The sequence below is a fragment of the Sorghum bicolor genome, chromosome 2 (genome assembly GCF_000003195.3).
Source record: "Sorghum bicolor cultivar BTx623 chromosome 2, Sorghum_bicolor_NCBIv3, whole genome shotgun sequence".
Classification (NCBI taxonomy): Eukaryota; Viridiplantae; Streptophyta; class Magnoliopsida; order Poales; family Poaceae; genus Sorghum; species Sorghum bicolor.
This window is the reverse complement of record NC_012871.2, coordinates 1867484-1933171: the sequence shown is the minus strand read 5'-3', so window position 1 is coordinate 1933171 and position 65688 is coordinate 1867484. Positions and strand designations below refer to the sequence as shown.

At 43.1% G+C, this 65688-nt stretch overlaps 7 protein-coding genes, 1 long non-coding RNA gene and 1 other non-coding gene across 11 annotated transcripts; 7 read left to right on the top strand and 2 right to left on the bottom strand.

Moving 5' to 3' along the window:
* LOC8059894 lies at positions 6689-7741 on the top strand. Its single transcript, XM_002461344.2, has one exon. The coding sequence runs from the start codon at positions 6879-6881 to the stop codon at positions 7416-7418; it is 540 nt and encodes a 179-aa protein (XP_002461389.1). The 5' UTR covers positions 6689-6878; the 3' UTR covers positions 7419-7741.
* On the top strand, positions 8823-18175 carry LOC8059893 (phospholipase A-2-activating protein). Its single transcript, XM_021454159.1, has 22 exons — positions 8823-8978; positions 9733-10067; positions 10381-10484; positions 10925-10993; positions 11331-11391; positions 11607-11746; positions 12059-12248; positions 12545-12606; positions 13231-13319; positions 13703-13775; positions 13850-13909; positions 14129-14275; positions 14368-14406; positions 14551-14588; positions 15259-15345; positions 16101-16266; positions 16407-16484; positions 16678-16814; positions 16935-17011; positions 17124-17193; positions 17272-17337; positions 17461-18175. Exons 1-22 carry the CDS (start codon positions 8931-8933, stop codon positions 17587-17589), a joined length of 2265 nt encoding a protein of 754 aa, XP_021309834.1. The 5' UTR covers positions 8823-8930; the 3' UTR covers positions 17590-18175.
* Positions 19383-19456, bottom strand: TRNAE-UUC. The gene has a single exon. It is a non-coding gene; the product is annotated as a tRNA-Glu (tRNA).
* LOC8059892 (BTB/POZ domain-containing protein At3g50780) lies at positions 21293-25877 on the top strand. 2 transcript variants are annotated; one of them, XM_021454819.1, is made up of 3 exons: positions 21293-22108; positions 22695-23445; positions 24466-25877. In XM_021454819.1, the coding sequence occupies exons 2-3, from the start codon at positions 22804-22806 to the stop codon at positions 25453-25455; spliced, it is 1632 nt and encodes a 543-aa protein (XP_021310494.1). In that variant the 5' UTR covers positions 21293-22108; positions 22695-22803; the 3' UTR covers positions 25456-25877. The 2 variants fall into 2 exon arrangements, with proteins under 2 accessions (XP_021310494.1, XP_002461387.1); XM_002461342.2 differs by having other exon boundaries at positions 21294-22024.
* LOC8059891 lies at positions 37104-41703 on the top strand. 2 transcript variants are annotated; one of them, XM_021452575.1, is made up of 12 exons: positions 37104-37338; positions 37463-37603; positions 37702-37774; positions 37891-37986; positions 38255-38389; positions 38484-38984; positions 39133-39584; positions 39673-39772; positions 39899-39958; positions 40065-40154; positions 40310-40462; positions 41124-41703. In XM_021452575.1, exons 2-12 carry the CDS (start codon positions 37509-37511, stop codon positions 41460-41462), a joined length of 2094 nt encoding a protein of 697 aa, XP_021308250.1. In that variant the 5' UTR covers positions 37104-37338; positions 37463-37508; the 3' UTR covers positions 41463-41703. The 2 variants fall into 2 exon arrangements, with proteins under 2 accessions (XP_021308250.1, XP_021308251.1); XM_021452576.1 differs by having other exon boundaries at positions 37113-37336; positions 37894-37986.
* LOC8059890 (plastid division protein PDV2) lies at positions 43325-45993 on the top strand. The gene is made up of 2 exons (XM_002461340.2): positions 43325-43723; positions 45068-45993. Exons 1-2 carry the CDS (start codon positions 43481-43483, stop codon positions 45731-45733), a joined length of 909 nt encoding a protein of 302 aa, XP_002461385.1. The 5' UTR covers positions 43325-43480; the 3' UTR covers positions 45734-45993.
* On the top strand, positions 46283-49575 carry LOC8084299 (probable E3 ubiquitin-protein ligase ATL44). Its single transcript, XM_002461339.2, has 2 exons — positions 46283-46393; positions 49120-49575. The coding sequence occupies exons 1-2, from the start codon at positions 46283-46285 to the stop codon at positions 49573-49575; spliced, it is 567 nt and encodes a 188-aa protein (XP_002461384.2).
* On the top strand, positions 51912-52477 carry LOC110432257. The gene is made up of 3 exons (XR_002449678.1): positions 51912-52016; positions 52144-52176; positions 52298-52477. It is a non-coding gene; the product is annotated as an uncharacterized LOC110432257 (long non-coding RNA).
* On the bottom strand, positions 55970-57283 carry LOC8059889. Its single transcript, XM_002459251.2, has one exon. The coding sequence runs from the start codon at positions 57055-57057 to the stop codon at positions 56473-56475; it is 585 nt and encodes a 194-aa protein (XP_002459296.1). The 5' UTR covers positions 57058-57283; the 3' UTR covers positions 55970-56472.

The following is a 65688-nucleotide window of genomic DNA, read 5'->3' as shown; positions in this document are numbered from 1 at the left end:
CTGTAACCTTATACGATTGGTGAGCATATTTGTGTGCGTGAGCGCCTGCTTGGTCGTTTCGTCGCATATAGCAATTTCACCAAACTCGTCAAAGGAACGTGCCAAAGCCGTGCTTTAGAAAATAACTCAAACTCGTCCAAGGAACATGCCAAAGCTGTGCTTTAGAAAATATATAACTCCTGGGTAAACATCTCCGGTCCCAATAGGCAATAGAGACGACGAAAAGTTTCTGTTCATGAAACGGAGTAGTAGTAGTAGTAGAATATTTTACTTTTAGCGCACTCTCTGGTCATAATCTGCATGCACGCTAGAACAGTCCTACTCATTTATGTTTATCAGCCAAATATACTAGCTATTTAATAGTGTTTTCCTTTAATAATAAATCAATAAATAGTATTTTCTATCAAGAATTTTCAACCAAGCTAACAGGGTGGGAGCCAAATTCAACCCTCATGTCATGTTTGTGTAAACAAACATTGGTAAAGATTGCATTGCCAAAGCTGCACGCATCAAATTTTGACCCAAATTAAGGGAAGGGTCAAATTGAACAGTACTAGTCTCGCTCTCTCTCTCTCTATATATCTATCTATCTTATCTATACATGTAGTTTTTATAATAAATTCTAAATGAATGAAATAATCCACTTACATATACGTGACGTGATGTGTCTATCTAAAATAATAAACGAATCCACTTATACGTGTAGTGTAGGCTGATGTTGCTGGTTGCTTCATCCTTAATTTAGCATATATATTTGGTTCCCCTTTGTAATTTTCTAATTTAATTTTTGTAGGAATAATCTGACTAATTTTATTAGTATTATTTTATTTTTTATATATTTTATTTGCATCATTAGATCTAGATCGAGTGGTTAGAGCATCCCCAACCGTTTTGCAAATAAGCTTTGCATTCATGTATTTGCAAAAAAGTCTTAAAAACACTTATCCAACGGTTTGGCATTTAGACTTTGCAATTTTGTTAACTTGGCAAAAAAAGAGGAAGGATTGGCATATATGCCAAATCTGTTCACACTTGGCATTGGGAAATTGGCGCGAAGTGATTAATGCCAAACCATTGGAGATTGCCTCTTTTCACCTTTGACATATTTTTTTGAGACTTGGCAAACTCCCTCATTTGCCAAACCAATTATGCAAAACGGTTGGGGATGCTCTTATAGGGATTCAGTGTTTGGCTGGGATTGACACTATATTTATTTGTTGGAATCGAGTGATTTTAGGAAATGTGACACTCGGGTGTGATATCTCCAGAAACGCTAGCTCGAGCGTTCAATAGACACTTTTAGCGCTTTCTCTGGTCATAATCTGCATGCAAGCTGCAAGAGGTAAAGTGGGGAGCCAAATTCACCCTTAAGGTAAAGATTCCATTGCCAAAGCTGCACGCATCGATTTTTGACCCAAGTTAAAGGGAGGATCAAATTTAAATGTACACCAGCCTCATGTTTTATACTAAATACTAAATTCAACCCTCATGTTTTATAATAAATACTAGATGAATAAAGAATCCACGGAGTACTACATGATGTGTGTATCTAAGATAATAAATTGAAGAGTACTAGCTAGTCTCTCTCACTCTATATATACCTTATCCATATTTATATAGTTTTATAATACATAGTAAATGAATCGATCACTTGCATATACGTGACGTGATGTGTCTATCTAATCTAATAAAAATAATAAACGAATCGACTTACGTGTAGTCTAGGCTGATGTTGCTTGCTTCACTACCGTGTTAGTTGGTCGCTGGCTAGAAATTTAGAAGGGGAATTGCCACCCAAAAAAGAAGAAGAAAAACAACATCAACATATTGTTGGTTAATATAATAAGGCCCTTCAACCAACCACGCGGCGTCAGGCATACGCAACCTCCTCATTTTAATTTGGTCTGAGATTCTGGGTGTTATTAATTTAATTTAATTTAAATTATCCCGTGTTGGTATTGTTGTCTATCGCGTCGCGCGTGTGCTCCTCCGTGTGCGCGCGAATATCATTTCATTCCCTAAAAATTAAAGTCAATTGTGAAAAATTGGACATTATGTGTGTACGTATATCCATTTGTTGCTCGATCACCGCCTTGTTCGTCATGGTTTATTATTAGGACACTCATAATGCAAGACTCTATAACAGAGTCCAAGACACTTAATTATATATTATTTATGGCATTTTACTGATGTGACAGTATATTTATTGAAGAAAGAGGTAGAAAAAATAAGACTCAAGTCTTATTTAGACTCCAAGTCCATATTATTCGAGATAATAAATAACTTTAGACTCTATGATAGAGTCTGTATTGTGAGTGCCCTTATCCAAACAGTGTACATCTAGCAGAAAGTGACTCGTCTGAGAGTCGTCTGACCGATCGACTCTCACCGGCGGCGCCCGGCGAGTAGTCGCAGTTAATTACGTTGCTGGCAGGTCGATAGCAGCTCCTCATGGTTACCGAAAAATCAACAGCGGTTAGTTTAATCAACCTGCACGTTGTGCATGCATGCTTTTTCTCTCCTACTACTTGTCGTCAACCGGCGTACGTCATCATTCATCAGGGCATGCCATGTGTTTTTGACTCTTTGTGCATGGTAATGGGTATTATCATCAGTCAGTAGTCTCTAACCCGTCGAAATCCAAATCCACGGGCATGCACGTCCTGGTCAAGATGGCATCAGTAATGGATGACCCTCTGGTAGGCTGCTACCTAGACGATGATGGCTATGCATGCATGAGATCGGCCGGAATGGTCGACGACGGCGACTAAGGCCTTGTTTACATCTGCAAAAAGTTTGAATTTTGACACTAAATCAATTTTGTTTTTATTTGACAAAAAATATTTAATTATAGAGTAACTAGGCTTAAAGATTTGTCTCGCGATCTACAGACAAACTGTGTAATTAGTTTTTGTTTTCATCTATATTTAATACTCCATGTATGTGCCGTAAGACTCGATGTGACAGGAAATCTTGAAAAAGTTTTTTTGGTTTTTGGGTGAACTAAACAAAGCCTAATTAATCTCTCGCCACGCATGCACATGCACATGATCATGGTCTCGCCCATCGACCACTCTGCTGTCTGCATCAGTCCACACATCCACGCGGCATCGTCATCGATCGTCCAGTACGTGTGTTCATACATTACATTGATGTCTGCAGTACCAATCACTACACGGGACTTTCTAGGAGTATGTATATATGATTCTCCAGATCCAGAGGATGTTCCCGGGGGTTTTTTTTTTCTATCTTCCATAAAAGAAGCCTGCTTTCCACGCAATTGGCCGTCCTAGCAGCAAGGGCGCTTGGGATCCTATCTCAGCTTCACGAAACTGTTTTTTAAGCTTCTATATCAAACATGCTATCTAAAAATAACCGCTTCTTAGAAAGCTCATTTCACAGTACATGAATCGAGACGAAGCTGTAAATGCTAAATTCTCCCGAACCTTTCTCTATTGTATCTTTATTAGAACTGTTTTATCAAACATTTTTTTGAAACAACTTTAGCTTGATGAAGCTGCTTTATAGAACCAAAGCGGAAGAAAAAAACTTATTGTGTACTTCACTAATAAAGCGAGTTATACTGTGAACAAAATTCCACGCACTTTGGATCCAACATTGTCACACGGGGCGTAGTTACGTGGCACCGACTTGTACAGTCGGCACTGCTGTCATCAGGCTGAAGTCGCAGTCGCAAGTCTCGCATCCCCCAGCTGCGTGTCGCGGGCCGGAGAGCAGCCATGCATCGTCAGGTGCGGGTGCCGTGCCGATACAAGTTTAAATAAGGTCAATAATGGAAGCAAAAATTTTGTGTGCCCAGGATCTTCTGAAATTTTCATGACTAAGAGCATCTCCAACAGGCTCGGTATCCCACTCGCCATCTGTAAAATTGAGAAAAACTGGCTCCAAGAGCCTCGTCATCTGGCTCTCCAAAATAAAGAGAAGCCTATACCGCTTTTGTCGCTCTCCAGAACAAGCGAGCAAGTTGCGCTCGCCATCCGCCCGCCCCAGTGTTTCCCGAGCGCCGCGCGCTGCTCTTCTGCGGAGCTGGCACACTGCAATGGTCCACCGTACCCGTGATCTTGTTGCCAGCCCCACGCCGCCGCGCTCCATTGCGCAGACTGCTGCGCTTGACGATGCTCGTCGTCGCTTGAAGCAGGATCGTAGCATTACGCTCGCCATCTTCGGATATATATATATAGTGACGCATCTCTTCACACTCACTGATGGTGGACTCAGCACCGTTGCCCACTGGGCTCGTCATCATCGGACAACGCGCGTACACCATGACACAGCACCGCAGTCCATCGCCTGGCATGCTCCATGCTACTTCCGTTTGGTATGTGAATCCAGCGGTATGCAACAAAAGCAATATAGACGGTACATTCAAAAAAATAAAGAGCCGATTTAGACAAGCTGCTGTGGAACACTTCTATTTTGATAGTCTAAATTATTTTGGAGAGTCAGAATGTATATCTAAATTTACCTATTCTCTTGGAGATGCTCTAAGAGACTAGCCAAATCATTTTCTAAAGGTATATCTGGCTATTATAGAAGAAAAACGTCTCCAACAGACTCTGTAAATAACTCTTTAAATTTAGTAGTTCTTCATTCCACCATATTTGCTCTCTACTTTTGGATAGCCTACCTCAATAGCCATCATTTTGCAGAGTCTGTTGGAGTACTCTAATATTTTTTGCCAAATCTATTTTAGAGAGTAGTTAAATCGGTAAATTTGGCTAGTATTTTTGGCTAATCTCTTGGAGATGCTCTAACTATAGGGAAAGATAAGCAAAAAAAAAAGTATATATATGGTAGTTTGATTGTTGTTGTCAGGCACTGCTTCTACTTCATTCTGTTGTGAGAATAATATATAGGGGGTCTAGTTTCATCCTAGTCAATCTATCTAAAATGATCTAACCACACATCTATACAGCAAAAAATGAGTGTGTGTTTTAGAAATACATTTCTATATTTAATGAAAAATCTTATTTTGTATTATAAATCTAGATCTAGATATGTTTTAATCCAAATATATCTTATCTTATTTATATAGGATAACTGATTTGTCACTATATTTTTTACAGATGGAACAGCTAGCCATATCCACATTCCCTAACACCTAGAATAATCTCCCCGATCGTGGGCCTTACAACCGGGCACAACAACCCACAACAATCTGATTGTCTGATTAAAAAAGACCTACTGATTGATTCGGTGCAATATTATAACTGTATTCATTTTTTTTAAAGTAGCCAGAGAAAGCATTTCTACTCCGTACTATATATCAAGGGTCCATAGTCATCACAAAGGCCGGCCGGCCGCCTGAATAGCTTGTGTGCTGGAAGACGCGCGCGTTCGGTGGCTACCTACTGGTACTGGCCAGCTACACGCCTGAATTAGACGATCGATCATGAAAGAGGGGCGATGTGAAGTCGTGATGACCGTCAGCTTGTTCGTTTGCTAGCTATTTAGGCCTTGTTTAGTTCATCCCTAATAATACTAAAAAAAATTTCAAGATTTTTCGTCACATCGAATCTTACGATATATACATGAAGCATTAAATACAGATAAAAATTATTATACAGTTTGTCTTTAAATCGCGAGACATATCTTTTGACCCTAATTAGTCTATGATTAGATAATATTTAACACAAACAAATGAAAATATTATAATAACAAAATCTAAAAAATTTTTCACATCTAACAAGGCCTAGTAGTATTTTTCTCTTTAAAAAAAATAAAAAAACATACGTGAGCGGCCCATGCATGTCGACGGACATGCAAAGATGGTTCGAGTTGTACTAGCCAGAGCTAGCTGCCGAAAGCGTGCGCCAAAAATACACTGGCTAGATACCTCAAAAAAAAAAAAATCCGACATGCCCAGACTTTTACGACAGATGGTGGTGAATCAGAATCAGGCACTCCGGCCGCGGCCGGCCCCGCTCTTTTTTTTCTCTCTCTCTCTCTCTCCAGACCTGGTCATCAGACCAGCCACCAGCTATATGGATCCTTTTGTTATAATATAGAAATATAAATCATTGTTATTAGAATCGATGTATATCAGCAACAATGGTATCAAATGCTGATACCGATAGATGATCCGTATAAATAATCTAAAAAAATCAAAAAAGAAATAGGACGTGCGTAACTACGTCAGCCACAGCCTACGTACAGGTGGAAGGAACGAAGCGGATAAGACCAAACGGACATGACCAGCAGGAAAAAGGTTTGCATGCCGCACTTGGACGTCCGCCAAGCCATGCATCGATCCCATCGTCATTTGGCTCGCGAACACGGGCGACGGACGGCGCGCGGTTAAATGCAGTCAAGAAATGGTCAGCAATAGTGCGCTAGCTACAGCTTTATTATGACCTGTTTACATCCCGATGGATAGTTAGTTGTCTGCAGCTTTAATTTTAGGGCCTCTCTCCTCCGGCTATAGTCTGTTTTGGGACATACGTAGAAAGCTAAATGGATTAGCATGCTATTTAAAACCTTGGTAACGATTTTATCGCACTCCTTCTCCGCGCATTTTTTCCTTTTACCATGGAATTTTTTTTTTGACAAGTATGGAAATTTTCTTTGACCCAAGACAAAAAGAAAAAAAAAGTTGAAATAAAACAGAGACCGCGCCCGTGGTAATTACTACTAATCCTCGTGGACGGCTACTACTACCTTTCTCCTCCCCCCACCTGCGCTCTCACGTGTATATAAAAGAGTACCTCCTCCCCGCAGATCGCCCGTCTATACTCTCTGCTAACCAATCGCCTTGCCGTGGTTTCCTCTCCGTCAGCAACCTGCTGCCTGTACGTCGCGCCGCCGGCCGGTGGAAAATTAAACTAACTGAAGCCCCGCACCTACCAGCAGCCAGCAGGATGAGACGAGGGGCGGCGGCGGCGACCACCAGCGGCGGGACGACGAAGCTGGCGCACCACGTGAGCTGGCTATGGCGTGGCCCCAGGCGCGCGCTGTGCGCGGCGCGGGACCTGTACGTGCGCAGCCTGACGGGCTGCGCGGGCCACCTCCCGGCGGACGCCGCCTTCGGCTACCCGACGTTCGCCGGCGCCGCTGCGGCGCCGTCCTTCGGCGTCCACAGCGGCTTCGGCTCGGCCTCCTCGTCGCGCCGCTCCTCCAGCGCCGACGCCGCCGACGAGGACCTGCGGGAGCTCATCCGCGCCGCGTCGCAGCGCCGCGCGGCCGAGCTGGAGCGGCAGCGCCACCCGGCCGCCGTGCCGCGCAGCCACAGCGTCGCCGGCGGTGCCGCCATGGCGCGGATCGACGAGGACGGGCCGTGTGACTTCGCCTCCGCCGCCGCTGCCGTCGTGTTGTTCCCCAGGAGCCGGAGCTGTGCACCGGCGGGGTCTGGACGTGTCGCTGGACGTAGGGGCGGCAGGGTCGCCGCTCTCGCCGCCTGATAGATGCGTCCTGTAAATTTTCATGCAATTGTGTTCTGGCGGTCATATCATGTTCTATCTGTTTCCTCCTCCCCAGTCATTGCTGTTCTTGATTTTTGTTCTCATATAAGTATATGAGAACATGCATGGTACAGAAAGAAGTTTTTTTTTTTCTTTCAATCTGGTTGGCTTTAAGATAAACATAGCAGCATTCTTTTGCAAAGTGCAGGATTCTCTAGAGCATGGCACACCACTTGTATGCATGTACTTTTCAGGTGGCCGTATTTTCTGGTTTTTTTCGGCCGTCCAACATGGTTAGCGACATGACTTTTGTCGTTGGTTTTTTTCGGTCGTCCAACATGGTTAACGACATGGAAGGCCGCCGGCGCGCACGGCGGCGGTAGTGGCCGCTCGCCGCCGTCGCAGCAAGGCGCTTGGCGTCCTCGGAAAGCCAATGGCCTTGGGCCTGGGGAATGTCGCTCTCGGTTGCAAATTACAAAGTAGTTTAGATATTTCTAAGTATGATATAAGTTTTATTATGTATTTAGATAGATATATGTGCATTTAAAAATAGATATATTTATTTAGGAAAAAAAATCATTTGCAATTTCAAGGAATACACAGCGACTGTAAACTTGGATATAGTGAAACTCTGAAAACAATTCATCAAAGCCTTTCATGTGCAATAGTCCACTCAGTGGCGAAGCTGAAGTAAACTAGAGATGGATGCGCTTACCTTGTAGATATGTAAACTTAATCGACAACTATGGTAAAATTTGATTATATTCACTAGTACATTCAAAAATTTTGTGGGTGGCACTGGCACCCATAACGACGTGACTAGCTTCACCACTGGTCCAGTATGAACAACGGTTACGATGCAGTAGTATACAATGTTTTCCTAAACGCTAAACGGTAAGTAGTCGGTCATCTACCGTTCAGTCATTATTCGGACTAAACAGTTCATTAAATAGGTTAAACGGTTAATTAAATAGGCTATAGATGACTAAATGGAAATGGTGTACCACTGTGTAGAGTAGTCTAAACGGTGATTTAGGCAAACAGTGGTCGCAGGCTGGCAGTTGCAGTTGCAGCACGGCATCGGCATTGCACCAAAACGGAAGAAAAGTAGTGTGGCACGTGCCGGACCGGCTCATTTTCGCGTTTCGCCGTTCATAGCTGACTTTTTTTTTTGGTTGGGGATCATAGCTGACTTTGGTGCACCAAAGCTTTTTATCAAGCTCTCCCTTATTAATAGCCCAACTCGCTTCGGGATCCCCATGATCTGGGCCTCGGTATTTAGCCCACTCACCCACCACACCATCTTCTGATGGGCCAAACCGCCCGTGCTCGCTTTCCACGGCCCAGATTGTATAAAAAGAGGAGAAAGACCCGGCCCACAAAAGTGAAGGAAACAGAGCTGCTCCGCACGTGCCCAACTCCCAACTCCTCGTCGTCTACTCGTCTCCCTGCACCAACACCAATCCCCTCGCTCTCGCCCGCTCCGCCGCGCCCCGTACCGACGGCGGCGACATGGCCGAGTACCGCCTCGGACTGCAGCTGCACGGCCACGCCGACGACGTAAGCCGCCGCTCCCCTCTCCCCCTTCCCTTCCCTTCCCTTCCCTTCCCCGGTACACTCTCGCCACCGACTGCCCCCCGTCTCCGTTTGCTTCCGCTCCAAGCTTGCGGCGATACCCTCGGACTCGATCCGCCCGGCGCCCCGATCGTCGGCCCAGACCTTGGCTCTGTTCGGGGTTCGGTTTCCGCACGCGGCGGGACCGCTGGGGCTTTTGATCTGTTATTATTTCGTGGCGGATTCGTCCAGTGATTCGATCTAGCTTCGCTGCCGCTTCCTGCCTTCCTTTGTTTTTGCCTCGGTCCGCTTGGTGCGTTCCCGGTAGCTGTGGGGTGCATTTGAGGGATGTAATTTACCTCCCGATGCTTAGTGCGAGTTCAATTTGTGGCAGTGGGTTTAGTGCAGGGGTTTGTCGGTGGGCGATCACTGTAGTTTGGTCTGTTTTTTGTTAGGTCATTACAAGTAGATTGGTGATTCAATGAATGCCGGTTAAATTAGTTTCACTGTTTATGTGCAATTGCGCTTAGTAGTATATGTAATCAGAACAGAGAACATAGACTTCCATTGTTCTGCTCCCAGTCCAATTTCACCATGTTCTTGTCGTTGTACTGATTTAGGGTCCATCCTCGAATCCACATTAGATTATTCAACAGTTTATAGTTCGATCATTTCTTTGCAAGTCAAAACTACCTTTTATCATTCTATATTATGTAGACACTTGTTTCATGGATGACTTGTAATGTTCATTCGTCTTCAGGTTCGTGGCATCTGTGTGTGTGGCGATGCTGGAATCGCAACATCGTCGAGGGACCGGACCGTGAAATTCTGGACCCGGAACCCAGAAAAGGAGAGTGAATATGTTCTCTCCAAGACACTTGCAGGACATTCGAGTTTTGTCGGCCCATTGGCTTGGATCCCTCCTTCGGACCGCTTTCCTGAAGGTGGAATCGTCTCTGGTGGAATGGATACATTTGTTTTCCTCTGGGATCTGCAAAAAGGAGAAGTTGTTGAGACAATGAAGGGGCACAATTCGCAAGTCACTGGACTTGCTGTGGACACTAACGGTGACATCATCTCTTCATCCATGGATTGGTAAACTCTCTTAGACAAAGTGAAATCCTAAATTTCTAATGCTACCTGTCCTCGTGGCATCTTTCCTTGGCTTTCTTGCTTCATCCTCTGGTTATGTTCTATTAATCTAAAAAGTGCTATGCTTGAAGCTGTGTATAACATATACAGAATATAGAAAAGCAGTATTCTGTGTTGCTTCATCCAAACACTTTTACTGATTATTACTTTGTGCTTGAAGCGTTTCTTCTAATGGGGGGCATGTTGTAATAGATATTCAGCTTCCCTACTATAGTGTCACCGTTCTACTTCACTGACATACACATTGTGCATGCAGTACTGTAAGACGGTGGAGAAATGGCAGTGCTATAGAGGTGTGGGAAGCGCACAAGGTTGCAGTGCAAACTGTTCTAAAGCTGCCCACAGGGGAACTCTTTACTGGTAAAGCCTATGATATATTTTTTTTCACATTAATCATTTTACTGGTTCCAGTGCATGTATTCTGTATTAATGCACTGCTCTCCTGTAACTTGTTCATGTGATTTATCATTTCTTTTGTTATCTGGCATTTTGGCAACTGATACTAGCACTACATTGTTGTAAACAGTTAAATACTGTAATTTTGGGACCAAAATCATGCTATATTGGAAGTGGAATTGCTTAGTTTGTGTACTTGCGGTGGCTTTTAAAAAAGCACACCCTTTTTTTAAGAAAAATTCTGGATGCGCTATGTAAGAACTCTGTTTTAGAATCTGTTTATTCGAGTTATTGGCTCATATAGACTCCATAACATGGTACTTTCCTTGGATGATTTTTCTCATAAATTTATGAACAAAATTTTCTCGTGAAAATTAACAATTTACTTATTCGCCCTTTTTCAGGTTCAAGTGATTCCACTATTAAGCTTTGGAAAGGAAGGACTTGCCTACAGACATTCTCAGGACATGCAGGTTTACTTCTGCTCCTTTTTGCTGCAGAAACACTGTTTGACAAGGTCACATGAAACGATATCTCACATGTTGGTGTATTGAGCTTGCATTGTCCTTTATTTTTGTCTATCATGTGACTTTCAGTAAGGCATATGGAAATTCTGGTTGGATACTTCCACCGATGCACAAGTTTTGTTATTCTTAGCCTGAAATATTTAACATCATTTGCCGATCTAATAATTCGGATATCTTTTTATTATGGAGCATGCAGTATTTTTTTTTGTATAATGTGTTATTGTGTTGTTTCTTCAGTGTGGTTATACAAACCTGACCTAATTTTATTTTATTCCACATGCAGATACTGTTAGATGTTTAGCCTCAATGCCAGGTCTAGGAATTCTTTCTGCCTCACACGACAGGTAAATGAAAAGAGCACTACATACCCATATAAACTCCTTGTTCACTTATGCTCACCTTTTGCACCAGAATGTTTCTTTGGGTTTGCTGAAAATGTTTTTGACCCAATCCTCAGTCCTTTGCCCCTTGTCTTTCAGTTTTATGCAACATCAACGCAGTTGCTCTGTTTCTTCACTGCTTGTTATTTGTTCACACATGATATTTTTTCTTGTCACAGCACTATCAAGTTATGGGCGTTGACAGGTCAGCCTCTGCTGGACATGATTGGTCATTCTTCCCTTGTATATTCTGTGGATGCACATTCTTCAGGTCTTATTGCTAGTGGCAGTGAGGATCGCTCTTTGAAGATATGGAAAGGTGATATATTTTGTATTCTAACTAAATGCATAGGCATTTCTCTGAGCAACTCGTGTAATCTGACTAAGTTAGTGTGTGACCCATTCTACAAACTGTCTTGTCTAAAGAAATGTAAAGTTGTGGGCTTGTGGCTAACTGAATGTTTAGACACTTCCCCTCTCTCTGCTCTGTCCAGCATTCTGAAACTTATATACTCACGTCCTGAACTAGTGCTGTAGAGAAGGACAATTTTATTAGTAAAAACCAAACATGTGTAGTACAGAAAGTCTTGATGTGCTTCTGTTATCTGATTTTTCGAGTAAAATGATGCAGATGGTGTCTGCATTCAAAGCATTGAACACCCAGGATGTATATGGGATGCTAAATTCTTGGGAAATGGGGATATTGTAACTGCTTGTTCTGATGGCACTACGAGGATATGGACAGCAGATTCTAGCAGGTTCTGCAGTGATGAGGAACTTGCAGCTTATACAGATCTTATTTCTCAATACACACTCAGCAGGTATGCATCTCCTGTTTCTTAAGTTACCTCCTTATCTTTTGCAAGGTTTTGTCATTTTGTAGTTTTGTACAGATTAGAGCATTTGCTTATTTTGATACCAGTTAACCATGGTCTATGTACATTTACTCATGATACAATCGCTATGCTATTTCTGAAAATGGGATCACTAGGATTATTCAGTCATCTCTTTATATGGATAGTGGCTGTGGTCTGTGTCTACTGCTGCTATTTTCTGAAAATTGGAGCCTTGGAAAATTCACACATGATATGCTTATTTCTTGCTTTTACTTTTACAGAAAGACTGTTGGTGGGCTTAAGTTGATGGATCTACCAGGAGTGGAGGCACTGCAAGTTCCAGGTTATATATCACATTTTTTATTCTTATAGTATTGTTGACATGTATGTATAAATAAGAGACAACAAACAACACACAATTCCATGACTCAACTTAGAACAAACTTAGCAGCTTACAGAAACAATTTATTAAGACATAAGTTTTTATTCAAAATGTATATTGGGCCTCCATGGCTGGAACCCAAAACCCTAAACTGAACCTGATAAGTTTTGGGTCCCCGAACCTAAAATTCGTGGGCGAGAAATCACCCCTGCACCCGCAGCTGCTGCGCCCGAAATCCGCGGGGCCCCGACCCAGAATCGCTCCACTGCCATCCCTATACGTGACATCCACTGCTAAATATCTAGACTGGTTCACTGTTCATCAAATGGGCCCAATCTACATTTTTTTTTCCCGAAATATAACATGAAAATTCTATAATTTACTTCAAAATGTATCTTTTGTAAATATTCAGAGCCTTTTTTTAGAATGTAAGAATAGGGAGTAGTAGTGTGAAAGCTAATATCAATGAAAGCTTGAATGATGTGGTGTTTAAGCTGAAGTAGTAGCTCAAATTCTGTCAGTTTAGTGTGTGTTTCAATATTATATATTTCCTTAGTAAATTTACCTAATGTTTTGTTCGAGCAGGGAACTCTGATGGACAAACACTAATTGTTAGAGAAGGGGACAATGGTGTAGCATATTCTTGGAATTCAGCAGAGTTAAAATGGGACAAAGTAAGCCCCTTTCTGCTTTAGACCTTTTCAGTTTCACCGTTATGTTTACCAAGTCTATGTCCTGATCACATAAGATAATCTGCAGACTTAAGGATTAGTGCAATATCTTGCTGGTTTTACATTTATTATATTACTTGATTTTGATAGAGTTGTTTAGCTAGCAGTCCTCTAGTTGTCTGATGATCATCACTACGGCATAAATCAATCTCTAGCTGCAACGGTTTAAGTTTTTGACTTAATTATTTGGGGCTATTTTATCGCCTCAAGATGTAGTTATGCACTCTGGGAGCCATCTGTCCTTGACATGCTACTGCCTTTCTTTGTTGTATAACCTTTAATTTCGAGTTAAGCTAATCCCATTTATTGCCCAACCAAATTGCTAGATTGGTGAAGTAGTGGATGGGCCTGGTGATGCTGCTCAAGGCCAGGTTCATGATGGTGTTCGGTATGATTTTGGTAAGTTGAGTTTCATTATATGTGTTTTGCGCTAACCTTTTTTGTTTTCTTATGTTCTTCTAAAATTTCTGCAGTTTTTAATGTTGATATTGGAGATGGAGAACCCATACGAAAACTACCGTATAACCGTTCAGGTATATCACATTTCTATTTCTATTTTCTGTGATTTTCTCTGCTATTGATTCTAGAGTAAACCAATTTGTATTATGATTCATATGCTTTTGGTTTTATATGGTACATTTAAGTGTCCATACATCATGAATCTTTTTGCCTTTCATGTGCATGGACGTGAGAGCTTTTATTCTCAAGGTTATCTTATGCACCTGTTACATTCGTTTTCGTTTTCATTGTAGATGATGCATACACAGTCGCTGACAAGTGGCTCCTGAAAGAAAATCTGCCGTTGACATATCGCCAACAGGTTGTTGAATTTATACTGCAGAATTCTGGCCAGAACAACTTTGTTCCAGATCCATCTTTTCGGGATCCCTATACTGGGGGTAAGCATGTTGTTTTTTTTTTTCTTTTGGCTTACTGTTACATATTTTCCTGTTGGTTGTTGCTGCTGACAACCAAGTTTATTCTGTATCAGCCAACGCATATGTACCTGGGCAACCATCGTCATCGAATGGTACGTTTCACTATCCATGCCTAAATTTTGGAATTCGAGCTGGTTCTTTCTGCCAGTTTTCTTTGTGTATTAATTTGCAATCCTTTACTGTTTTTTTTTGGGGGTATATCCTGAATCTTGATGTAATACATACTTATTTTGTAGGTAATGCTCCAAAACCAATTTTCAAGCACATACCAAAGGTACTACTGATCTTCATTCTTTCTTCTTAATATAATGTTGCTCAGCTCTCCTGCGTTTTTGAGGAAAAAAAACTACCGATCTTCATGATTGTTACATATATTTGAAATAACACTGATACTTGGACTTGAGACTCAGTTTAATTTCACTTGATTTTGGAAACTGAGTGGTATTGGTTAAGGTTACATGCAAGTGTAAGAGTTTAGTGGCAATGTTGCGGTATATACTAATTGCCCCCTTTGCATCCCTTGATAGTGGTGGATACTTATTTCCTCCCTTGCCTTTGTTGTTGTTAATAAAGTGTCCACACACTTCAAAAGTAAATGACATGTTTTGCAGTACAAGTATTTCAATTGAACATTTTTTTAGTTACAGGAAGGTATTCTGATAGATCCATAGAACTTTTAACAATATTGATTATGTTAGTATAATATATGTATACAAGAACTAATGGTCAAAATTTTTTGCCAAGTCAAACAAAGCCTTGCACAAAACAATAAAGGCAGTATAGGTCAAAATTCTGATCTAATCATCTGCCTGATGCCCTGATCTTTTGTTGGCAGTAGCTGATAACTAATGCAATTTTTTTTAAAACCAGAAGCAAGTTGCCATTAAATAATACTTGATTTGTCTTACAACCTTTTTCGTTTTTACAACTTATTTGATTTGCAGAGTGGAATGCTATTATTTGAGACAGCTCAGTTTGATGGAATCCTAAAGAAAGTTACAGAGTTTAATGCAAGACTTTCATCTGACTCGGTAATCTGAAAGCTTATTTCCTGGCGCTTTTTGTTTCTTCCAAAAATTAACATATCAATATCTCTTCCCAGAACCTAGAAAATGTAGTTTTGTTACATAATTCCATGTGCTTTTAGATCTTTTTTGATGCGTTAGGTCTTATGTTAATGAGTTTTCAGCAGTGGGGGTATGAGTAACCTTTGTTCCTTGCACACCAACTGACTTGTCTTTAGGGCTGCAAACATGACCTGCCCTGAAAATATAATGTGTAGAAGTATGTTGAAAGGGAGAGACATGATCTTCATTGGAGATGTGGAGGTGATGGGGATGGCACATGAGTAAATAACTCGAATGAGGGGAAAATTTTGTTATAAGTCCCAAACATGCTTTAAGTAGGGTTAAGCTGATTAACATATAATGCTAGTGTGAAGCATGAATAGCATATATCTATTAACCTGGAGTGACCTTAGCAATTACTTACTGACTTGTTCCTTGTGCTTTTGGAGTAACCTTAGCAATTACTTATGGAGTGCTAAAGTAAGCTTGTGTGTTACACACTAGTTACAATAATTCATCTAAGATCTAGCTTACAACATTTAAATTTGGCTGCTGTGGTTGGACTTCTGTGGGCCTCGACCAATGCTAACTTATAGTCTAGTAGGCGATATCTCACATAGTCACATGGGTTGTTTAGAATAAAAATAATCTATTCCAAAAGAAAAGAAGTTCATCAGAGATACCTCCACATGGTTTAATTTTAACTTATCTGTATTCAGGAACAGAAACAATTATCTCTGTTGGAGACGGAGATGTCAAGATTACCTGCCATAGTGAAAGTGTTGAAAGAGACATCATTTTATCACATAAGTAAACTTGCAGATGCTGATATGGCATTGTTGGTAAAGATATTGAAGTCTTGGCCTCCACAAATGATGTTTCCAGGTATATATCCTCTTTGGATCACAAGAATAGTAAGCATGATAGTGATTGGTTTGATATGTTCTTGCTTTTAAATATTTATAAGCTTCATTTTTTTTGCGAAGGTTTTCAGTCGATCTGAAAGGTGTATTTTGACCTTGCAGTTATTGATTTTCTGAGAATGTTCGTGTTGCATCCTGATGGAGCTGCTTTACTTCTCAAGACCATCGAAACTGGAAATGGTAGGATTTTGGATAGCACTCTTTTTGCTAATCCCAGTCCCAGCCTTTCACATCTGAATTATCTGCATCTATTCAAGCATAGATTGTTTATTTGTCTACACTATGTATCTTAATCACTAGAATTGTCTCTTACTGAAAATCAAACAATATCTATTGGTACTGAACAAAGCTTTTGTTCTTCATGTTGTGTCAGATATACTTTTGGAAACCTTTCGTAAAGCTGTTGCGCCGCCTGTACAGCCAGCAAATTTGCTTACAGTTCTTAAAGCTGTGACAAACTTGTTTGACAACTCATGCTTGCACCAGTGGTTGAGGATCCACTGTGCTGAGGTCAGTTCTCAAGTTAAATAATTCATTTTCTCTAGAGTTCTTTGTCTGCTGTGCATTAAAATATCAGCATGCCTTTTAGTCTTGTTTTTCTGGACTAACAATTTTATTGTCTAATTTCAGATCATTGATTCCTTGTCTAACTGCAAATCTTCTTTTAGCAAGAATGCACACTTGGCATATGCCACGCTTCTACTGAAGTGAGTCTCAAATTGAATTCTACCTATTTATGCATTGCATTTTTGCTTCCACAGCGTTAGAAAATGAAAAGAGCGTTCGAGATTGCTGAAGTTCCTTACATTTTCTGTGCAGCTATGCTGTTCTTTCAATTGAATCAAAGGAAGAACAAAGTCAGGCGCAAATTCTTTCCGCCGCCCTTGAAGTGAGTTTTCCAGCCTACTGTAGCCAGCCATTGCAATTTCCAGAGAAATCCCATCTCTTACATTTCTTGAACTTACAGATCGCTGAAGATGACACTCAAGATTTTGACTCAAAATACCGGGCACTTGTTGCAATCGGTTCTCTTGTATCCTTTTTCAACATTCGATTTACTACAGCGTTCATGTGCTGCAAATTTTCTTCCTTTGTGTTATTTCTTATAATTTTTGCATGCTCTGGCATGTGTTGCTCTTAACCTAATTTACTCTAGATGCTCAAGGGCCTCGTGAAGTCCCTTGCTCTCGACCTTGATGTTAAGAGCGTCGCGAGCAGCGCAAAGTCTTCTATGGACACGAAGGTTGCAGAAGTTGGAGGTGATATCGAATCACTAACAAGATGAGAAGAGGTTTTGCATGCAGCTGGGCCATTTGGGACATTGCTCCTTCACTTGGGGTGCCAATGTGCATGACTTAAAACCGTGGGGCTGGGGTTTGCGCGGCAGGCCAATTCAGACGCCCTCCTGGACCTACCACGTTTCTCCTTCCAAAAAAACACATTGGGTTTTGATTATTATTTCACCTTGTAACCATCATGGAAGTGTGGATTTTGGGTGGTAGTGCTTAGATTATGTACATTGAATAGCTGGGCTAGTTGGCCTCGACAGAAGCCTTGAGCGACTGTGTACGTGGACGGTGACAGCCCAATAGGCATCCTCTATACTTTAATAGTTGCATTCATCTCACAAAGTTCATATCCTCATCACGGCTCCTTGAAAAATGATGAAGAGCCTGTTTTATCTGGGCTCTATTGGTCTAGTGCTGTGGATCTGCTGTGTGTCTTGTCCTTGTGTTCTTTGAGCTCTTGGGACTCTAATTGCTAGGAGTGCAGTGTACGCTCGAGCTTTTTTGTTGGTACACGGTGTTGTAGCGCGACTGCTACAGTAACTGCTTGGAGTGTTAATGGTCATGGCCATCTTTTGGAAAAAATCATAAGGCTCCTGTTTTTGTATATTTGCCTGTTTTACCAATCATTTTAGAAAAAGTACGCAAGGGGCTTATGTTGAGTCTATGTCTATATTCTGTCGTTTCCCTTAACTAAATATCATTGGTGTCTTCAATCAAGAGTATTGTCAAGTAGAGTAGCAGTTTTCAGACTTTTCGGTCATGCGGTTTGTAAATACAAACAAGTTTTGTGTCACGGCATTTTCAAGTTAGGAACTCAAGGGGCTCGGACTCGGAGCCTCAAGTCTTCTTTGGAAATATACGAAGAAGCCATCATAAAACTGATTCAGGCTTTGTGATGTTGATTGTTTGCATCACTTTGTTCACAAAATGATGTTGACAACTGACAAGCAGCACTGGCCAAGTCCTTTAAAGGTGCTTGGTGTGACTACGACTCGAATTCCCCAAGATGTTGTAGTAGCTGACATGTGCAAAAAATACAGCGTTGAATTCCCCAAGGATCTCTGCTAATAGTCCATGTTGGTCTCGAGAGTTGGCAAATTGCAGCTCGAGACTCCGATAGCTAGATTTAATGAAGTTTTAATTGGAACACTGAAATTTGATCACGTTCCACTCAATATGCTGAAACACTGCTTCAGCAACATTTTTCTTGTCGAGTTGACACTGACTGAAGCGCATTGTGTCATTTATGTTTTGTTCAATTGCAAAAAAAAAAAAAAAAAAGAGTGGTAGGGTAGTGTGAAACAGAAATGAACAATCAAGTTGGGTTCTCGCGGAGTCGCAGAGTTACTATTATAAAGTGCTCTTTCTGACGCACAGTTTAATAAGCGATGCCTATTTCATCAGTCTAGTCACTGTTTGGCTAATGCTCGACTCACCTGAACTGAATGGGACTGAATTTAACAGCAGACAGATAGTCGGTATTCAACAGGGCTTTTTAGACCCTGAAGGCAGTTGCTCTCGCGGAGAGATGCAAATCAGATACCGTTCTGCACTCTGCAGAAGCAGTTCAATTGTTAAAATTGTTACCACAAATATTTCGATCATCATCTGCTTTACTGTCAGGCACACAAGGTACAGGAGACCTTTTAAACATGTCACCTGAAGGGCAAGAAACGACGCACACAGAGCAAAAAAAAAATGAAAAGGAAAACAATAAAAAAGCAGCAGGCAGAGTAAAAAGAAAAAGGAAAAACACAAAAAAAAAAGGAAAGTAAAAACAAAAAATTTATTCCATTGCCGGGATTTGAACCCGGGTCGCCTGGGTGAAAGCCAGGTATCCTAACCGGACTAGACGACAATGGATTAGATGAATGGGGAACCCCTTTTTTGTTTATTACTATTATCAACACTGTTGTTGGGTCGTTCCTATCAGCATGTGCTCCAGCATCTCTCAGTCTCATGAGCACACCAGCAGCAGTGACGGTCCTCTCAGTCAAATAATCAAAGAAAAGGTGGGCGTGGCATCGTCACCATCTGTCCATCCATTTCAACGACCAACTTTCCATTCAAAAAGAGAGAGAATTCATGCAAGATGGGAGAATAAAATGCATCAACTTTTTTTTGTGCGTCCTTCGGCCCGGCCGAGACTGAAAAAGTGCTCCATCCGTCCAAACTTCCGTAGAGGAAGGCACCCTATGACTGTGATATGACCATATTATACTCCCTCTTTCCACAAAGGTAGGGGTAGAAACCATTGGAGGAAGAAGGCTTCGTCACTTTCAGTTGCACATTTCTTGAAATTACAAACGAATATGACATGGACCTTGTTTAGATCACCCCAAACCAACACATCCACTAAATCCGCTACTAATATGTTGCTGATAAGTGGTTAATACTTACTCTCTCCATACTAAAAAAATAAACTCTTTTTAGACAATGACACAGTCTCTAAAGTATAACTTTGATTTTTTACCTAAGACTTGTCTAAAATGACTTTATTTTTGCATCTATCGCGTGGTCGTTGTGACGTGGCCAAAAACCAGACACCACCTCGAAACGGAGCGGTGGCACGGAAAGATGGCAAACGAGTCCCTACAAGTGCACGCTTTTTCTCAACCTTCGCTTTGCTTCGAATCTGAAGAAAATTTGGACCATCTGGTGCCCGTTTTCAGTCTCCGGTTTCCTAGGCCTTGTTTAGTTCACCCTGAAAACCAAAAAGTTTTCAAGATTTCCCGTCACATCGAATCTTGTGACACATGCATGAAACATTAAATATAGACGAAAACAAAAACTAATTACACAGTTTAGCTGTAAATCACGAGACGAATCTTTTGATCCTAGTTAGTCTATGATTAGATAATATTTGTCACAAACAAACGAAAGTGCTATAGTACCGAAAACTTTTCACTTTTCGGAACTAAACAAGGCCCTAGTGTTTGGTAGCGGACACTTGCGACGGGAATCTGATGGATGGATCTCAAACTCTGCATCTTCTCCAAAACCCAATTTTCCCTGTATACTATACGTTGATGGCGATCGAAGGTAAAAAATTAAAGATGTGATTTAGTTATATCGAAGAAGCACTAGAAAGATAAAATAAATTTTTCATGGCTATAAACTAAATAACCGAGCCACATGTCATCTAATGAAACTCTTTTATTTAATGACCCTGCCAAGTCGGTAATTTTACTTATGTGACACCCTATTTAATATGTATGACACTTTCATGAAATATGCATTGAGGCTGGCCTTAGAATCGTCACGAAATACTCTTAGTTATCTTTTGAGAAAAAAAAATACTGTATAGGCCTTGTTTAGTTCCCAAAAAATTTTGCAAAATTTTTCAGATTCCCCGTCACATCGAATCTTTAGACGCATGCATGGAGTATTAAATATAGATGAAAATAAAAACTAATTGCACAGTTTGGTCGAAATCGACGAGACGAATCTTTTGAGCCTAGTTAGTCTATGATTGGATAATTTTTGTCAAATACAAACGAAAGTGCTACAGTGTCGATTTTGTAAAATTTTTTGGAACTAAACAAGCCCTAAACGTAGCGTTACGGATGAAATCTGTAGCTTACGGGCAGCAGTCAAAGCAATGGCAGCGCCCCCAGATTCGAGAAACCAGAAACCAAAAACCCAGGCTGCCACGCTGCACACATACCACGGGAAAACATGACCCTGACGTGTGGGCCCCGCCACCGCATCGTCAGGGTCCTCGGCCTCGGGTGGAGAAAGCTGCAGTAAAAATCTTTCTCCATGCGAGCGACTCGGCCTCGAGGAGGAGTGACTGACACTGGAGTGGTCGAGTTGTGTGATGAATCGCAGTGGAAACCGTGAGAGTGTGACCGAGATGCTCTGAGCCCAATCAAGGGAGCAAAGACGCCGGAAGCGACACGCCCCAGTACTCTGCTGCTGCTTGCTTCTACAGTCCCCTGCCTGCCAGCCCCCTGCTGCTGCTACGATGGCGATGCAACACGGCCACCAGTAGCCGCTGCCGCAGCACGCAACGGGAAACGGGGGTGTGCAAGTGGAAACAAGCTCTAATCGCTCTTTGGGTCTGTGTGCGAGTGCGAAGAGGAAGGGGGAGGGAGGGTAGAAGGAAAAAAAGGAAGCTCAAAAAAAGATGAGATCTTGAGGGAGGAGGAGCAAGGCGGGAGGCGGCATGATGGCGGCCGCGGTGTGCTAGCGGGCTAAAGCGGGGGCACCACTGATTGCTGATGGGGAAAAGGAGATGCAGGAGGTAGTGGTGATGCGTTCATGCCCGCCGCGCCTAGCTTCACTGCTTACCTGCCCTTAGGCGCCTCCTCTGCTCGCTAGCTAGTCTGCTGCTCTGCTTTCTCTTCACCGCTCCTCCTCGCTCGCTTGCCCCCGCCAGCCTGCTCTCCAAGGAGGGAGGAGGGACGAAGAAGTGCTGCGGCTGTGATTGTGAGTGAAGCCTCCTCCCCTCTGCCTCTCTTCTTTTCCTTATTGATTGATTGGTGAGCCGAGCCGGAATGTGATGCGACAGAGGTAATTCTTGGCCAACTTCGTCCGAACCAAAAAAAAAAAAAAAGAGAAAAGAATGCTTCTTGGCCGCCTCTTCTATTTGCCTTTAACTATGTGCTAGTTATGTGATGTTCGAATTTGCTACTTGTCTACTGATACTGGTGAGCGGAGCCGGAATTTTTTACTTTACAGTCTTAATTTGGAGAGGGGGGGTGGGGAATGTGGGATTGTAATTTAGAGTAGCTTTTGGGTCATAGAAACGGCCAATTTGATGGAATATATTAGACATTTGTTTCCATTCAATATTGAGGTTCAGTATGTTGTTGGTTCCTGTTCTTGTGGTTCTACTAGTTGTTTTATACTGTTTTAAGTGCTCCCGCTTCGAATTTGCTAACTCGGTACAGTTTGGATAGGGATCCGAACTACTCTTGTTTGGTCAAAGGTTCCAGGCTCCAATTATTGAGCGCTAGGAAATCTGGAGAACCTGAATGTTGCGATGCTTTCTTGTTTCTTAATTAGCATTCTGGATGGATATACACACTACATGTAAATTCCTATTCAGTCCGTTTGCCTGAAATCCGAACTAAACACTGCGACTCTTGTGCTTCAGGTGTGCACATTAGCACCGTTCACAAATCATAAATAAACCTCTGAAGACCAAATAAACGTTTCAGTTAGCCAGCTCTGAAGGAAGATACAGGCTTGTTCATAAGATAGTCATGGCAGAGTTCAAGATTGGTAGGCTGGATGGCCAGCCACCAAGGATTAGAAATGTGCCCATTGCCGTCACCCCAGAAGGATTCTGGTGCTGTCCATCACAGGCCGCGCTTCAGAAGACAGCAAAGAGCCCAAACCAGCAGGGCAGGACTAGAGGGGGAGCATCCCCTGCGCCATCGAAGGCGTCCTCGGTTCAGAGGGCGCCAACCATTTCTTCAGAGAAGAGAGCACAGTCCACTCCTACTAGGTCTAGAACCAATTCAGATGAGCAGGTATGCCCTCCTGCAGATGCTGTTGCTGCCCCTGATCCACCAAAGGTAGTACCTGTACCAGCACCTGAGAAACGACCAAAGCAGCATAAGATCTCGGTCGGATTTGGGCAGCTTGGCACGAGTGATCTGAAGGTTGTGCTGCATGGCAAGGAAGGGGTCGCTGTGAAGATGATTGTTCACAAGAACATCCTTGCTGAAAATAGTACCTTTTTTGCCGATAGAATCTCGAGGCAGTCTCCGGTGGCATGCATTGAGGTGCCAGATTGTGAGGATGTGGAGATTTATGTCGAGACTGTTGGGTTGATGTACTGCAAGGATGTCAAGCAGAGGCTTATCAAGCAAAATGTTCCACGGGTTCTGCGAATCTTGAAGGTTGCTCCTACCACAGTTTCCTCATTTGCCAATTTTTCATTTGATTTTTTCTTCTGTCTTCATTTGCTATATAAATTTGTCCGTATGCATATTCTAATATATATTATTCAGAAATGTTGAACAGTTGAAGCATGCATGGACAGTAGTGGTTCAAAACAATGACAAAGTTTAAACTGATATAACTCCTCATCTAAGACCTAACTAGGGATGTTTAAACTGTAGCTTAATGTAGCGGCAGATTATATATAAAAAAGTATTGGCATTTTTATAAGAACGAACTATCATTGCTTAAAAAAATGTTACGGCTAGTCAATGCTGCTTTGGTAAATTGGACACTACTCTGATGGTTTGGTTTGCCACTTGGTCATATCGTTATACAGCATGTTATTTTTAACCCTAGGTAAATTGAGCATTTTATTGATATTATTTAGGTGCATCAGCTAAAAGTGGTCTATTCCACAAAATTGTGCTTGTTTAAAAATTTCAAACTTTAGGGCCTCTTTGTGATTTCAATCCACAAATTTTAATGCCCTTTATGCTAACTGAAACTTCACTAATTCACACTGTGTTTCGTGGAACTATAATCTTGCAAAATTAAGATTCTGATTAGATCTAGCTGAATATGTTACTATGTCTTTTCTAATGCAGTTTCTATGTCTATTTCTTGCTATCACATTTTAGGACCACTGCTCATATTTATTCATATTCTTATGAGTTATGATACACTCACCTGCAATAGAATGTGACAAACAATGCATAGTTGAAACTCTGTCAATGTATAGTTGGTCAGTCACAATTTAGGTAGGCTGATCTGAATTTAGGTACGGTTCCATGCCTTTTGTATATTGAGTTAATAGCTGTGAAACAAGTTCTCTGAATCAAATGTAGAGCATGATTGTCTGAAAATGGCTGTTTAAGATTTCCTTTTTTGCAAATTATTTATGAACGATCAACTGGATTTTGTAAAGCAAATTTGACTTCTTAACTTACATATCATTTTTACATTTTGTTTGTCTGTAGGTCGCAGAATCACTAGGCTTCCGTGCATGCATCATGTCATGCTTAGATTACCTGGAAGCTGTTCCTTGGGTCGGTGACGAGGAAGAAAATGTCGTGTCGTCCATACGGCAGCTGCACGACGAGGATCACAGAGCTAACCCCTTGCTAAGGAGAGTGACATCTGACGTCCTAACAAATCCTCCGAACGACACTCTTGCACATATCATTGACCTGGTGCTGAAGAGCAGTGAGGACAGAGGCCGCCGCGAGATGAAATCTCTGGTCCTGAAGCTTTTCAAGGAGAACAGCAATGTCTGCTCCCATGGTTCTTCAGCAGCAGATTCCTCCTGCATCATGACCTTGTACAGCTGTTTCCAGAACTGCCTGGATTCCCTGCTGGCACTGTCTCGCCAAGCTTCCAATCCTGAAGAGCTCGCGGGCGAAGAATCTTCAGGCAGCAGCAAAGAACAGACGTTCAGAAAGATTGCTCTGGAGGCCGATAACCTGCTCTGGCTAGCCGAGATCCTATCAGACCGGAACGCAGCCGACGAACTGACGGTGATCTGGGCCAGCCAGGCGGAGCTGGCGGAGCTGCACCCCAAGATACCCGTGATGCACCGCCACCTGGTGAGCTGCGTGACGGCGAGGCTGCTGGTGGCGATCGGGAAAGGCGAGGCGCTGCCGTCCAAGGAGACGCGGCGGCGGCTGCTCGACGTGTGGCTGCAGCCGCTGATGGACGACTACCGGTGGCTGCAGCACGGGTGCCGGTGGTTCGACCGCGCCGTGGTGGAGGACGGCATCGGGCAGGCCATCCTGACGCTGCCCCTGGAGGACCAGCAGGCCGTGCTGCTCGCATGGCTGGGTCGGTTCCTCAAGGCCGGAGATGGGTGCCCCAACCTGCAGAGGGCGTTCGAGGTCTGGTGGAGGCGCACCTTCGTCAGGCCGTATGCCGAGCAGCAGCAGCAGCAGCTCGGGGGCGGGAGCTCGTCGTCGCGGTCGGGGCGGCACTGATCGTCCTGCAATTGCTTAGAATAACAGTCCATGGTGCTGGTTGCGGTTTTGCAACTCACAGTGTTGGAACAAGTCAGCAATGATGGTTTTCTTGCAAGTTTCAGTGGTAGGAGACTTGGCTTCAATTAGAAGATGCTGGAGAAGGGAGAGTAGAGTGTAGGTTTACTAGTGGCGATTTGTAACTGACGTTAGTTTTAATGTTGGTTGTGTGCTTCTGTTGTAATGCTTTGGGATATGAAAACCTGTCTGATTTCTTGGTACAGAAATCAATCTCCTGTAGGTTTACTAGTGGCAATTTGTAAGTGAGGTTAATTTTGTTGTTGGTTGTGCTTGTGCTTATGTTATTGTAATGCTTTGGGATGTGAAAACCTGTCTGATTTCTTGGTACAGAGAAATCAACCTCCTGTGAATTTAGATTTTTACAGCTGAGTTGTAGAAACTCCTAACAGATGTAACTTGTGCGCCAACACCACTCACAAGTTAAGGTTTTGGCCGAGGTAGTACATCTCCTATGTATATGGCCTTGTTTAGTTCCCAAAAATTTTGCAAAATTTTTCAGATTCTCCGTCACATCGAATCTTTAGACATATGCATGAAGTATTAAATATAGATGAAAATTAAAACTAATTGCACAGTTTGGTCGAAATTGACGAGATGAATCTTTTGAGCCTAGTTAGTCTATAATTGAATAATATTTGTCAAATACAAACGAAAGCGCTACAATTCCTATTTTACAAAAAAATTTGGAAGTAAACAAGGCCTGAATGTCTTATCTTCAGAATGTTGATGAACAGGCTTGAACTGAAATGTGTGAGTGGCTCATGGCCATAGACGATCTGCCCACCTTTGCAAACAGAAGCACGGTCAGGTGCATGCAGCGGCAAAGTTTGCACACTGTTGTCCCGCCATCCAACCAATCACGTCGGTGTGTCACCATGCTTGACGACGCGCCGGCCTCAGCAGATTGCAATACTATGCATGCACTGCACATACAGTAGCTGCTGCTAGGGTGTTTGGTTTCACCTCCTAGTAGTTTATGCCCGTAGTATTAAATGTAAACTAATTATGAAACTAAATACACAAATTAAGACTATTTTGTATGATATTTTTTTTTAAGCCTAAGTAGTTGTTGCAGATGCAACTGTGCAGGGCAAGGGATGCAGAGGCTCCCCTCCCTGGCGTTCAGAATCCGATGGCATTCAAAAAGTCTGTCGCCGACTCTGCACGCGCGCATTCACTCCGTTGCGTCCAGTGGTTGGTGAAGACGCCATGAATCGGCTGGCATGCAGATGCAGCCGTTGGTATCTTGTGCATGCAGTGCAGTGCAGTCTGCAATGCAGGCCGACCCGTGCATGGCTCTTGGCTGCACCTCTTGTGTCTCGTTGTCTAGGCTACCAGTGTGTGTGTTTAAAATTTTGAGGAGATGAGATGTGTGGAGCAACAACAGACTAGCTGACTGTTGTATTTGCGTCCATGCATGACACTGGCAGTCTGCAACAGTAGTAGGAATTACTGAGATGTTTCAGCTGGGCAGGCAATTGGTACAGCTATTACTCCTGCCGCTGGCTTATTTAGTTCCGATTTTTTTTGTTACTATAGTATTTTTGTTTTTATTTGACAAATATTGTCTAATCATAGACTAAATAGGTTTAAAAGATTCATCTCGTGTTTTGCAGGCAAAGTATGCAATTAAATTCTGTTTTTGTCTATATTTAATATTCCATGCATGTACCACAACAAGATTTGATATGACGAAGAATCTTAAAAAAATAGTTTTTGGGATGAACTAGTTCACCTCTAAAAACTTTTTAAGATTCTCTGTCACATCGAATCTTGCGACACATGCATGAAATATTAAATAAAGTCAAAAACAAAAACTAATTACACAGTCTGCATGTAAATCGCGAGATGGATCTTTTGAGCCTAGTTAGTCCATGATTGGACAATAATTGCTAAATAAAAACAAAAATGCTACAGTAGCCAAAACAAAAAAATTTAGGAACTAAACAAGGCGTAAATCTAATCGAATGTTTAGAAATATGAATATAATATTGAATATAGACTAAAAAATAACTAATTATACAGATTGCGACTACTTTGCAAGACAAATCTTCTAAGCCTAATTAGACCAGTCTTAATGGCGTTTTATGAGAGTTTCATGCATATTAAATATGCTGATGTGGTGCTATGTAATGAATAGAGATGATAAGAATTTCATTGGACTAGAGAGAGTTTCATCTCCATAAAACTCCTATGCACTATTTTCAAAATATGGATGTGTTGGAAACTGGATCATGAAACTCCCACCGATGATGACTTTAGTCCATGATTTGACAAAAAAAAAGTGCTACAATAAGTGCATCTCCAGGAGTTTTGTATAATTTACTTGCTAAATTAATCAATTTAGCAAGTTAATAAAAGAAATAGCAACCTTAATTTTTGTTCTTCTCCAACAGTCTCCTATAATAATTTTCTAAAAGTTATAGTATAACCCACATTTAATGAATTTTTGGTTTATTATGTCGTTCATTAAAAAATTGAAAAAAGAAAATTACATCTTTTGTCGGCACCACATTGAAGCAAGCACTAGCTTTCCATGGTCAGCAAGACGTGTCTAGCTTCCATGCCTTCCGCCAATAATGCAAGTGATGAGCATATATAAAGATAGCATGCTATGCACATGTGAAGACAGTATGTCATGCTTTCGAACCAAAGATCAATAACACATGTGGCAAGCACGGAGCGATAGCGTTGACATATAGGACAGTGGCAATGGAGGCCGGTCTATACCCGCAACAGTCGGACCAGAGGACTGTATGAGAAATGGCGTGAAAATAGGTTCAAGGAGGAGAGATAGGGAGTTCTCTCGACTTTGGAAATTTATGAGTTGAAGAGGATATTTGACAACTTTCTATTTTTAAAGAGCTATTTTACCAAATTGCTGGAGGGAGCTTTTTTCTTTTTTTTTCCTAAAATATTAAGATAGGGAGTTGTTTTGCCAAACTTCTAGAGGTGCTCTAACATATGTACTAATAATAATGGATTAATTATACTTAATAAATTCTTACTGATAGATTTTGTAATTTATTTTTTTATTACTATCTGAAACCTAATACGACACATATGTGACACCCGATGCCACACACGTACCTAACATCCCAAAACTTTACACCGCACCACCGTATACATGAACAACTATTTTTTCTTTCTTCTTTACAGTGTTCTTAGGTGATCAAACATGCATCTTTTTACTCCATGATGAGTAGTCAAACCAAAAGGCCGGTATACTAGTGTCTTTGTAGGGTTGTATACTACCAGCGAGCAAAGTACTGACTTGAGACTAAGGAGAGTGATGGCACGGATCATGAATTGAAGGGGCCCAAGGTAGTACTTGCCCAGCTCCATTTGAAGCAGAGAGTGCTTTTGCTGAAAGACATGGCGGGCAAAGCAAACGGTGATGACTGATGAGTCGCGTGACGCGCCACTCTTTTGACCCTACGCACAGTTACCTAACTCACCGACCGAATCGTGCTGTAAAGGCCTTGTTTAGTTCGCAAAATTTTTCAAGATTCCCCGTCACATCGAATCTTGCGGCACATGTATGGAGCATTAAATATATATGAAAACAAAAACTATTTGCACAGTTCATCTGTAAACCGCGGGATGAATCTTTTGAGCCTAGTTACTCTATAATTGGACAATGTTTGTCAAATAAAAACGAAAGTGCTACATTGTCGTTTTTCACCGGTTTTTGCCAACTGAACGAGGCCTAATTCTAACAACCAGAACTACTTTGGCGTGCACTTGATGTCTTGCCATTTGACAAGACTACGTACAAATTTAACAGGTTTGATCAAATCCCAGTATCCCACTACGTACAAATTTTCTGTAGATATATATAGTGCTCTCTAGTACTTCATTGGGTTGTATATATGAAATTCAATTTTTCTTCCATTGACAAAGAAGGGACAAATCTTGGGTTTTAGCTGTTTGATTGTTTTGTTTTCTTTCAAAAAGAAGCTAGAATACGCACGAGGGATACTTTTTTTTTGTTAAAAAATAAAAGCCTAAATTTGAATGTGCTATCTACCCAACACCTAGGTACTCATACTCCATGTGTCCTCAACTATAAGAGATTCAAGTTTATCCTAAATAAAATTATATAAAATTTTGACTAAAATTATAGAGTAGTATTACAGATGTAAATTATGAAAATGTATTTTATAATATATCCAATGATGCTAATTTGATGCCGTAACTATTATTCTTTTTTATATAATTTTGGTCAAAGTTAACATAATTTAATAGGATAAACTTAGATCCCTTATTTGAGGATAGAGAAGGTAATATAACTAACCACGCCGGGATTTTTTGAATACACATACAACTTATTTTTTTTGAAAAAACATCAGGTGTCTTTTACGTGTTCAACACCAACTAGATTATGAAATGTGTAAAATACATGTATTTTAATTTCGCCGATTCTACCTATTAATTAATTACACCTAAATCACTCTAATTCTAACATATATCTTAACTGTTTTTTTCTACGGGTAAATAATACTTACTCCCTCCGTCTTGATAGTGTCGTTTTTTACTTTCAGATTTCTTGTTTGACCGTTCATCTTATTTAAATTATTTATGAAAACAGTAAAATAGATAAATCATTGTTAAAGTATTTTTGCTGACAAAACAAGTCATAACAAAATAAATAATATTTATATAAAAAATTTGAATAAAATGAATGGTCAAACAAGGAGTTTGAAAATAAACAATGACTGTGGGGTATAAACTCCTATACCCTCATGGGCCTATATGGGCCGCACCATCAGAGGTGGCTCGGTCCACAGGATGAAGACGTGCGGTGCACGACTAGTCGGCGTGCACCGCAAGGCTACAAGATATTATACCAAATAGGATACTTTGTTTGTAACTCTGTCCCTTCAGGATATATAAGGAGGGGCAGGAGTCCCCTAGAGGACAGATCATACACATCACATCATTATTCTCTCAACACAAATCAATACAATCAGACGCAGGACGTAGGTATTACGCCAACTCGGCGGCCGAACCTGGATAAAAAACTTGTCCGTGTCTTGCGTCACCATCGAGTTCGTAGTTTGCGCACCGTCTACTGATAAACTACTACCGTGGGTATACCCCAAGGTAGACTGCCGACTAGCTTTCGTCGACAATGACACTTTCAATAAGATGGAGGGAGTATAATTTAATTGTATACAACAAATTGACTTAACTAGGAATTCAGGTACCAGGGACGTTAGGCCAGTCTCAATGCATAGTTTTATGACACAGTTACCAAGACTATAAACTAGATAACCGAGCCATATAAGTTTCATGAGGATAAAACTCCTCTATCATCTGATGAAACTCCTTCATTTAATGACCCTGTCAAGTCAGCAATTTTGCTTATGTGGCACCCTATTTAATGTGCATGACACTCTCATGAAACATGCATTGAGGCTAGCCTTAGAATCTTAGACACACCCAAATTTTGTTTTCATTCTGTTACACAACTTATATACAAGAGGAAGGGAAAATAAATGGCCTTAGGCCTTGTTTAGTTGCATCCCAAAACCCAAAATTTTTGAAGATTTCCCATCACATCGAATCTTTAGACGCATGCATGGAGTATTAAATATAGACAAAAATAAAAACTAATTACACAGTTTGGTCGAAATTTACGAGAGAAATCTTTTGAGCCTAGTTAGTCTATGGTTGGATAATAATTACCACAAACAAACGAAAGTGCTACAGTGTCACGAAATTTTTTCGTTGACAAACTAAACACGCCCTTATCTCAATTTATGTTCGCCAAGTTTTTTAAATGGTACCATATACGTGGTGCAACTTTGGTCACAACTGGTGGTATGCAAGGTGGCATTCGAAGGTTGTTGCTTCTGATGTTCGTTAGTGTTGTGTTTTCCATGTGGTTGTGGTCTTTGTTGTTGACTCCTTCGTGAGGGTTTTGTTTTTATTTTTTAATTAGTTTTTGTAAAACTTCTTCTCTTTCAATACATACTTGGCATGCTTTTGCAGCTGGTTCTTAAAAAAAAAGACCTTTGATCGCAGCGAAATTCTCACACATAATTATCAGAAGTAGGGGCATCCTACCATGCTGTATATATATAATGCCTTGTCATGCGCCCAAGCATCGGCATCGATAGGCCAAGAGGGTCCATGACCTAGCCCGGGCCGACCCGGGACCAACGAAAAATCAGCATTCTCTTCTAAGCTCCTAAACAAATCCAAATAATAAGTTCATAACCACTCTCTCTTGTTATACACATGCACATTTTGTGCCAAATTATACACCGACCAACAACGAAAAATGCCCCATCTATTATTGTAGTGTGTCTCATCTTTTGGTGAAAAGTTGATTGCAAAACCCGGCCTTTTCTCCTCGCAGGGCTTCGCCTTTTCGACTTTTTTTGACACAAAAATCTTTTTTTTTCCTGCCCTGCCCTGCACAGCCCGTGCGTGGTAAGCTGAAGTCCCTTTTGTTTGGCGCCCTTTAGTTAGCCTGCTAACTGAACCCCGGCCCTTTTGTTTGGCTTTTGTTGTATGGCCTTTTTCGTTCGTTTCGAGTTTTTTTCACCCGTCGAGTTCTTTGATGTGTCTCTGTATGTGTGTGTGCACACCCAAAAAGAACGCAAGGTCCAGGGGCGCACGTATCATTGACCTTTTGTGCTTTTACTTGCATGCATGCATGCACACTGAGCCGCACGAGTCCCGGCGAAATATGTTTTGTTTTACCTCTTTGGTTTAGACCTACTTAGCTAGTTGTTGTGTTTGTAATAATCCAGCTAGATGCATGCTTTCAAGGTTTCTTCCTCTTCTTTGTATACTCACTGCGCCCTATAATAATAGAATGTATAATTTTTTTAAGATAAGTTAAAGTTAAGACATAACACAAAAGATGTATGTACTCTCACTTAATGTACTATTGATCAATATAATTCTCGCATATATATATATGTGTTGTCGTCATCTGCCTGATGGAAGGGGTTTGCTTGATGGAGTAAATGTTAAGTAACAAAAAATTACGTACAAATTTGTGCGCTTATTTTAATGCAATTTTGTCCTTTTATTTTATAAATCCTTCGTATTTTGGAATAATTTTTTGATGTTGTTATACATCGTTATATTATAAGACAGAGAGAGTATGGTCTATTGTTAAGATCAAAATTTGTGAAGCATTTATGGATGTCGACAACAACATACACCACACCTATATTTTCATGTAATGTGATGTGCGTAGGCGGACTGGTTGATGTATGAAACTAAATATGCTATCATCACAGTAAAATATTTAGTCCCATTCAAGGTCAACCTATAGATAAAGTAATTTTAAGAGAGTATTATGGTATCGCAATCCACATTTTTGCGAGGCAGAGGTAGAGCCAAGAGCTAAGCGTTAATTATTAGGAATTTTTAACAAATTAGATAGGAGGACTGCAGATTATATGATTATATTAAAAATAAAAATAAATCTAAAGTGGACAGAAATATTATACATTCAATCTCTTTTTAAGTAAAAGAATTTCCCATTGGTGCGAATGTGGGATACATTATTTCCTCTTGTTATTGCACCCACGCGCAACAACTGCCACTGCAAAGTGGACAAAAGGTATCTCCTTTTCACTTGTGGACCGAAGATTTAAAAATAACCTTGTTCAAAACAGAGATTCAAAAGAAGTAATTCTAGCTAGGCCTTGTTTAGTTCTAAAAAATTTTGCAAAATAAGAATAGTACCACTTTCGTTTGTATTTGACAAATATTATCCAATCATGGACTAACTAGACTCAAAAGATTCGTCTCGTCGATTCCGATCAAATTGTGCAATTAGTTTTTATTTTCGTCTATATTTAATACTTCATGCATGCGTCTCAAGATTTGATGTGACGGGGAATCTGAAAAATTTTGCAAAATTTTTTGGGAACTAAACAAGGCCTAGATGTTACTATACTGCTACCAACTTGCTTCGGTAGAAGACATTGGATTCTCCTGTGTTTTGACCCTGCAATAAACCAGAATAAAACGGCGTAAGAACCTAGGAGGAGACCTTGGAGAGACTAAACATTGCACACTTGGACTTGGCACATTTTTAGATAGCACTATGTTATGAACGAGTTAAGTTTTTTTTTGACGACAATGGACGAGTTAAGTATAGCATATCGGTTCTTGGACATTAAATGTTACTGCGTCACAGACTCACAGTTGGTCTTCCACTCCTGTTCAGAATAGCAAAACTACCTCAAACTTTATATTAGGCTTAGGATGCATGTCAGGTCAAGTGTGTTCTTATGTTGGTCACTGAAATCAAGTCAATATTTTACATCAGTCGATCTCCTGATATAAGGATTACTCAAGATCATCTGACAAAGAGCTTTAACAAGTATTGGACTCGTAGTAAATCTCTCCCTGTTCAGACATAAGAGATACTATGTACATAGCTCAGAGCTGAGAAGATCCATGCATGTGAGATTTGCAGTGTTGGCGATTTTTATAAATCGCCCAGATTCCAAGCCTCATCAGACTGCGAGCATGTCCGGCTGTCTTGCTGTCTGTCAATCTTGTTATCTTGCTGTGGCTGTTGATGTTGGCCAGATTAAATATTGATTTTCGCGTCATCTTATGATCATTAGGGCAATTAAAGGACACTGCGTTGCCTGAAGATAGACATAACCGGCAACGTGAATCCTAACTGGACTTTTTGGGCTCATTCTGTCGATCCGGTCCTACCTGGTTTATTTTAGTATTTATTAATTTCTTGGATTATTTTCAAGTTGGAAAATACTAGTGGATTATGTCAGCCATGTAGATTTTATTTGGAGGAAAAAAGAGATGAGAGAATAATATAAAATCGTCAAGGGCTCTGAGACATTTCAAATCATGTGAATTCTAATCTCATTTCTTTCAATCATGTGAATTTCAAATCATGTGATGAACATGAATAGATAGACTACAACTTGATTGAGATGATTAGTTAAGACCCGTATATATCTTTGACTTGTGGGTTAAACTTAAACCAAATTCTATTCAGGCCACGGGCTTAAGCCAAGCAAAAGTTTATCTAGACGTAGCTAGCACTTTTTGTTGCCTTCTTCTGTGTTGCTTCCTCACTTTTTCCCATGCCCATGCATGCCTCAAATGCCAAGAGCCCCACACCTTATGTTATGGACCAAATAAATGGGACATACAGAGGCAACATCCCACAACAAGGATTATTCCTGAGACAAGTAGGAAGCTAACTTAGTGCAGAGGACAAGTGATACTTGATTGCATTAGGGCTTCCTTTTGAGAAGAAAAACAAGAGGGACTAGAGGGACATGCTAGTGGTTTTCAGCCTAATACAAGAGGAAGCACCCAAACAGAGCAAGGTTTGTTTTTATGGGGGTACAACCACAGCCCGTCCCCTTTATCCCCACTTTCTCCACTTTTGAGGCCAACCCCTTCCATTCTTTTAGGTTTGTGTATGCCTCAATGCAAGAAGGTTTAAACATTCTTAGGACAAAACATGGGTTTTGTCTCTAATGGTTGGTTCATCTCTTAGTGTGTATGTGTACTGTGTAGGGTCTACCAAATTCGTATCATGCTGTGGAATCTATCTTTTTTGGGTTCACAGTTCTATAGGGAGGCTTTTATACAACTAAGCTGCTGTTGGAGTAGGATCTTTGGGGTACATACATACAGGCTTTTAAAAGGGGCAAAGATAACAGGGGGATATACTAGTACATCCTCTGTTGCTTTATAATCTGGATCGCATATTAGTATTCCATAAAACTAATAGGCAGTGCAAAAGCTTTTTTAAAGGAAAAAAAATAATGCACCCAGTAAAGATTCAAATTTGCAAAATTAAAAGTGACATGAAGATCTTCCAAAAAAGACTCCAATACAAATAGTAACTGATGAGAGAAATTCAGGGCAATGCTATGCTACTGCCCAGTTGTTTGGCTGATAAGTCATGACAGAAAGTATTATTCGCTGATTTATTATGAGAGCTGGCAGATTGAACTGATAAGGTCAACCAAACAGGCTGTGATCCTACCATGCATTTCTGAGGCCTTGTTTAGTTTGGAAAAATTTTTGGATTTCGCTACTGTAGCACTTTCGTTTGTTTGTGGCAAATATTATCCAATCATAGACTAACTAGGATCAAAAGATTCGTCTCGTGATTTACAGGTAAACTGCGTAATTAGTTTTTGTTTTCGTCTAAATTTAATGCTTCATGCATGTGCCGCAAGATTCGATGTGACGGGGAATCTTGAAAAATTTTGGGAACTAAACAAGGCCTGAGTTGTGGTAAATGATGCAGTTACCTACTAGCAGGAGTATCTCTTGCATTCATATTGTTCACCTGCCCATCACTGTCACAGAGATCAGAGAGAGGAAGCAAAACGCTCAGGGATTTTTGAATGAGCTCATGCTGTCACATCCGGAAACCAGGCAGCTCAACTGCTGCTTAGCAGGATTACCAGGATAAGCACCGACATGATTTAAATATTCCACCACCTCAACTAACATTTCTGGCCGACTTTCTTTTTTTTTTTCTAGAACTTTATTCTACCACGGTTGAAATCTTGCAGAAAGTTTGCGGAAGGGAAGGAAAAAAAAAGTCTTGCAGGTAGTTTGGCAGGCTAACCTTGACGTTTGCGTTGGCATTTGGCAGGAAACCTTGGCTGCATTAGCAGCAGACAATGTTTTTTGCAGTAATCTATTGCTACAATCTCCTACCTGTCTCAGACTAACGGTACCTGAAACTACTATTGTAATTGTAATGTAACAAGGTCGGTGAAGCGAGAGAGGAAATCACAAGAAAACCCGACTGAGCACGCAATAACCAAGCAGGTTTAAGAAAGCCACAAACTTTTCAGATTCAGGCCTTGAAGAACTAGAACCAGGCAGGAATAAATTTCTCTGACTTCATCAGCTCAAAAAGTTGCATAGGAGTACTACTGTAGTAACATCTACTGCTCACAACAACAAGGATAGGATAAAAACAAGGCAAAAGCTAAGCTGTCTTTTGGCAAGTTGTTTAGATGAGGTGTCATGGTCAAATGTCTTTTTTTGCAGCGTGACCGTTGTTGTGTGCGAGATCCATTGGGGGTTTTCTGCAGCTAAAAGAGGCCGTTTTCGTTCCCAATCTAAACAGGTCCCAGCTCAAAAGAGGCTTTCGGCTTTCTCCTCTTGCAAAATGTCCACTGATGAGTTAGGGCCTGTTTAGATTGGCAATGAAAATTTTTTGGGTGTCACATCGAATGTGTCGGAAGGATGTCGGGAGGGTTTTTTAGAAACTAATAAAAAAACAAATTACATAGCTCGTCAGGAAACTTCAAGACAAATTTATTAAGCATAATTAATCTGTCATTAGCATATGTGGGTTACTGTAGCACTTAAGGCTAATCATGGAGTAACTAGGCTTAAAAGATTCGTCTCGCGATTCTCAACTAAACTGTATAATTGGTTTATTTTTTTATCTACATTTAATGTTCCATGCATGTGTCCAAAGATTCGATGGGATGGATGAAAAAATTTTGGGTGGGAAACTAAACAGGGCCTTAGTAGGTGTTTGACCTGGGAAGTAGGCAAGTAGCTTGCTTGCCTAGTTGGTGGCGGTAGATGCCACATTGGCTGCTGGTGGGTATACACATTACACATTGCAGGAGGGGCTTGTTGGCGCCTAGTGTGGCTTCTGCATTCTGAAGGCACCATTCTGCTCTCTGCTTGCATCATTGGGAGGGAGCTCTCTTCCTCTCTCCTTCCCACTGCTTCTCTCTCCTCCTCCCTCCTCTGCTCGAGGCTTGAGGCGCCATTCGTTGTTCTAAGACAGGCAACAGCAAATCGTGGGACGTCCCAAATCGTGTGAGTTCTTTCCTCTTGCCTTCTGCAAACTCCCTTGCTTATCACCGCACGAGCTTAGTTTCTTGCTCTCGGTTCTTGATTTGCTTCCTTCTGTTTTCCCGTGTTTTTTTTTTCCAAATTCCAGTTCTTGGTTGGTTTCACAAGGTGTGTGTCTGAAGAAGAGAAGAGAAATGGCGGCAGTAGAGAAGAGAGGAGGGCACGCACCCTTCATCGTCAGAGCAGTGAAGCCCTCCAGTCCATCAGCAAGGCAGAGGCGCTCCAAGAGGTTAGTCAAGGGTTGGGTACACGAGCTCGCCTCTGCGGATTTCTTCGTTCTCGTCATCTTTTCGCAATGTTAACGAGGAAATTCTTGCGTGTCGGCAGTGATTTGGACGACAGAGAAGCCAAGTGCGCACCCCGTTCTTCGCAGAAGGCATCCAGCCAGACTAAGCTTGTAGTGAGTTCCTGGTTCTCCGTCTTGTGCACATTTTGAATTCACATCGCGTTATCTGAAAAAAAAAACTGAGAATTTGTTTGCGGTTTCTTTTTCCCGTGCTTGTTTTGTCGTCCCAGCAGCAGAGCAGAAACTCCAACCCTCAGCAGAAATGCGAAACCAAGAAGGAAATTCAGCAGCCAAGGAGCGAGACACAGAGCTCCCTGAAGAAAGAGGCAAGGACCTGAAATCTCCTTCACTCATCCTTTGTTCTGTTCTACGCTAGTGCTCAGCTGCCTGCTTGAATGTTGAAACTGTCCCGTTTCTACTTTCTACTCCCCCCTTTTTTTATGTGTTGTCCAAAAAGAAAAGCTCCAATCCAACGCAAAACTGTGCCTGAATATCGCAATGTTGCAGATAACATGATGAACTGAACTAACGTCTGAACCCCAAGTTGTTTCTTGCTCTGTTTGTCGGACTGAAATGGTGGGCACGCACATGCAGATTCTGCAGCTGGAGATGCACCTCAAGGATCAGCAGGTGGTGCGCGGCGCACTGGAGAAAGCGCTGGGCCCTAACGACGACGACCCTGCTGCTCCTGCTCCACCCACTCTCCAACACGAGAGCCCAGCGCTAAAGGTCCCTCCTTCCTCCTTCACCTAATCTCTGATTAATTTGCTCAGTTCATCCGTTCATTGATCAAACTGACGATTTTTCTTCTTCTTGAATTCAGCCTGCTACTCAGCTGATAAGGGAGGTTGCGACATTGGAGCTGGAGATCAAGCATTTGGAGCAGTACCTATTAACACTCTACCGAAAAGCATTCGAGCAGCAGCAGCAGGTGTCGACAGACGCTCGTCGGGACCGGGAGGCGGCGGCGCGCAAGCTGTCGGTGAGTTCATCACGGCCCGACGAGACGCCCAGGGTGAAGGCCGCCCCCGTGGTCAGGGGAGGTGGAGGAGGTGACCCGACGATGCTCCATTACGGCAGCTGCCCTCCGCTTAGCGGTAAGGGGAGGAGGAATAATGGCGGTACGGTGGCGGACGACTGCTCGCCGTCGACGTGCCCCCGCAGGACGACCGCGGACTTGGTGGACACGGCCGGGCTCCGCAGCCAGTCGGCGCTGTCGTTCCGTGGCGCGTGGTCGTCGTCGTCGTCCAGGATTTCGCCCACCGAGGACAGCCTCGCCAGGGCGCTCCGGTCCTGCCACTCCCAGCCTTTCTCCTTCCTGGAGGTGATTGCCATTGCCATTGACTCGTCCATCATCAGAATCCGAAATTCAAATTCAAAATTCTTAACAAATTTCGAACACAGTTCTGACGCGAGTTCATTCGTCTGTTCTGATTTCTGACCGTGCTGACGAACGAATGATGATCGAGCAGGAAGGCGAGACGGCGCCGTCAGGGGTGGTGAGCCTGGCGGACTACCTCGGGACGAGCGTGGCGGACCACATCCCGGAGACGCCCAACAACCTGTCGGAGGAGATGGTGCGGTGCATGGCCGGGGTGTACTGCAGGCTGGCCGACCCGCCGCTGCTGGCGCACCACCGTCCGTCGTCGTCGCCGTCCTCGTCGCTATCCTCGGCGCCGAGCGTGGTCTCCCACTCCCCGCAGCAGCAGCAGCACCTCGGCGGCGACGCTGACATGTGGAGCCCCAGCAGCTACTGCGGCCGGAAAGAAGACGGCGCCCGGCTCGACTCGAGGCTCATCAACCCGTTCCGCGTCGAGGGGCTCAAGGAGTTCAGCGGGCCTTACAGCGCCATGGTCGAGGTGCCCGCCATCTCCCGCGACCGCACCAGGCTCAGGGACACCGAGGACCTTCTCCAGACGTACAAGTGAGTGAGTCACCATTGGTGGTGCTCGGATCGATGCTGTTCAGAACTTCAGATCAGTGATGGCATGGCGTGCACAATGCGATTTCAGGCTGATTCTTTACCGGATGGAGACGGTGGATCTGAGGAGGATGACGGGCGAGGAGAAGCTCGCGTTCTGGATCAACGTGCACAACGCGCTGGTGATGCATGTAGCGTCCTGAACTCGATCTCTGAATCCACACAGCCTGACTGTTGTTTGTGTCTGCCTGTCTGTTGGATCGTTTCTCTGACTGAATGATGCTGATGTCTGATGATGATCGATCGTCCATGTCCAGGCGTACCTCAAGTATGGCGTCCCGCAGAACCAGCTGAAGAAGACATCGCTGCTTGTCAAGGTAAAGCCCAACCTCAGTTACACAAAATTCCTCCACCTCAGCAGGAGAGAGCAACTGGCCGGCAATGGCTGACACAAATGCATTGCAATGGGTGCTCGTCGTGCAGGCGGAGTGCAAGATCGCCGGGCGCGCCATCAACGCGGCGGTGATCCAGGGGTTGGTGCTCGGATGCACCACGCACTGCTCCTCCGGACATGTAAGTGCCTGCACCATCACATGCATCCACAACACCATCATTGGGTCAAGGAACCTGCCTGCAGCGAGGAGCACGATGCATGCCATGTGTTCCTGCAATCCTGCTAGGTGCTAACTGAACTCCCATGTATTCTGCTGGGTGGCTTTTGATCGCAGTGGCTGCGGAGTTTGCTGCACTACCCGAGGACGAAGACGAGCCGGGCGAGCAAAGCAGGGGCCGGGAGCGAGGAGTGGCGAGCCTTCGCCGTCCGGCAGCCGGAGCCTCTGCTGCGCTTTGCGCTTTGCTCCGGCAGCCACTCCGATCCCGCGGTAAGAAACCAACGACCACGCCCACCATAGCTCGCTCCCCGATCATGTCTGTCTTTTTTTTTTTTTTTTGCCCCCTCTTTTCTTCTTTTTTGGTGCACAAAAGTGCAAACACACAAAAGCACAATTTTATAAACAAGAAAGAAAAACAGACGAGATGGCTCTACTGAAAGAATCGAACATAAAGCCTTGAAACCATGGATTATTATTAGTACTTAGACTGGACAGTGTGGTTCATGGGAACTCTCAAACATGATTGAGCTGAGCATGGTAACAACGATCACCTAGTACTAGGAGTGTATGAATCGAGTAGTCATGTTAGAGATGTTTCTGAATGTGACAAAAGCTGCATGGTGAACTAGAACCTGTCACCTGTGGTTGTGGGCTGTGGTGCCATAGATGATAGATTGGATGGATGAACAAAATCATGAAAGGAGCTTTACAAAGTATACATCTACTTTTGTATCCTTGGTACATACATGTATGCTGTAGTAGTACCAAGAATGTTCATGCTGTTGTTCATCGAAGTACTCGACGGTCGACGCATCATTATACTGTCGGTTTTTTCTTTTGCATGTTCAGAGTCTCCAGTTCGGAGCTCGCACTGACAGGAAAGAAGGGATGTTCTTCATGCTTGTCTTGTCTTGTGTTCCATGGCGCGCAGGTGCGGGTGTACTTCCCGAAGCGGCTGGCGCAGCAGCTGGAGGCGGCGCGGGAGGAGTACGTCCGGGCGACGGCGGGGGTGTGGAAGGACCACCGGGTGCTGCTGCCCAAGCTGCTGGACGCCTACGCCAGGGACGCCGGCCTCTCGCCCGACCGCCTCCTCGACGCCGTCCAGCGATGCCTCCCGGAGACCCTGCGCACGGCCGTGCACCGGTGCCGCCACGGCGACGGCGGCGGCGGCGGCGGGAGGTCCGCCGGCAAGGTCGTCGAGTGGGTGCCCCACCGGCAGAGCTTCCGATACCTGCTCGCCAGGGACCTCGCCTTCCCGCACCTCAGCTAGCTGGCTTAATTAGCTGCTCGTCGTGAAGCTGATTCCACAGTGATTAGTTAATTGGTCATGTGGTGGGTGGATGTGTTGATAGATTTGGTTCTAGGATGATGATGATGATTGCGTCCATGATCCATTATTAGGCAGGGGTATTCTTCATCTTAATTTGCGTGTGAGAAACTCGCTGTAAAGAGATGACAGAGTCTGTAGATATAGCAACACAAATGAAAAGAGATGATAAAAGTTTGTAGCACTTCAGCTCTCCAAGAAAATCACTCAACTAAATAGTAAAAATCAAAATTCTGATAGCAATTAGACAAATATCACTTTTTTATTTACATAAATAAAAGCTGGGAGCTGCAAAATCCCACACTTTCTATTCAATCTCCACTAAAATTACTGCAGAATCATTTTTGCTTGGTCCCCTCAAGAATCACTCCATAAGAGAATCAAGTAACTGGAGGCTTGGAGTTAAGAATTAACAATAAACTCTAAGGCACTACTTGGATCCATAGGGCCAACAACTAGCTACAATCTTTTCTGAAAAAAAAAAGCATCACTAATTGCATTCCACTGGGAAAAGAAAATTTTCTGGAAAAGGAAATTGAAAAAGAAAGGCAACATCCTTATGGGCCTCCGTGCAAAAAAGGGCCATCCGTTCTTTCCGTAGAAGTGGACTAGCCCAATTTCCCTAACAAGATTAACATGACCAAGCCTAGAGAATCCCACTTTGGCAACAAACATTTATTCTCATTTCGTTTGCTGGTTTGTTTTGCAGTTTTACATGGCTGCATTAGTCAAATGTTTTGAGATTGGACGACTAGGGGCCGACAGAGTTCTCTGTAATCGAAAGCATTTTGACTGGCAAGGGAAACCATGCTTGCCTATATATCATTTACTACATTCTTTTGGACCCATGTTTACTGCCTATCAATTCAGACTTTGTCAGATGAAAACACCCAATTTCATGTCTGCTTTGGATATGTCCTTAGGCCAGTCTCAATGCATGTTTCATGAGAGTGTCATGCACATTAAATATGATGCCACATAAGCAAAATTGCTAACTTGGCAGAGTCATTAAATGAAGTAGTTTCTCAGATGAGAGAGGAGTTTCATCCCCATGAAACTCTTGTGGCTCGGTTACCTAGTTTATATTCTTGGTAACTGCGCCATGAAACTATGCATTGAGACTGGCCTTACTACCCAGCCCATATGCAAATTTGATGTATACTTTCTCTGTGCTTTCAAACAAATAAAAAAACCATGGCAATGCATGTGGCCATTAATTTGGTGTATTCTAATAACATTTTGATTAGGGTAACATAGGCTTTCTTTGTGCCATTCATTTTTATTCATGATCAATTATCAAAACATGTATTGTCTTCTATTTGGTCAATTTGGACTCTTTGGCAGCGGGTCTTAGAGCAGCGAAAATCACTCATCCAAGCCAAAACAGTAATAAAGTCACAATTCTAATAAGTAGTAGACAAGAATCACTATTAAACCAGAATTACTTCCAACCTACTACTCATCTCTTGCTCCACCACAAAAGTAACTTCATGAGATAATCGAGTAGCTGAATGCCTGAATCTAGGAATCAAGTAGTGAAACTCTAACAAAACATAACCTAACAACATTCTTTCCTTAAAAAAACGCATAACTAATTGCATTCCACAGTTTCCTACAGAATGAAATAAAAAAAAAAGGCAGCATTGAGCCTCCGTGCAAAAGAGGTCCAGCCCACCTTGATTTCCCCTAAGTGGTCCAGCCCAACTTTCCTAACAAGCCCAAGCCCACAGAACGCCAGTGCACAGCACACGCTGGCGGCGGGCCCCACCGGCAGCGGATACGCCTCGGCCTCGGCGTCTCCACAGCCACGAACACGCCATCAGCCGGCCGAGGCGAGAGAGCCGCCCGCGACGAAGGCGGCGCTGACCACCCACCACCACAGCGCACCGCGGCCGTTGCTGCGAGCCTGGGGGGTTTTTTGCTAGGGTTTTGTTTCACCAAGCCCAGCGGCGGCGGCGGAGATGGAGGGGGAGGAGATTGGCCTCGTCCTCGCCCGCGCCTCGGACCTGCGCACCAGGATATCCGCCTGCGCCGCGGGGGCGGGGGCGGGGGCGCCGTGTCCGCGTCGGGACGCCGAGGAGGCGGTGGAGCGGCTGGGCGCGGCGGGGGACGACGAGGAGGGAGCCGAGGAGGTGGTGGTGGAGAGCCTGGTCGGCATCAGCGACGCGCTCGAGTCGCTCGAGCGGCAGCTCGCCGCCCTGCAGGTCTGTGGATTGATCAATCACCTAGTCCTTGCTTTCTGCTGCGGTTGGCGGATTATTTTTTTTTAATGGTAGCTCTTGGCTGATTTGGTAGTTATCTGCTGCTTGGATTTGGAAACTAATCTCTTTCAATCCTGAATTAATGCTACCGAAACAGGGCATAGTGGGGCACTCCCCTTTTTTTTCCTGCGTCGGCATGATATCTCGAACAAGGATAATAACATACCAAATGTAGGTGCAAGGCATTAGTGGACTAACCGTGTGCTGGCTCATAGGATGTTTCAGTTTGCTCCAGTTCATGAGCTTGTGTGTGCGCGTGTGTGTGTGTTTTTGGAGGGGGGCAAGCAAATTGGCTGCCGGTACTAGTAGCGGACCAGGAGCTATCATGCCGTTAGCTAACCATTTCCATTCCTCTAGTTGTAGCCAAACTGTGAAATTTGCTCCAGTTTGCATTGAGCAAATTAGTGGCATACTGCCCCCCATTTTAATCTCTTCTGATCCCAAATTAATGCTACGAAACAGGCCATAGTAGCAAGTGGCATACTGCCCCCCATTTTTTTTTTCCTGCGTCAGCATGCCTCAAACAAGGATGGCAACATACCAAATGTAGGTGCAGGGCATTAGTGGACTAAACGTATGCTGGCTCATAGGATGTTTCAGTTTGCTATGGTTCATGAGCTTGTGTTTTTTTTCTTTTGGGGTCAATGCCTGCCGTTACTAGTAGCAGATAGGAATTATCATGAAGTCAATTGAACATTTCCATTCCTAGCTGTATCAAACTGTGAAAATTGCTCCAATATGCATTGAGCATGAGATTGCATGTTGTTTTAGGGCAAGGAAATTGCATGCTGTTACTGGTAGGGGATGAGAGTTGTCATGCAGAAACTAAATCTATCATTTACTAGTTGTATTAAACTGTAAGATTCAGGCATTCAGCTCGGTTCTGCCCAGCCTTGCTAGTAGTAATTGGATCCTTTTAGCTTTTGTCTTTCACAAATAGTAGGATTTTTTATGATGGTAGCATTCTTGCCAGAAATTTGGGGAAGATGCAGAAAGGGGCATAAAAATTGTAACGTGTGCTTTCATTACTAGCTTTGCTTGTTAGTCAAATTTTTTATGTGAGATATAAAACACATCGCAATTTACTTTGCTATGTTCTGTTTGTTGCACCGAGTGCGAGTTTCTTTTGGTGACCTCACACTGGTGAGCTACTGGCTGTGATAATTGAGGGTGTGTTGTTTCCTGTTACTGGTTGTGTGGATTATAACTTAAATGTTTGTGTTGAGACTGTTTCGAAATTAGCATCTACTGCACTGCTAACACCTTTAAAAAAAATGCCACTGTCAGGACCTCCAGCACCAACAAAGATACGAACGGGAGACAATCTTAAGCCAGATCGACAGGAGCCGGCAATCCCTGCTAACCAAGCTCAAAGAATACAAGGGGCAGGACTGCGATGTAATCCACGAGGCTGCTGCCTTTGCTGGTGAGAAAATAGAGCATGACGACGGTCTCATCCTGCCTCCATACTCCAACCACGTCACCAATTCGTTTGTGCTCGACGACCTGTACCCTCTGAGCTACATGTCCAAGTCCAAGCACTTGCGCAATGGACTGGACTCCAACGCAACGGCTCAAGATGGTACGAGAACAAATGGGCTGGGGAGCAGGAATACTGGGACTACGAAGCGCAGTTTCGGAAGAGGGATCGGAGCCTTCATCGGATGGGTGGCTAAGACAGCGGTCATGGTCGTAGGCGCCGTGTCAATCATGAAGGCTGCTGGCTACGAGCCTGTGATGGGGCAGAACACCATCAAGCTGGACATCGCGGGTCTGTTTGGTGGTGGTAAGCAGGTGAACAGCGGAGAAGAGCAAAGCGCTCCTCTGCGGTGCCCTCCTGGCAAGGTGATGGTGCTCGAGAACGGCAGGGCGCACTGCGTCGTGAAGGAAAGAGTGGAGATACCTTTCGACGCCGTCTTGGCGCCGCCAAGTTCAAGGTACGGTTTAGGCTGAAATCTGCGTGTGTGTGAATAGTAGGATGTAGCTCTGTCTGTGCCCTGTGGGAGCTGCTTAGTAGCTGGGGAATGGTTCTTTGTAAGACGTATTGCTGGGAGCTTTCTTTGTTTGTTCCTTCCGCGTTTGACGCTGAACATGGGCACGCATGGAGACGTTGAAGCTATGTATCATGGGAATAAAGCCCTTTTGCTCTTCCACTGTTGTTGTGGTGAGCTCTTATATTTGGATGCTATATGAGCTATCACGGTATCATTGCTGGTTCCATTTCCCCCCATGTAGTTTACTCTGCTGCCCTGTGGCATGCTCTGCTTGTGCTCCTAATAATTGATCTGTTGGAGTCTAATATATGTTAAAATACTGAATGCTTGCATCGGTTTCCTGTACCGCTGGAGCCTAACCTTAGTATTCAGGGCATCAGTAGTATAGGATTCAGGGGCTGGTTGTGGTTGATGCGGACCTGCTGGAGCAAGAGACAGGGATCGTCCTTGTAAGGCAAGGCGAGGCTGACGAGGAATCAAGGGGCTGTTAGGTTCGCCACAAGCAGCCATGTCGCAGTCACCATGGATGTGGTGGGCTTTGGCAGCTGTGGCGGCGGCGGACACACTTTTGCACTGCGAAATCATGTGGCTGCCGCATGTTACGAACGAACCAAAACAGGTGTGGAGTGCCGTAGATTACAAGTCATTTTTGCGCCAAACCTTGGGCGGATATTTCTAATGCCTAACCTTCGTTTGCGGCCTTCCCATCACTATCAACGCCATAACAGTATCACTACTTCCAATTTTGTTTCTTCTTTGAGGGCTAGAATGCAGTCCATGATATCTAGAGCTGACATTTTATCTGCCAAAGTTAGTCTCATATCCTCCAAATTCATACTTCTCCAGACTTGCTTAATATTGTTTTCATTTGAAAAAAAGGTGTCCACAGTCCTCATCAAAGCGCCCAACACATTAGACAGAGAATATCCAATTTAATCTCACGCCTAGCAATATTCACTTTTTGACATGATAGCTGTTATGGGTTAATCTCCATAAGAACATTTTAATCTTATTTGTAACTCTCAGATCCCAAATGCTTTTTCCACACCTTCTCCTCCTGGGCCTTGTTTAGTTCCCAAAAAATTTTGCAAAATTTTTCAGATTCCCCGTCACATCGAATCTTTAGACGCATGCATGGAATATTAAATATAGACGAAAATAAAAACTAATTACATAGTTTGGTCGGAATTGATGAGATGAATCTTTTGAGCCTAGTTAATCCATGATTGGAAAATATTTGTCACAAACAAACGAAAGTGCTACAGTACCTGTTTTGCAAAATTTTTTGAAACTAAACAAGGCCCTGGTTAGCTGATTTCACAGAGAAACATCCTTTAGTGCTTACAGTACGAGAAGGCATGGTACGACGGAGTTGGGGGTGCTCATGCTGTCATGCATGCTCTTTGTGGCCGTGTGTTTAGTATATGTTGATACCTGGCTGAAGGGCGGCATTAGTTTGGTTTTTTATAGCATCTCCAAAGGCTTTGGCAAATTGACTTGGCATTTGTTGTTGTTTGCAAACTCCCATAACAAAATGCGAATGATAAAAATAGATCATCTCCAAGGGAATTGACATTTGAACTTGGCAAATGATAAAAATAGAAGGTCTCCAGGCGCGCGCGCTTTCCTCGCGCGTGACTTTGCTTGCGCGATCGAGTTTGCAAAGTCATCCACAGCTTGGCATTTTTGTCAAGTTTGCTCTCTCATTTGCCAAGTTGCCCAAATTGCAAACTCCAAATACAAAACCGTTGGATACCTCTTTTGGAGCTTTTTGGCAAATTACTCAAATGTAAAACCCTTGGAGATGCTCTTAGAACTCCTAGTAACTATCAGCAATTAGGTTCAGGCTGGGTACGGTCTGAATCCAGCTTCGGCTGGTTGTGGTTGATGCCTGCCCACCTTGCCCTGCATGTAGCAAGAGACAAAAAGAGAAAGAGACCAATCACATGGCGGTGGCACGGTGACGTAGACGTGGAGTACGTTGGCCTTGTTTAGTTTCCAAAAAATATCTAAATTTTTTTAAGATTTTCTATTATATTAAATGTTACAGCAGATCATTAAATATACTAGCAAAACATGCCCGTGCGTTGCAACGGATGAAAAACAAGCTTTCAAACCTTAATGGAAAGGGACCGTGGTAATGATATAATTTCTATTTATAATTTATCCTTTCTATAAATCTTGAAATTTGTAATTTATTTTACGATGTCTATGATGTCCATAATATAAATATGACAATATCTTATTTAATTTGTATCAAATTTAAATATAACCTTGAGAGATTCTTTTGGTGTCTTAGTGCGTTGCAACGGGAGAAACAAAGTTATTAAAAAAAAAGAAGACCAGGGAATGCTATCCTTGTTTCTCCCCACATTGTAATTCTAATCTTTCATATAAGTCAGCTAGGAGTTTCGTTGCCGAATATTAGAGATCTGTTTGTCCATAGATGATTACGAGGGAGATCTATTTTGACTATTCATGTTTTTTTGCCCCTCTATAAGAATTGCACTGGTATATACATATAGCTTGGGAGTATATCTATTCATACCGATCTAGATAACAAATCACTCAAGATGTGAGTTTATGGTTTGATCCATGAACTAAAAGAAAGCTTAAATATAATTGATGGTTTTGTTTCAAATTAGGAGTGGTGTGAAGTATGAACGCTCCTTCTTTAGGAAGCGCTAATGGTTGGAAGGGCTATATTATTGTCTCGTACGTTGCTATGCGATAGCTAATATCTATACATAATCTATCTTTAATAATAAAAAGACAATATTTCAGCCTCATTTTTTGTCTGGGCCATTTTTCGTCTGTCTCTCTCACATTCGGCCTGCGGAAGCCCACTCAGCTCACGTGTGAAAGGCCCACTTGCTCTCGTTCCTGATGATGCACTTGCTCGCGTGTGTGCCTGCCCGATGCTCCTCTCCCTTTGGCGGCGGCCATGAGCACTGGCCGTGACCCATGCGCCATGGCTCCATGACGGCCGTGCGCCCGCCAGCTGGCCCTCGACCATCGGCGTCCTCCAGCCCTCTATGTCCCAAGCTCTCTGGCCCTCCCTGTCCCAAGCTCCAAGCTCGAGTCCCTCAGTCGTCGCAAGGTGAGCCGCCGTGTTGGTCATCGTACATGGCGTCGCCGGATGCTTCGTCCACACATCAAGTCAGAATCGAATCTCGAAGACACCAGTTTGGCCAAATTCCTTCCACTATTTTTCCCCTTTATATAGATTCCAGTTGAAACTGAAATCAAAAGTTGCCATTTGGGCATCTAATCTCACAGGATTCGTTGGGACACCCTGATCTCTGTAGGATTCATAGGATCTCATGGTGCACTCTGCTTCTCAAGGTAGCTGCGGTGAGCGGGCCAAGGTGTGCTGCTGCAGGCGGCAGCACCGCTGCTTGTTCGGGCGTCAGCCAGCGCCTGCTACTCTTCTCCAATCTAGAGACCAAAGTCTGCAACTCCAGGCCCAGACTACTGCTATTGATGCCTTCATCTTTAAGCTACCGCCGCAGGCAAGGGCAGGGCCAGGAGGAGAAGGCGGCAGAGACGGACTCAGATTGTGCCTTCTGCCTTTCCGCGGTCCGCGACGGCGAGGAGGTGCGCGAGCTGCGGTGCCACCACTTCTTCCACCACGCCTGCATCGATGCCTGGCTCGTCCGCCCGCGCGCCACCTGCCCGCTCTGTTGCGATCGACTCCTCCCCGCCGACGTTCCGCTCACCAGCGAGAGCGGCTACAACCGCCTCTCCTCGTCGGCCTCCGCCTACACCCACGGCGGCGCGATCTGGTGGCATATGACATGAGCGACTTACGGCGGCAGGTGCCCACCAACCAACCCGAGGCACCGTTTCACGCGGGGCCATAGGCCTAGGCTCGCGCAGGGAGGATCTGGACGCGATAGGAGAGGAGCAGGCAGAAAAAAAAAAGGCAGACTGAAATTTTACCTTTTACCTTTTTATTAGTAGGTATAGATAGACGAAAATAAAAACTAATTATACAGTTTACCTATAATTTACGAGAAAGATTTTTTAAACTTAATTAGTTCATAATTGAACAAACAAAAGTACTAAAATGTTCAAAACTAAAAAAAAAAAAAAACTTTTGCCAAACGAACGAGACCGAGTCATGCTTTACTGGAGAGAGCCTGGAGTAGTCGTGGTAGGCCGTTCCTTGATTCGATGTGCCCTCCTCGGCCTCGGCCTATGGATGGATTTGCCCTTGGCCAGCACGTAGAGCGATGGCCTAGCTCCTGCTGGCAGTGAAAGATAAAGATGCTCCTGCATGCTTACAGGCTCACAGCTTGAGCTAGTGCGAGTTGGGGAAAGGGGAACACGACACACGACGAATACATACAAGATGGAATGAATACCAGGCCAACCAAGGGCACGTTCGGTTCCAACGGAACCTAGTACCGGAACCGATCCGGCCAGGATCGGTGTTGTATTTTACATAGCCAAAGATCATCGGAAAAAGTTCCGGCTGGAAATCAGGCTAAACGAACGGGCCCCAAGTGAGCGGTGGCCGGCCTAGCTTGAACTTGAAGCTGCAGAGCAAGCAAACCCGCGGCGCGGTGCGGGTGCGTCGATCCCGGGAATGGATGATGGCACGGGCGGCCGAGACGAAGCACAGCACAAAAAAGCCTCTTTTTGGCCAATCCCCATTGCAATTGCAATGCATCCGGACGGCCAGTTGACTTGAGACTCGTGCCACCGTAGTGGGGGCAAACAGCAAAAAGCCTCTTTTTGGTCTGGCATGCGACGCGAGACGTGCGAGCACATGTAGATTTCCTAGAGCTAGCAGCAGTAGGGCATGCATGCGAGAGGTGCAGCAGTGTAGCGTGTATACTTGCCCAAACGGGCGGTCCGGCCCTGGCACTATACGGCACTATGTCTATCGTGCCGTGTCGTCTTGGACCATCGTGTCAAACTCTCGGCCCAGGTACGGCACTATGGCTCCTTAACCGTACCGTGCCGTGCCGATAGACACTGTGGCATATCGTGCCCGTGCCGGCTCGTGGCTTCGGGAGAAGTCGAGAACCTCACTGCGCCTTGCCTCAAGGAGAAGACGAGCGCCACCGCTGTCGTATAGTCAGGCGGGAGAAAGAGTGGCCGTAACAAAGATGCGTCTGCGCCGCCGACTAGGAAGTTAGAATTTAAAAGGGTTGTGTGATACTTATATACATGACTCAGAATATATTCAATGGTCATGATCTATCCTCAAAGCATCAGATGATGGCAATAATCGTGTCAACGTCGTGCCAGACTATTAACCGTGCCGTGCCCGTGCCGGCACTATGGGCCGAAGTTGTGGCCCAGGCACGGCACTACCACCGGACCGGACCGTGCCGTGCCTGGACCGTGCTTTTTAGTGTCGTGCTCAGACCGATCCATCGTGTTAGTGCCAGATGAAAATCTAGTAGCTTGTGGGTGCGCGGGCGGGGTCTGCTCGCCGCGCCGCGCCCTACACCTGTAGCAGCAGCAGCCCCGGCATCGGCATCGCATCTTTCCGACTGGGCGATGGAGTTGACTCGAGCCTCGTGCCACCAATGCCAGCTGATTGACTTTACGACTAGAGTCTACTGTACTAGAGTGGAGTGTGGTGTCCGTGCCCCGATCCGCCGCGTCGACCGAGCGCGCGCGTGCACACACACACGTGCAACTACCTACAAGGCCAGCAGAGCCTTACCTCCGATGAAAACTTTTCACATGTGATGAATCCTTTCTCCGATAAATATGTACTATCTTGACAATTACCAGTGCTCGTAAAAAAAAAGGCTGGCACAGTTGTAGGAGCCCCCAACTGGTTTGGTAAAAACCAAGCTAAGATCAGTGCTTCAGGTAGCCATTTGAAAGGTAGTACTACGTCCCTAATTTTTTACAATTTGGCTATTTTTTTAAGAAAGTTCACAATTGGACTTCTGGAAAACTTAAATGCAGAAATGGATCCAGGGGGTCGGCGCCATGAATCATGGCGTCGAGGTATCACGTCTCGACGCCATGGATCATGGCGTCGAGGTCCCTGGCTGGCTTCTGACGTGGATATGACGTGGCAGGGAGCTCGACGCCACAGATCACGGCGCCGAGCTCCCGACTACATACCGGCCGACGCCCTTCGCTACCCGTGGACGCAGTTTATATTTTCATCTCCCCTCTCGGCTCTTTCTCTCCAAAAACCGAGCACGAATTTGGATTCAATATTTGGACCATCAAAAGTTTGATTTGTTCCATAGATCTTGAAGAGCCAGGTATACTCTTTCACATATTTGTTTTTGACACATTGATTTGACCTATATTACACGTATGTTGTAGACTTAGATAAACCATTTATAGTTTTTTGAATGGATGATTAATATTTTTCTTATGCAATCGTAGAATGCCACGTCGTGGAAAAAGTAGCAAACCAAGGTAACCTTTCGACATGTTTCGATAAATTTCATTCGTTATTATTTATCATTTGGTAAATTGTAGTTTTCGGTTCAATCGTTATTTGCTATGATTTCTTAGAATTGAATTATTTGAACTGTAGCTATGGCCGGACGACCGGGAGTCCGTACATCCACAAGCCGCTTCCTAGCGGTGTTCGAGTACCTATGTGCTTTTGTGGTGATCCTTGCAAGGTAGAAATTTCGGAAGACGAGGAAACCTATCGGCAGAGGTATTGGATGTGTTCCAATTTTGCCTGGGAGCCTACGCCAAAACAACGCCGCAGAAACTTTATTGTAAGTTATTTTTTCTATTGTGCACTTAGTATTTTGTGTCCTATGAAGCATGATTTAATTTTTTGAATAAATATATTTGTTGCAGACCCCTCCACCATTGTGTGATTTTGAGCAGTGGATCGACACTGAGATTAAGGAGTCCGACAAGCGGCTTCTACAAGGCCTAAAGGAGTGGGATGCAGAGCACGCAGAGATATTAGAGAAGAGACGTAGAGAGGAGGCTCAAAAGAGGGAGCACAAGGAAGAGGAGGAAAGAAGACGTGTTGCTGCGGTGTGTTGCATTGTTGTTCCTGTACTTGCCAAGCAAAAAAGTACCTTGCAATTGATAACACTGGACGGCAGTGCCTAAAGGCCTGGACACACTGTGAAAAACACCAGAATGCACGATCAGGACAAAAACGTGTGATAAGCTCCATTTCTTATTCACTTAAAGGTGCAACTGGGCGGTCATCATCGGAATCAACAGCTCTAGCTGTGCCTAGGGCTCCTCATCATCCTCAATATGGACATCCAAACTATTAGATGCTATAAAAGCTGCGTCAACATTAAATGATGGAGGCACAGGATGACAAGAATCATTACTTGAATTGTCACCTACAACAAAACCACAAATATGGATACAATTGAGACAACTAAATAGAACGAAGGAAGGCTAACAAAATGAATAATGCAACTACGCCACTTACATTGAATAGTCTGGGTCATAGGGGTCTCTAGGCAGACAACACCAACACCACCGACAAATCTTCCAGCCTCATTGGGACCGGATTGAGCATCAGGAACGACAACCACATCTTCCACACCCACGTCCTGAATGGGTATCAGAGAAGCTGAGGGTGCCGGATTGTCCACTAGAGGGCCAATGGGTGGTTCCCAATTAAGAGGAGAATCCACTAGAGGGCCTGGCTCTTTGGACAAGTTGCGCACAACCAAATCCAAACATTTAAACTCACTCTTCATGACAGTTTTGACATATTTGTCCCATTGAACCTCGGATACAATTGGGACCAACCACCTAAAAATTGTCCCTGACCCGCCATGGTGAATGACCCTCTCAACTAAGATTTCTTCTTCATTCGAATTACATTTAAGCTCATCACGAGCACTACCCATCAATTCAGAAAACAAGGGCCGCTCATCAAACATCAAAGGGACCGTTTCCATTCCAACAAAATCAACATTGCCAAACTGATCTTTCTCCACACTTCCTCCATGATATAAGGTTACTAAATTGTCCATCTAATTAATATACAAAACAACCATATTAATAGGCATATAACTAATAAAAATAAAACACCTAAATATCTATCTAAGTAAATACGTATGTAACTAACTATATAACTAAAATTACAAACTAGATTAATCTAACTAAATTACATAACTAAATTCTAGAAATATTACATAAACTACTCTAAATTAAATAAACAACTCTAAATTACATAACAATATTCATATAAATAATACCAATATTAATACCAATATAGAAAATTGCTACATGAATAATTTAAATAATTATAAAACTTAGAAAACTAACTACATTATCTAAACAATTATACAACTAGGAAAAGAAAAAAAAATTACCTAACCAAAGCAGCCCACGGGACGAGACGAGCGCAGCCGCGGGCCGCGGCCGGGGCACCGGCGGGGGCGCGGCCGGGGCACCGGCGGTGGCGCGGACGGGAGCAGGGGCCGCGGCCGGCCGTGGGCAGCGCCGGAGGCAGCAGCCGCAACGGCCGCGGCAGCGGCGTGCGCAGCGGCCGCGACGGCGGCAGGCGCGCAGCAGGGAGCGTCGCGGGCGGGCGGGGCGTGCAGGACGCGGCCTCGGGCAGGGGCGCTGTTTTGTCCCAACACCTCGGCGCCAGGATCTGTGGCGCCGAGTTTTTTTTTTCAATGCCACGTCAGAATCCACGTTGGGTGCACCCAGGACCTCGGCGCCGTGAACCATGGCGTCGAGACGTGATACCTCGACGCCATGATTCATGGCGCCGACCCCCTGGGTCTATTTCCGCATTTAAGTTTTTCAGGGGTCCAATTGTGATTAAAAAAGAGCTAAATTGTAAAAAATTAGGTACTACGTCCCGCCTGATTTCGTTCTCAAGTCACCTTACAATTCGGCTTGCCAAATGTGACAGCTCCAAGTACCCAAGTTTCAAGAGTTGGCTCACTTCTAATTAATGATGCTAACAAGAATCTAGTGTTAATGGGGTTAGAAAGTTGAGAAGCAAAATAAGAGCCCGCATGTTTGGATCGATCCTCTCCTCTCAGGCCATGTTTAGTTTGTCCTAAAAAACAAAAAGTTTTCAACATTCTCGGTACATATATGAAGAACTAAATATAGAACCAAAGTCGTCTTCCTCCTCTATCCAAGGGCTCAGCGCATCTCTTGTTCTTGCTGCCTCCCTCTGATTCCCTGCTTCTCCTACCTGATTCCCTCCAAATTCTCTCAGATTATGTGTTGAATTAAGTGAATCTTAGTACAAGTACTTCCTCAGTCCCACAAATAATGAAATCCTGCTTCCTAAGAAGTCGGAATCTAGATTTTGGTCTAATATATATACTAAAAAAGTGTTTACGATGTGTAATATGTAACACTAAATTAATCACAGAATATATTTTTCTTATTTTTATTATAAACCTAATTAAAGGTCTAAATATAGATAATATCCTTTATAAAATTATTAATCAGCCAAGATTGTTTGATTTTTTTTCAGACTTGTATTTTTGTGAGGACAAATGAAATACTGTACATTCAGGTCCGTGACAGCCTGCAGCAAGGGGATCGGGACAGTAGACAGGTGAGCTGGAGCCACTCTTTCTTCCAGGAGACGAGGACATCGTGCCACCACGCACACGTCTACTCCTACTACTACGCAGCTCGGGCAGAGAGCGATCTTGTATTCTTCTTCTTGTCATGAGACCATTTCTCGCCACTCACCACGAGTCCCTACTCTTTTTCTTCTTCTTTTTTTTTTTCAAAAAAATCATAATCATCATCATCATCAGTTGCTCTCAATCTCACAAGATCAACGTGCCCTCTCCTCAGCCTCTTCTCTAGTACTCCTACATTACTCCGAAAAAAGAAATCTCGGTCATTCACATTCCAAATGTCTACGGTACAAATTGCACGGTACACGCCACTGGATTAAAAAATACGTACTCCTGTAGAACGAGAAGAGAAAAACGTGGGCGTCCCCGTCCTCGTGCAGTCACGTAATAGCCTCCACACAATTGATTGGGTGTAGTGTAAAAGTTGGTCCTGCGCTTACTTTGTTTAGTAGTAAGTAGGAGGAGGGATAACACGATTTATTTATACCAAAAAAAAAAGTCAAGTATGAGTAGAATTGTCTTTGGACTTGGACCGTTGGACACAACACAACCAAACCAAACCAACATGATTGACTCGGCGTGTACTTAATTTTAAGTCACCGAAAATAACACCTAATTTATCTGTTTATTAAGTCCTTGTCACGATCATCAGATAAACAAACAAGTTTTTTTTTTCTTTTCAAATCGATCCGCTTTTTGTCATCAGTGCAATGAATAAGATGAAACCCGTCTCGACATTTATACATCAACTTGTACACCATGCATGCATCTGCAGGCTCTGACTAGTCTAATTTCGTTCACGTGCAAACGAGCCTCCTCTCAATTTGGAGCCCGAAAGATCTCATCACTCATAAACCGTGCAAAAACCAAAAAAAAATCCCCAACGGATCACATGCGAATCGTCATCATGAATCATGCATGATCAGTTGATCACCCGCATCCCAAATCCGTTCCATGCGATCCATACTCTAATCACCTTTACCCCGCCCGTCCATGGGCATGGTCTGTTCAGAATCCGACGACCCTGGAATTCCTCTGTTCGTCCCGTCCCGCCGGCGTCCTCCTCTGCTTCCAGAGCCGCCTTGGCAACAATCCCGTTGGAGGGAAGGGAGCCCGACGTGATGATCCCGTCCGTGTGAGGCCGAGCCACCGCTACTCACTCGGCGATCGCGGTGAGGTCGGACGCGAACCGCTCGAGCCGCCGGCCGCTCCGCACGCGCGGCGCGGCACGCCGCACCGGTGGCGCCGCTGCCGCTGCCTTAGCCTTGCATGCCGCCGCGGCCCGCTCATCCTCCTCCGACGGCGGCGGCGCGAAGACGAGGGGCGTGACGACGGCGCCGCGCCTCCGCTTTCCAGGCGCGGCGGATGCGGCCGCCCGAGAGGAGAGCGCGGCGGAGGCCCTGACGGCGAGCGCGGCCACCTCCTCGCGTCGCAGGCCGTGGCGGCGCGCCGTGCCCCGCAGCACGAAGTAGATCTGCCCCGCGCGGAGCAGCTCCACGTCGCGCAGCGCCGGGACTGGGCCCTCGAACCCCATCCCGTCCGCGTCGCACAGGAACCAGTCGTCGTCGTCGTCGTGGGAGGTGGTGGCGTCCTCCAGCACCCGCGCGGCTGTCGTTGGGCGCGGGTACTCACGCATCTCGCCGCTCGGCATCAGCACCAGCGCCGTGTCCTTGCTGGCCGCCGCCGCCGCCGCTGCGCGGGCGGACTCGCTCGCCGCGCCGCTCGACATGCACTGCCCCATTGGAGGTGGTGGTGGAGGAGGAGGATCCGATCGTGTGTACTGTATGTCCGTCCGTTCGTCCCGCTCGATTTGGAGAACAAACTTCAGTTAGGCGGGTGAGATGCGCGCGTCGGTGTGGTGTGGTGGCGGAAGCAGAGGAGGAAGAGGAATGAGATGGTGGTGGAGGCGGCGGCGAGGCGGGTGATTTATAGACGGAGGAGGAGCGGTTGATGGCGGGGGGAGGGGGACTTTGTCGCCTAGTGGAGGACTGGGAGGAGGAGCAGCTGGCTTGGAGAGGAAGGGACGGGACGGGACGGGACGCGAGGAGGATGACAGGCTGGCGTGCCGCTGGGGCGGGCCAGGCCAGCTGACCTGCCGTGGACCCCGGGATCTTTCGCTTTTCCCTCCCCCCGATTCACTTGGCGTCTTCATTTTACCCGTTTATTGTATGTCGTTATAATTGTATTTATTTACTGCACTCTAATAACTCCACGGCGTTGGAGTAGGACGGAGACTCTGGTGGCGTGGTGGATAGGATACGTACGCCTGCGTATGTATAACTACACGGCAAGATACGGTGACGGTAGCAGCTAGTAATGCACATGTCGTGTAACCACGGTAACTTAATTTAGCCACGGCCGGTGAAACAGTAGTAGTAGTAGATCGAAGACGACGTGCCAATGAAATTACGGTAAAAGTACGTACATGCATGCACCTGGCGGTTCTGGCCGGCTGGCGGCTATACGACGTGGCTGCACTACGCACCAGGTGTATCTAGAGCACGTATTGCTACGACTTTTGCTGGTTGTTGCATACAGTTGCGCTCTCCAGCTGACGGACCACGACGCTGCGCGGCTCACCTGGCTTGTGGTTGCCCTGCTAGGTACTGCTTTGTGTTTAATTGCTGGTATTAAAATCTAAAAGATATTATAGTATTTTTGTTTTATTTGATAAATAGTGTCTAATAATAGATTAAATAGATTTAAAAAAAAAGGTATCTTATAAATTATTCATTAATTATGTTTTTAGTTCTATAAATAATATATATCTGTAATTTATACATATATCTAAATATTTAATGTGACGAAAATTAAAAAAAAAATCAGAAGGAAACCAAACATGGCCTAACTCTTGCTTCTACGCTTTCTCAAATGACGACAGCCAGGCCAAAATATCACTCGATCAGCCCCTTCTTTAGGTTAGGTAGCGCGAGCTGTCCAGCTTCGCACCGTACGGCCTGGTTTGTTGATATTGTAACTTGCCAGAATTTTAGCTGCAGTTGGATTTAGGCCACGTTCAGTTCCACCCAAAAACAAAAGAAAAAATTAGGATTTTTTATTATATCGAATCTTACGACACATGCATATAACATTAAATATAAATAAAAAAATAATTAAATACACATTTTGTCTATAACTAACAAGATAAATCTTTTAAGCGTAGTTAGTCCATGATTGGACAATAATTATCAAATACAAATGAAAGTGCTACAATGTTGAAATCTAGAAAGTTTTTTTATCTAAACAAGGCCTTACTACTAAAAGAAGGGGATCCACTCAATCTAGCAAATTGTCCATGATTGTAGCAAGATCTAGTCAATGTACTCAATCTAGCTTCACTCACTTTCCCATCTTTAGCCGTGTTTGGATTCTCTGGCTCGGCTAAAGGTTAGAGTTAGTTTCTACCTAAGACTAGCCTTAAACTAGCTCTAGCTGAAGACTTATTGGGATACAAATATTAAAATGACAATAAATGCGGCGGATCAGTACGACAGCGGATCGGTGCGGCTGATCGATCACTAGAGAAGAGGATAAGCTCGATCCCGTACGTCCTGAGTTGGAGAAAAAAAGAAGTGTTGTGGACCTCCACCAACTAGCCCAAATAATCACCTTTTTAGAGGGATAGTTATTTTGATGGGCTAGTTGCAAAAAACTAACTGTAGCCTTCCTGTTTGGCTACTTTTAAATTAGTTGAGTGTAAACTAGCACAAACTAGCTCTAGCCCCTTGATCCAAACAGGGTCTTTGTACTTTGTATTGCATTTTGTGAGGAAAAAAAAAAGTAAGGGCTTAATTATTTGATTCATGCCTAACATTGTCACTCTAGAGTTACGTACTCTGTGTTTCCCGATCGAGAAGCAACTTTGACTAAAATATATATTAAAAGTATTAATATTTATAGTACATAATTAGTATCATTGAAAAAAATCTTCGAATCTAGTTTTTTTAAATATTTTTTTAAATATAAATATTGCACATATTTTTATAAATCGAGTCAAATTTATGGCTTACAGACCAATGACGACAAATATTTAAGGATAGAGATAATAGTTGTTTTATTCATTGTCACAACTATAGCGCACTATATATATTTTTTCACCGAGTGTCATAGTACACTATGTCATAGATTGATTTATTTATTTATTTATTTTTTGCTAGATTTGTTATGGGTAGGACTTCGATTTTGTTCACGATATTTTCTGTGGCAGCCATAATTAATCCTAGGTTCGTCAAGTGCGAAAAACCAAGACACCCAAAATTAAAATGTTCTAAAACTTCTTTCAAGAATACATATGCATGGTCTTGCAACTCCAAACGCCGCATGATCGAGTGTTGTCGTGTCAAGCAACGCGCATGCATGGAGCATGGTGTTGCCGCCAATAGTATTGGGCGTGCGTAGCATGCGGATCGATGAAATGTCGTCACGTTACTTCTGGAGAAAAGCAAAAGGGTACAGCGGCTATAGAGAACAGTGGGCGTGCCTGGTAGAGCTAGCTACAACGAAAGGCACAGTAGGTAACTCAAGAGAGCTAGGGAATCGATCAAATGGTTCGTCCAGTAGCATGCAAGGCGCTCCGATCCGATCCATACGTACATAAGGCCTTCTTTAAAACCAAAAACCTTTCAACATTCGTCATCATATTGAATCTTATGTCATATACATGAAGTATTAAATATAAACAACAATAAAAACTAATTGCACAGTTTTTCTATAAATCGCGAGATAAATATTTTGAGCCTAGTTAATTCATAATTGGACAATAACTACCAAATAAAAACGAAAGTGCTACGGTACTTCAAACCAAAAAATTTTAGAAATGAAACAAGGCCAAACCAAAAAATTTTAGAAATTAAACAAGGCCTTAATTCTCTATATCTCCACCCAAATAGGCAAAAGTCTAGATTTAGATAAAGTTAATTCTGAAAAATAGTAAATGTTTCATTTAACATAAATATTACTATAAATATATTTTATGAGTAATCTAATAATATATTTGATATCATAAGTATTAGCGATGTTTGTATATTTATATTTTATTAAACTTAAAGTTGCTTGACTTTCGAAATAACGTGAAATGTATGCTTACTTAGGATGGAGGTAATAATTTCCTCTTATTTTTTTAGGAAATTTCAAACAACAACTGTATGTACTAATGGTATCAACAAGTGCAATTAAAAGGACAATTCATAAGAGATAGTTTATGATTATTTTTTCTATAGCTAAGCTATTACATGTTTCCTAATCAACAATTAAAAATACAAGCACCTGAAAAAACCAATAAGATAGTAAAATAAAACCTTTGAATAGCTGGTAAGTTTTCAAGGACTGGTTTAATGGTAGTATCGACTAAGTACATATACAATATTATTCACTAAGTAATAGGAGTACTATGTAAGGGTGCAACTATTTATACATATTACAGTATGAAATAGAGTTGAAATATTTTTCACTACCTTTTGAAAATTTGTATACACGTTTTTTCACATCTTACGTATGTATCCCGCCTATTCTCTCCGGGGTCGAGCTACTACGACACTGGCTGTGGCCAATCGAGGTACCAAAGAGAAGGCTGAAAAAGAAGGTGACGAGCTTGCATGTGCATTGCACCATGTTCCATGTATGGTGCATCGTAGTGCGCGCGGCGGGGTGGGCGGACATCACGAGTCACGACGGGGCCCCGGCCGAAACTCCCGACACGACACCGAGGCCTTGTTTAGTTGATAAAATTTTTTTGGCACTGTAATATATTTGTTTTTATTTTGATAAATTTTATCTAGTTTTAGTGTAATTATGTTTAAATGATTTGTCTTATGATTTTTACAGATAACTGAATAATTAATTTTTATTTTTATATATATTTAATGTACTATGCGTATGTCGCAAAATTCGATACAACTGATAATATTGAAAAATTTTTTTGGAAGCCCGAGTGAAGGCCTGGAGACGCGTGAGGGCCGTCGGGTGGTCATCACGTGACTGCTGCGGCCTCGCATCGCAGTGGTCAGTGCGCATCATATCCATAGAATTCTGTTATCGATCGGGGTCAGGCCTGTTTCATGGCAACGGACATGGACTTTCCCAGTGCTCCAGCCAGAGGCAGCCTGCCCGAATGGCTCGAGCTACTGTACGTACGTACTAGGTGCAGCGCATTCGGCGCCCCCGGCGGATATTATTGTTTCTGGTGCTGTTCGTTTTGGACTTTGTCAGATCTATCCTTTGCAGCTACTACTCGTTTTGGATCGGAGGAGTACGTAGTAGTAGTAGTAGTACTGGATAAGTGGATATAGTGTTGCTATATTAATTAATATAAACGTGACAATGCATGGTCACGACGCAAGTCGTCTTGTACACAGATAACGACACGGTGTACCGGTGCAGCTCCCTCGGCACTGCACGTAGGTGCTGCATGCGGACACGGACAGGCGCGACCAATGCCCATGCACATGCATGCATGTCCGCATCCCCCGCGTAGTACGTGGGTTCGCTTGAATGCACCATGCATGCATGACAGTCTAGCTAGGTACGACAGTCGTTTCAGTGCACTGAAACTATGGATTTATGGGGCCATATATACATGCATTTAACTAAGGTATTGTTTAGTTCCCAAAATTTTTTTGTTTTCAGGATTGTAGCACTTTCGTTTTTATTTGATAAACATTGTTCAATTATGAAATAACTATAGCCTTAAAAGATTCATCTCGCGATTTACAGGTAAACTGTGTAATTAGTTTTTATTTTTGTCTATATTTAGTGCTTCATGCATGTGCCGCAAGGTTCGATGTGATGGAGAATCTTAAATTTTTTTTAGTTTGTCGTCATAGTACCTAGTTACAGTAAATATTGAATTATAAATAATTCATGCTCGAGGGTCTTGACAATGAATCTAGTAGCTAGTTGTAGTCGATCGATCTATCGGTGTGGGCTACTAAGGACTAAGGTAAGGTAAGCCTAAGCCAGGTGCGCTGCATTCGGCGTTCCGGATATTGTTTGTGTCACTGTGCCGTTTATTAGACTTTCCTCGTATACTTGACTACAGTACGTACGCACAGTACTTGAGCAGCCGAGCAGCTAGCTATAGCATGCAGGTTATTAATTGACTGGTTGTACGTACGTGGCCTGCTGCGCGTGGACCATTTTTGGCTAAGCTACTGCTATTAATTACAAGTTCTTTTGTGGGTGCAAATTTACTCATCACCTTTTGTAATTTGGCCTTGTTTAGTTCTAAAAAGTGAAAAGATTTCGGTACTGTAGCACTTTCGTTTGTTTGTGACAAATATTATCCAATCATGGACTAAGTAGGATCAAAAGATTCGTCTCGTAATTTACAGCTAAACTGTGTAATTAGTTTTTGTTTTCGTTTATATTTAATGTTTCATGCATGTGCCACAAGATTCGATGTGACGGGGAATCTTGAAAACTTTTTGGTTTTCAGGATGAACTAAACAAGGCCTTTGCTTTGTCGTCTTCTTCCCTCTCTCTTCACTGCCATATGTAGTAAGTATAACATAAACTTAGATTCCGTTTAGATCATCAGCTAACCTTTTCCATCACAACTTGACAACTTGTATTAATTTAGTCAAATCCGAAACAGGACAACACGATGATTAATTTGAAGATGGGATATTTTTTTAAACAGACTTGATTAGAAGCTTTCTAGAACATATATATATATATATATATATATATATATATATATATATATGGAAATTCCTTTGTACACGTACGTGTAGTTACTCTCATCTTCAATAAACTATATTGTGTATGTATTCGTACTTGTTTATCAGTTTGCGTATGTTTATATACTCATATTAAGATACTCTAGATCTTACCACGCGAAAATTTTTCAAAAAAAATTATATTTTAAATATATTACTAAAATGCCACTACTATATTATATATAATAAGTATAACCATATACTCTATGTATGTATGCATACTTAACATACATATCACTCTAGATGGTCTAGTATGATCATATACTTTGTCTATATACATTTCGTCCGGTCATATACACCTTAAATCTAGAGATACATAAATGAGAGTAACTACACGCGCGTGTAAAAAAAACGCGTATATATATATATATATATATATATATATATATATATATATATATACTACGTATATACAATAATAATAATTATTGTTATTAAACAGCATGCATATGCATGCCGACTATAATACAATTCGTTTTGCAAGTTGCAAAGGAGCAAGATATCCATCATCGATCTCGCGATGATCAACTTGAAGAGCTACAGTAGTACCTTTGTTATCAGACTTGACGAGAGGCTTTATAGGGCTAATATATATAATTATATAAACACCATGCAGGTGTGCATGCATGCATGACGAGTATAATAAGCCACACAACGCCTTGCGACAACAAACAAAGATATACTTATCCATCATCAGGCGTTTGAAACGACACCTGAGCGGCCGTCGTGACCCACGGTGTGGCTACAACAAGACACCTGCTGGGGCCTCACAGTGCAGGAGCCTACGTGGCCGAGCTAGGATCACAAGAAGGCATGCACAAAAGCTGCAGTTGTGGTACAGCATAGCATAGTGGTATACCACAATCATGGAGCTGTTCGTGTCCGGCGGTCTTTGGCTACAGTAATCGCGTACGTAACAATTAATCCCTGGACAAGACATTTAATCCAGCGGCCATCCAAGAACGCGCGCGAAAAACATGTGTGCGGCCAGACGTACGTACCAATCAAATAATTGCATTGCGTGGGCCTCAAATATTTTTGCAAAATAAACACAGCAGTATGTGCAAAGCAGCTTTGTGTGCAACCTATATAATCACCAATTAAAACCACATGATCTAGATCCAACGTCTGAGGATTTTTTTCACTGAAACCCACCCTCCCATTTAGATACACACAGCTTAGATTAAAACCCACAGGTGGAGAGGTTTAAATGAAAAAACCTCAGAATTCTAGATTCTGTGGCTTTAATTAGTGGTTGCATAGATTGTACACGAAGCTGACTTGCATATGATAGATTGTCTTTTATTTATATTTGGTAAATATTATCTAATCATTAATTATTTAGTCTTAAAAAAATTTGTCTCATAAATTATAAATAAACTGTTTAATTAATTGTTTTAATCTATATTTAATACTACGTAAAATTTGACGTGACGATAAGATAAATCAATTTCTACCCGGCACCGGTAAAAAATCAGCGACGGCTGCCGGCGGGGTAGGCTAGCCGGCACTGCCCGCGACACGTCCCCCGGCACCCCCACGTACGTGGCGGCGTGCATGCGCCTCCAGGGGCCCCACCCGAGCGGGGAGCCGGCGTGTGGAAGGCCACGTCGCGTCGTCGCCCCGAGGTGGCGGCGGGAGAGCCAGCCCACGAGCAGCTGGGCCGAGGAGGCCCCTCACGCGCGCGGTCGTCGGAGGGCTCCTGGCTGCCTGGTGGGCCCGGACAGACCCAAGAGCGAGCCCACTCGCGTTGGACGGATCCGTCCGTTGGATCTCTCTCTCTCTCTGCTGGATCTGTTTGGACGTTAGCATCGTGGCGTAGTATGTAACTTTATTTGCAAATGACAACCGGTCATCGATCCATGAGATTAGCACCACTCGGTTGTAAGGCCTTGATTAGATACAAAAAGTTTTTGAATTTTGACACTATAGTTCTTTTATTTTTATTTGACAAACATAGTTAAATTATAAAGTAACTAGGCTTAAAAGATTCGTTTCGCGATTTACAGGCTATGTAATTGGATTTTGTTTTCATATATATTTAATGCTTCATGTATGTGACGTAAGTTTTGATGTGACGGAGAATCTTATAAACTTTTAGAATTTTGGGTGCATCTAAACAAAGCCTAAGTTGTAATAACCTCCAGTATTGTACTACGCAACATACACGCCTGTACGATACTATGAACATTATGTTCGCTCCGAATTTACAAATTATTCAGCAGTATTTTTTTATAAAAAGAACCAGCGAATCTTACTTTTAGCCAGAGCTTACCGGCTAAGCGAGTAGGCCAATAAATTGTATACCACAATTCATAATTCATAATTAAAAAGCTTCTCTAATCTTTCACTGGGCAAAAAGTCTGAAATCCAATAGTACTAAAACAGAAATAAGGCTTACTATTATAATAAATGTTCAAAAGAATCATATTCATGAAGTAGAAACATAAATGTACTCCTGTTAATGTGAAATAGGCAACGCTAAATTAGTCACTTTTAAATTGACATTGTCAATTTATTCAGAACTTCTCTCGATGATCTAAGAATCTGTTTTTGCTCAAATCAAAGGGAGTAGCGTTTACTTTATCCTTTGTTTCTGCAGGGATTATTGCATTAGTAGAATTTTCACTTTCTCCTTTTTTTATCCCCTTCTATTT

Bases quoted from the DNA above. Each gene is read 5' to 3' on its own strand.
- LOC8059894 (XM_002461344.2), top strand. From the start codon at position 6,879: ATGAGACGAGGGGCGGCGGCGGCGACCACCAGCGGCGGGACGACGAAG.
- LOC8059893 (XM_021454159.1), top strand. From the start codon at position 8,931: ATGGCCGAGTACCGCCTCGGACTGCAGCTGCACGGCCACGCCGACGAC. The intron at 8,979-9,732 runs GTAAGCCGCCGC...ATTCGTCTTCAG, and splicing joins TGCACGGCCACGCCGACGAC to GTTCGTGGCATCTGTGTGTG. The intron at 10,068-10,380 runs GTAAACTCTCTT...TTGTGCATGCAG, and splicing joins ATCTCTTCATCCATGGATTG to TACTGTAAGACGGTGGAGAA.
- LOC8059892 (XM_021454819.1), top strand. From the start codon at position 22,804: ATGGCAGAGTTCAAGATTGGTAGGCTGGATGGCCAGCCACCAAGGATT. The intron at 23,446-24,465 runs GTTGCTCCTACC...GTTTGTCTGTAG, and splicing joins GGGTTCTGCGAATCTTGAAG to GTCGCAGAATCACTAGGCTT.
- LOC8059891 (XM_021452575.1), top strand. From the start codon at position 37,509: ATGGCGGCAGTAGAGAAGAGAGGAGGGCACGCACCCTTCATCGTCAGA. The intron at 37,775-37,890 runs GTGAGTTCCTGG...TTGTCGTCCCAG, and splicing joins CCAGCCAGACTAAGCTTGTA to CAGCAGAGCAGAAACTCCAA. The intron at 39,585-39,672 runs GTGAGTGAGTCA...ATGCGATTTCAG, and splicing joins GACCTTCTCCAGACGTACAA to GCTGATTCTTTACCGGATGG.
- LOC8059890 (XM_002461340.2), top strand. From the start codon at position 43,481: ATGGAGGGGGAGGAGATTGGCCTCGTCCTCGCCCGCGCCTCGGACCTG. The intron at 43,724-45,067 runs GTCTGTGGATTG...TGCCACTGTCAG, and splicing joins GGCAGCTCGCCGCCCTGCAG to GACCTCCAGCACCAACAAAG.
- LOC8084299 (XM_002461339.2), top strand. From the start codon at position 46,283: ATGTCGCAGTCACCATGGATGTGGTGGGCTTTGGCAGCTGTGGCGGCG. The intron at 46,394-49,119 runs GTGTGGAGTGCC...CTGCTTCTCAAG, and splicing joins TTACGAACGAACCAAAACAG to GTAGCTGCGGTGAGCGGGCC.
- LOC8059889 (XM_002459251.2), bottom strand. From the start codon at position 57,057: ATGGGGCAGTGCATGTCGAGCGGCGCGGCGAGCGAGTCCGCCCGCGCA.